At 40.2% G+C, this 72,089-nt stretch overlaps 3 protein-coding genes across 4 annotated transcripts; 2 read left to right on the forward strand and 1 right to left on the reverse strand.

Moving 5' to 3' along the window:
- Positions 1-1,627: 1,627 nt before the first annotated feature.
- Positions 1,628-20,286, forward strand: rims3 (regulating synaptic membrane exocytosis 3). Its single transcript, XM_053334534.1, has 6 exons — positions 1,628-1,892; positions 17,792-17,933; positions 18,032-18,144; positions 18,777-18,878; positions 18,997-19,136; positions 20,074-20,286. Exons 1-6 carry the CDS (start codon positions 1,628-1,630, stop codon positions 20,284-20,286), a joined length of 975 nt encoding a protein of 324 aa, XP_053190509.1.
- An 8,475-nt stretch (positions 20,287-28,761) lies between these two features.
- Positions 28,762-42,958, reverse strand: smap2 (small ArfGAP2). Of its 2 annotated transcripts, none has more exons than XM_053334441.1 (9): positions 42,538-42,958; positions 32,718-32,851; positions 31,532-31,696; positions 31,374-31,433; positions 31,103-31,160; positions 30,806-30,963; positions 30,458-30,638; positions 29,929-30,368; positions 28,762-29,820 (listed from the first exon to the last, which is right to left on the reverse strand). In XM_053334441.1, the coding sequence occupies exons 1-9, from the start codon at positions 42,641-42,643 to the stop codon at positions 29,695-29,697; spliced, it is 1,428 nt and encodes a 475-aa protein (XP_053190416.1). In that variant the 5' UTR covers positions 42,644-42,958; the 3' UTR covers positions 28,762-29,694. The 2 variants fall into 2 exon arrangements, with proteins under 2 accessions (XP_053190416.1, XP_053190415.1); XM_053334440.1 differs by having other exon boundaries at positions 29,929-30,371.
- A 596-nt stretch (positions 42,959-43,554) lies between these two features.
- trappc3 (trafficking protein particle complex subunit 3) lies at positions 43,555-50,311 on the forward strand. The gene is made up of 5 exons (XM_053334193.1): positions 43,555-43,805; positions 44,842-44,939; positions 46,850-46,949; positions 48,569-48,751; positions 48,944-50,311. The coding sequence occupies exons 1-5, from the start codon at positions 43,764-43,766 to the stop codon at positions 49,061-49,063; spliced, it is 543 nt and encodes a 180-aa protein (XP_053190168.1). The 5' UTR covers positions 43,555-43,763; the 3' UTR covers positions 49,064-50,311.
- Positions 50,312-72,089: the final 21,778 nt, after the last annotated feature.

Below are 72,089 nucleotides of genomic sequence, written 5' to 3' on the forward strand. Positions count from 1 at the left end.
TCCTCCTCAGCTATTATTATGAGTTTCATTACAAAATGCCAAAATTTGCCCTTTGCTACCTCAGTTCATTTTTTCCTCAATAGCAACCATTTTGGTTAATGCTGCAATTCTAAATACGGACCCTTTAAAAAATGCCCGTCAGCAAACTTTTGTGAGCAGTAAGCATCATGGTTGTAGTGGTGTGACAAAACGAGTCAATGATGAGGATTTACTGAGACATCTAAGGCACAGCGCGTTTACATTTGAGTCTTCAATTATATAGACGTATTAAGGGCAAATTCAACATACAGTATATTTATTATTTATGGTTTCCAGCTACAGGAATGAGAGCTTTAGTAGCGTTAAGAATTTGTGCACCATTCCATGTGATCACTGGCTAAGTATGTAAAAAATATTTTTTCACATCATGCATACATGTTTTGCTGTGCTGGTGTATGTGAACCACTGGAGCTATACTTTTGGCATCATGAGTTTTGCTTTTACATTGAAAGACTGTATTGCTGTGCCAAAAAGGTCACACACACAAAAAAATATTGCAGGAGCTGCAATGATAAACCAGGCCAGAAAGAAGGTTTATCGAGGAAGAGTTGAAGAAAGAGAAATATTAAAAAGGAGTGTGTTGGCCACAGTGCATCTGCATATTTAATGGGCCCCTAGGCTGTCGGTTTAGCCTCGGTATAATCACTCTGATGTTAGGAGAGAGAGAGAGAGAAGGAAAGGCTTGAAAGAGAGGAGAAGTAGAACAGATTTTTTTTTTCAATTTCAAATGTAAGCACAGGTGTAAATAATGTGGGACACTTTAATAGAACAGAGCTGTCTTTAACATTATTAGTAACATTGAAAAAGGCCTACATGGAGAGTTGTATCTCTATAAGCAAAGGTTGGTGTGTCCATCAGGTAGATATTTCAAAGTTTGTCAAAGTTTGTGGCACACATGCACCAGTATCCTCCCAGGATTCAGCCAACCAGTGATAACTTGAGCTGTAGAGTTTATCATCTGTCACTGTTTAAGGTCAGATACAGAATAATACTCCAAAAAAACACACAAGACAAATACCAGCTGACAGGGTCACCCCTCAGCAGCAGGCCAGCCCTGACATTTGTTTTTATGTGTGTGTGTGTGTGTGTGTGTGTGTGTGTGTGTGTGTGTGTGCATGCATGTGACTGGAGATATTTCTTAACTCAGTTGAACAGGCTGCTGCCATCTGCACTGTCCTCGCCTGCTGACCTTTGTGTTCTTTGTTTCCTGCATTCATAAAACTATTAGAAAAAAAAGACTTTCGAAAGCTTTTCACTTTTCATTTGTCATGAGTGGAGAAGGAAATAATTTCTGCTGTCTCTGCAATAAGTGGAGAATTTAATTGAAAACCAAACTGTGGTTGAAATTTAAACTCAGTGACCTTCAGCCCTGGTGAGCTACGGCAGCTGTAAGACAAGACATTATACTGTATTTCATCAGTGCACATCAAGATGTCCTTCTTATTTGAGCTCCTCTTCCGCTCTCCTCTTGACTTCCACCCTCACCTTATTTTCTTTGTCCTCTCTTGTATTCTTTCTTCAGCCCCGCTACAACTTTCCCACCCTTCCCCCCGCTCCCAGCCCATCGGCCCTCCAGCACATCGGGACCATGATGCTCAGCAGTTCTGTGGAGGTGCCCAGCCCGGGCGGGTTGAGCGGCCTTAGCGGGTTGAGCGCGGCGGCCCGGAATGTGGTGCGCTCATCCAGCATCTCAGGGGCCATGTACAGCCTGGATAAGAGTCCTGGCAGTGGGGGCCCGGACTCTGCATCGCTGGCTGGTAATAAGAAGCGACGCTCCAGTCTGGGCGCCAAGATGGTGGCCATTGTGGGGTTGTCGCAGTGGAGCAAGAGCACACAGCAGCTCAACCAGCAAGGTCAGTTTACAGTTTGAAGTGCTGCTGATGGATGTACGCTCACTGCCAGTGCAATTAGATTTTTTTTGGCTGCTTTCCTTTGCCTTTCCTTTCCAGTTTTTCTTTTCTCATCCTCCCTTTCACACCATTCTCACCATTTCATCTAGGTCAGCACTACTTCTGACTAGCTTTGTCCCTTTTCTCCTTTCATTCTTCCCTCTTTTCATTCTCAGTTTCCAGTTTCCCTCTGTGTTGTCCTAATTCTCTTTTTCTCTTTTCTTGCCTCCTCTCAACTTTTCTTCACTTTGTCTGTTTAATCTTAGTTTCTAAAAGTCATCAAAGTAGGAGGATATCAAACTTTTGTTTTAATATGGGTTTGGATTTCAAGCTGCAAATCATATTAATCTCTGAATGAAGATAGAATTTTAATAGGTTAGACATTTAATCATTTTTATTCTCCTGGCATGAGTTTGCAAAATATTCCACGTGACTTTAGAATTATTAAATGCTTTCCTGCTGCAGTTGCAATCATTAAACTAATGCTAAAAGAGGTCTAATGGAAGAGTGGTTGTTTTAGTGTATGAACAATAACATTAGCATAATTCACTCCAAAGGGTATTTGGTACTGCCTCAGTTATAATACTTATTCAGCAAGCTCTCTATGGCTTTACTGTTTTGTGGTATTATCATTGTAATGAGGCCTTTTTAAAAGGCTGCAACATTATTGCGAGCATCATTTGGGTGTTGAACTCTGAAGTGGGTTTGCAGGAGTGGCAGCAGTGGCAGCTCGTATGCATGGTAGCTGTACAGCAATGAAAGCGGTGCTATGTTTCAATATGTCTCCTGTGGGGTATAATTACAGATACTGTGCAGCTGCAACAGAAGTGTTTCTCACAAACCCACTCACTCCTGGTGGGTAATGGGAAAACATGTCACACACCAAGGCTTGGTAAAGGCTGAGAGGCAAGGCTAGGAGGGGCAGGGGACGCAACTAGTGTCAATGCAGTTAAATATTTTCTTCATTCTCCTGTCTGTTGACAACAAACACGTTGTTCATCATCTCCCCACATCCTCTCTGCACATTCTGTTTCCATTTCCAGAACACTGAACTGTAAACTTTTCAGAACAGCGTGTCCACGTCTGCATGTTTCTTTCTGCTTGCCTGCTTGCCTATGTACTTGTACAGTATGTGTGTTTGATTCTGCGAGATTGTTCAGGCTCAGTATCAGATCTGAGGCTTGTTGCTTTCCGCTTTCAGGCAGAATATTGTTTTGACATTTTTCAATATGGGTATCATTAGGTAACCGGAGTGTCTGTACAGATTCCTTTTTTTCCTTTTTTCAGAAGTTAATTTGCTAAACAGGAGTTGGAAACACCTTTGCCGTATAAGTTCTACCGTAACAAACATTTAACTCACATGATTTATTAGGATGTTTTCTTTTGATACTGTGTATATGTTGATAGTTTGAAATAAAGATTTACAAAAACACTTCCGTTCCTGCACCACTGCAGAGGGGAAAAATAACAAAGATGAAAACAGTATATCAATGTGGAGTGGAGATGAAATTACAACTTTAAACAAACAATAACATATTTCCCTCCTGTTACCGACTATTACTATTATTGCTACTATTATAATTCCCTCTTTAAGGTTTGATTAGCGTTTCTACATCTTTTTAAGCCTTCTCTTTCTGTAGTGTTATAATGGTACCTGGCTGGAGAATTAACACCACTTCCTGCTTATCTCAATAACCGAAGTAGATGAAAACGCATCCAAATTTACATTTTCTTTTGCCGTGTATCTGGAAATCCTGTTCAAATTTGCAACCCATTTGGATGGAAACCCAGCTACGGAGACATTTTGACTGATGCTCAAACCCAGTCTAGTTCTGGAATATTCCATCCTAAATTTGTTCAACCCCCCTGAACCAATACAACAGTTTGTAATGAGTGAGATTGTGGGTGACAGACAAAGAAGCTCTGTGTTCGTTTCACTGAATTTAACTTGCGGCATGATTTCAATCCCTATGGCACACCTCTTCAATGGACCTCCTCTTATCAATTGAAGTAAATATAATAAGACCAGGCAGGTTTGCTTCTCTTTTACTGATAACTGTGGCAGCCGCAAATTGATAGTTGAATGGTGATAGTAAGGTAAGAAGAAAGTTGGCCCTTTTTACTGAGGACAGCAGAGGAATTTGGATCAGAGAAATGGAGGGGATAAAAAAAATGTGTGAGTGTACTTCATACATGTTTCCCATGCCAGCTCTGACATAGTCACCATATGGCTAACGGACAGCGTACACAGGAACACACACTATCATTGCACATACAGTCTCCTAAATCCTATATCATTACCTGTTTTTGGCATCCATTAATTTGTGATAACTGTTGCTCTACTCATTGCACACACACACACACACACACACATATATATTCACACAAAGCTCAACGCTGTCAGGCACAGCTGTCACTTTTCTGGCACAAGGAAAGCTGTCGATATTTTCACCATAGGGGTTTTCATGTCTGTGTTTGTGGTGATGAGGAGAGCACAATGGAGGGGAAAGTGTGGATGAGGAGGCTAGGAGGGGCTGATGATGTAGAGAAGAGGAAGGGGAGACGAGGGGTGTGTCTAAATTTAGATGTTCTCAGCTGCCAGAGGAACATATCGCGCCTGGAACAAAATCACAGTATCATGCACCGCTCCTTCTCCTTCCATCCACACTGCATCTCTCCTTGCTACAGTGGTATCACCAGCTCTTCCTCCTTCTCCTGCATGATTGTTTGCCCCCTGCCTTGACCACAACAGTCTCTGAAATGCAGCCCCAAATCACACATCTGATAGACTGAGCTTTATGATGATATATAACTCTAGTAGGCTCAGACAATCAATGTAGGTAGATGATGGTAAACACATAAACCCCAACTGAACCCTTACTCTTTGATTGATTGCCAAGTATTGTTCCTGAAGGCATTAATTTCCATTTCAATTTGGAAAACAAGGTAATCATCTCTTTCAGAGTGAAATGAAACCATTAATGCCTCTATTTTGTATCGGTTCCCTTGTATTGCATCGCTGAGCAGCCTTTTGTGGCACAGTGTAAGAGATGCAGAGGATCAGTTAATGACATTTAACTGAAATCAATGAGTGTAAATATTGAACGTTCCAGTACCATTACTTTTAATTTATTTAACAAGACCAGGTTTATTTTCTGTCGCTGTGTAAATGTTAAAAAAGTGCAAGAATTGAAAAGCAAATCAAAAGTTACCCATGTGGTATTGTACCAAGTGTTTATTTTATGTACTGCTATTCTTTATTTGCCCATAAGGTCAAGTGAAATAATTTGTACTTGTCTTGCCGGTTTGTTTATTTTTGAACAAAGCACTTGTGTAAGTGATACATTACTCAGGCTAGCTTGGCTGAGTTTCATTGAGTGTTGTGGCACTCTAAAATAGAGTCTTCAGCTAGCAATACGCTGGCTGAAGGGAGAAATAGTAAAAGATTTATAATGTGCTTTAATAAATGCTTTAAGTCAATTCTTTTCACGTAAAATCCAGCCAACAACGAGATTATCACTATGAATTGTTTTTTTTCGGAAACCTTTTTTTTTTTTTTCTGAAGACAAACAAAACTGGTTACTGAATGGCCCAATGAGGATCTGCCCTAATCTGTTGTTTTGTTTCCCCTTATAATTCACACCAGCTAGAGACCAGAAATGGCTACATATAATTAGAGAGGCGACCCATGCACACAGACTGACAGAAGGTCACACAGACAGTCAGCAGAAATCCTTCTCGGTTGGTCAAGTTTGATTAGGGTCCTTTTTGTATTCTTTCCTGGTGGTCTTTAACGGCCCAATCTGGTCAGCTGTCAGTGCTCCATGTTCCAAGTGACACATGCATTGATTGGCTGATGGGGCGGGTCAGTCCAGGTGCCGGCCCCCTGCTCCACTCAGTTGTTCAGCTAATAACCAATAAGCCACAGGCTGAATTGGTTCCCTGGGCAGAGTGACTGTAAGATCGGAGTTGATTGGGAATTTGGATTCAGAAATGGGAATAAATCATGCAAAATAATAGACAATCTTTCATGCATCTTATGCCTGCTGATCAGTTGATTGATAAATGTTATCAAATTACACGTTGACTTAATTAAATGAATGGAGGCAAATAGAGAAAGTGACTGAACACAGATGCGGCTGATAAAGACACAAAGATGTAAAAAAGACAAATTGAACAAAGACAGTTGGGAAATATGTCAATGTCTCACCACAAAAGCGCTATTAGGAGGTAATGTAGTTATGGTGTTGTTATTGTGCAAGTTTCTGCAGGGTATGTTCTAGCCCTGCTCCATTTCGTGAATTTGATCCAGTCAATTTAAAACTATCAGCAGAATCTGTCCCGGTGAGCTCTTATGCAAGCAAAGAGGTGTTTTTGTAGGCTTGTTATTTTCAAAATGACAGTATTTCAACATCATTTCCAAAACGGACAAAAATGGCTAGTGGTGATTCTTCTGAAAAACAGATGTATTAAAACTATTTTAAAAGAAGAATCTTTATTTTTTTAATATTTAAGAATCAAGCTGTTATTTCTGCTCCAACGTGAAAGCTCTTGACAACTTTGGCTTGTCCACAGACAGAGAGTACAGAACAACATGACTGTACTTTTGTAATTATAATAAGCAATTATTGCACTACAAGTTAATTCAAAGATTTTACTTAACACCAAGAAAGAAATATCAATTTGGAATAACTCAGAACCCTTTATGCACTCCTAAATCAATTGGTACTTACATCCACATAATGTGAGCTTGCCCAAAAGTGTACTTTGTTTTGGACAAAGGCTGTCTCCATCCTATCTGCCTTACTGGATAGTTCCTCCCCCTGTCTTCCACAAATCATGTTCTTGAATGCAACCTACCTGTCCACATCACTTAGCCACCAACCCCAGTCTGAGCATTATCATAGGACGCGAGTTTAAAGTAGGGCAAGGACATTTCTTTCAACACTCTAAGCTTGTCAACAGCTGAGGCCCTGACAGTGACAGTAGTGTTAATGGATGACATCTAATTATGCCCTCTGGTGTATCCAAACAAAAATGTACCTTTTTTGGAGTTATAACTGAGTAGACTTCTAGCTAATAATTATCCAGCTGACATGTCTCTGCCACAGATAAGTATGAGATGTTTTGAATTTAGGTTAACTACATCGTTTAAGCATAGAGGTGTACGATGAAGAACAAACTTGATAAACTTGAACACTGATAAAATACAGGTAGCATGAAAGACTAGTTTCCTTTATGGTGATAAGATAGCTTGTGGATGTTATATAAATGTGCACTACACTGTCACAAAACAGGTGTTGTATAAGGGTACATATGTGTACATATATATAGACCCCTGTCTGATACACCTACAGGTGTAATGTATGTTTATATTCTGTAATGTGTCTCAGCTGTCCTCATGTTTTTCTATTCATAGCCTCATTATTCTAGGTTTTGTAACAGGCAAGTGTTAGGGATGGCATTTTGCTTCTGTCTGTGTTGTATTTATTATCTGCTATTATTAGTATCGCTGAGGAGAGCACACACACACACACACACACACACACACACACGCACACGCGCAGTTCCCTTAGGTTTAATTGGTGAGTCACTCCTCCTCCCCTGAACACAGTCTTATCTCCTGAGCAGGTTTATCCATGACTGTGAAAACAGTGCCAGCAGAGCGGCTCCTGCACACTGTCAGTCTTCACGTAGGGACGCGGCTTGCAGAGAAACAAGCGCCACTGATGAGATGCAGTGCACAGGAGAGTTAGATTAAAGCAAACCAGGCAAGGATGTGTGTTTTGGTGAGCATCCCAGTGTAAGGCTTCCACCCCAAGCCTCCTCCCAGCTTACAGTATATATGTGCATGTGTCTATGTGTGTGTGTGTGTGTGTTTGGCTGGTGTACATACAAGCTCATCACCTCACTCTTTTTCTGCTCCATTTAGTTCTCTCAACCCACTCAACACCCATCCTCCGTTTCTCTCAAACTCACTTTCCAAATCCTTAAAATATACTCCTAAAAAAAAAAAAAAAAAAAACTTTCTTCTGCATGGTTTCTTTCTGAGGTGTTTGTAGATAATACTGGAAGTACACCAGAGATACAGAAAAGAAGCAGAGACAGGGAAGGAAAGATAGACTCTGTAAATATCTGACACAGGAAGATAATATGTCTTAGTTTGCTTATTAAATTGATTCTACCTCTGTTATGAGACCAATACCAAATATGTTTCTGGTTGTACTACTGTCAAATAACTTTGAGTTGTAGCTCCAGCCTGGGAGTAAAGATATGTGAAGGGGTTTTGTTGCCAGTAATGTTAAGAAACCAATTTTCCACACTTCTGACTCTGTCTATTTTGTGTTTCAGGGAATTACACAGGTGCTTCACGCAGTATCACAAACATAACATGAACATACTTTATTTTGAAAGATTTATTTCTCTATGGAGAGCAAATATACTGAAGCTATGAAGCTTTTACCAAGGGTCTTGGAATATGAATATTATGAATCATGATCATGACATGTGACTACAATATACATAAAATATAACTTACAAAAACATTTGATGCATGTTGGACAACATTTATGCCGATGCTGATATATCTGTTATAGGCTAATATCGATTGATTATATTGGCTCTACAAGTTACAATTGTGGCTGTAGTTAGCTTTAGCTAGCCAGTTAGTGACAAGCACATTTTATAAACCATATATTAACCCTACCCTAACCCTAACCCAACATAACAAAGTCTATCACAATTTAAAGGGGAGCTCACATTAGTGGTGTAGATGTTGCTGTGCTATTTTCATGACACACAGTCACTTAACTTGTGTGCAATTTTGAGTTGCTAACGGTACTCTCATGTCTGTGAATGTTCTCATTCGTCCAGGTCATAGTTATCTCTGGACAATTGAATCGAAAGCAACTGGACTTGTTTTATGTCTATGAAGACATTTCGCCTCTTATCCAAGGGGCTTCATCAGTTCATGCATGAACTGATACTCTCATCCAAGTTTGCCTCATTAGCTAATGTTTTCGATACTTTCATATTCATTTTGTATTGAACAAATGAATCTCATGCTGTTAAACAACTGCAACAAAACTGTGCTCACAATTGAAGCTGACAGTAATTGTTAGCATTAAGAAAAGTGCCAATTGTGGTATTTAATTGGTGCTACTCTGTTTTAGAATAATAAGGATGTGGTGTTTCAGACTCTGCTATTTTTAACTAATGTTAGCCCACAATTGTCTGGTCATTACTCATATAAGATATGAGCATTGCTGATAACTGATATCTTTGACTTCTGCATGTTAACAATATTTAGTTAACCCTCCACTTTCATCAGTTTGGCTGAACTAGTCTTTGTAGTTTCATAAATACTTGTAATGTGAATATTGCACTCCCCCACACTGAGATAGCTCTGCAGGACAGCTTGATGTGATGCAGAGGGGAGATAGCTTTGATAACTTTTTTTTTTTTTTTTGGTGGTGGTGGTGGTGGGGGGGGGCTCTTTCTATTCAAAAATAGGTCAAATGTACTGGGATATCAGTAGACATAGTCCAGTACCACCAACTAAACACAATACTTCAACAGGACAACAATTTTATGCCATGAATGAATTTAATGTTTTTATTTCTAGCGATTTATTGATTTTTCCGCCTTTAATTTACATTTACACACAAAAAAGTGATCAGGGTGAAATCCAGCAGTAACACAACATAAGGTCACATTAGTATGTGTATAGTGGTTAAAAACAGTTAGCCTCAACATGTTTCTTTTAGACCATGTTACAGTGGACCAGAGAGTAGACCTGGCATTTCACTACTCAGGGTGTTTTCGGGGTGACTCACTTGTTCCCTACTTCTAGCTCTGAGTCACAGTGAGTAAACACACTCAAGGAATTTTGGCAGAGAAATTTTGGAAAGCTTACAGTCATCATATCCTTTGAGGGAAAATATGTCCCTCAAAAGAATATCTGACAAACTGTGTTAAGACAACTCAAGAAAGGCTTTTGAATGAAAACCTGTGTGTTTAAATAATGGTGAGATTAAAAGATGTTCTCGGATATATCTGAACCGTGGTAATATTATGTCATAGGATAACTATACATATCATACCTTTTCATATGACTTATCAAAAAAATCCTCCTTATGTCCTCTGAGCTGCTATTTCAGGTGAGACTGCTGCTCTGTTGACTCCTTTCCTCCACCTCCGGAACCATCACCTCATTTTTCTTTTGAAGAGTATTGAGTCACTGGCTCTCCTGACACATGCAAACTGAAACCTTACTCAGGTCTCTAAAAGCTTTCTGTTTCCCACCGGTGCATTCAGAGGCTACCAGACACCATCTAAGCTGACCAGAGATCTGTTTCTCATCTCTCCACTTGCCGGTCAACCTTGTCGCCCTCTTTGAGTTTTCTCCCTCCAGCTCACTGACATCTTAATTTTCCCTCCTTTATCTCTCCTTCCTTTATCTCCATCTCTTTTGATCTCACTTTCCCTGCGAGTGTCTATCATGTTTTCTCAATCTCGCTCACCAACTCCTCCATGTTCTGTGCTCTATTCTTAGCCAGATAGATTGGTGAACCATTCAGCTGTGATCTGTGTGTGTGCGTGTGTGTTTGTGGCCATGACTGGCTTCTGTGCGTAAAACACTGACTCTATACCAAGTGTAAACTTATCTCCACTGCATCTGCAATCTGACGCAAACCTTATATTTAAAGAAACAGTTCTGGGAAAGAGACACTTCTTGCCAAAAGGTAGATGAGAGGATTGATACCAGTCTCATACCTGTATATGCAGCCACTTGGCTTAGCTTAGCACAAAGACTGTCCAAAGGTAACAAAGCACCTACCAGCACCTCCATAGCTCAGTTTAAATGCTTCCGTAGTATAAACGGCTCCACAAAAGAGGAATGCTTTAAAGATAGTCTTGAGACCAGAGTTGACGGTACAAATATGTCTTTTGAATAAACGGCCTGAACTTACTGTCCTTTGTGACAGATTTTTCCTTCCTCAATAAAACCCTTTACTGAATGAACTGACGTACAATCCCAAGAACTAGATGCCAGGGGGATTCAATTATACAGTACAGAGAAAATAAGGTTAGTGAGCTTTTTTGACTGACTAGCACTAACAAATCCTAGCTAGCATGTTAGTGCACTATATTGTAGGTCATCAGTTAGCCCTGCAAGTAGACACTATGTCAGAAAATTTTTAAGACCAAATATTATGTGACGATGATCAGATAAAATTGGTTGTACCACACTCTGGTGTAACAGTACCTTTACTGCGCCCTGCTGAGTAACAGTCCTACATATAACTCAATAGCACAATTAGGCACTTTAACACAGATTAAAAACACGAGATACAATGTATCAAATGATCTTTAGAGGAAGATTTTACTTGCCGTTTCCCCCTGCCTCCAGTCTTTGTGCTCAGCTGAGCTAACTTGCTGCTGATTGTAGCTTCATATTCATGCACTAACATGAGAGTGGTTTCAATCTTCTCAACCATTTCTCAGCAAGAGGGCAAATAAGTACATTTCTCAAAATGTTTAATGTTTAACAACAATGCAGCTCTCATTGAAAAGCTTGAACTCTGTTTGTAGAATACAACTAAGAAGAAAAAGCAGTTTCGTGTTTTTCACAGAGTGTCTGGGTTTTTACACAGCAGAGCTAGCCGAGATGTTATTTCCCATGTATGTCGGGGGGCTTTTAGCTGGTCTTGCAACCTGCACTAATAGAGTAAGAGCTCTCAGATTTAGCAACCGGGGTCGAAAATGAGCAAGAGCACTTAGTGGCACCCCAGCCAGGCTTTAACAGGCACGAAGATGAAATGTGTATCACAGATCTAAAAAGTGTGTGAGGTGAGTCACCATGTTGTGTGTGCACATGTGTGAGTGTACAAGACCTATAATCAGGGTGTCATTACCACTCCTCTCATCACAGAGTGCTGTAAACACACACTTACACAGAATTTACACAAGACTGCTGGCTGCCTGTCATGTGATGCCTCAATAGAAAAAATGGACGGGAGATCAGCCAATGTTAACATGCATGCATTTCTAAATCTAAATCCACTTCATGGCACAGGGAGACTGCTGCTATTCTCCAGAAATACTGAACAAGAGATGTAGCCTAGTTTTGAGACAGAGCCTGAGTGCGAAAGAAAATGTCCTTTTTGCTCAGTGCAAGTCAATTTTCCTTCAATGTATAAGAATTGGCCACCTAATCTAATCTACATGGTTACTTTCTCGTTTGGAAAAATATTAAACCTGGGCGCTAAAGTGACTCACTATTGCCCCTGAGGTACAAAGGACAGTATGGGCCAGACGGGGCTGGAGCTAGCTGATAAGTGTGCTAACTTCAGTAGGTATCTCTGCAACGCATGGGTCTTTGACATAACGTCAAAAGTACTATTTCTTCACATTCTGTCCATGATTTTAGTTAAGATTCTAGATAGTATTCTGTTCTCCCTTTGTTTCACTGGATATATTGTATATAATTGTGTTCAGTGCTTACAAAAGTAAGTTATTTTGAAAACATTTAACCTGATTCTAGCAGTCTAATGTCATCTGTTTTGTTTTGTGTTTTACTTCTCATCTTCTCCTTTCTTATAAATCATTTGGCCATCTTGCACCGTTTGCCCATCAGCCACAGAGTTGAGTAATCAAGAGGAAATTACATCTGAATTAGATTACTCTTTTCCTCATTGTAATTAATAGTCATTAGACAGGAGCCCGTGTGGCATATTAACTCACTGACAGACATCCTGCCATACATGAAGGTTTTAGATTTCAAGAAATAATTTCCTATGCAACATGGTGCATAGAAAAGGCTAATCGCTTCTTATTGACCACTCCCTTATATCCCTGCTTGAGCTGTTAATGTGATTCACACACACACACACACAAACAGACACACTGACATTATACAGGCACACAGAGGCAACACAGGAGATTTGTTTCATCTCCCAATGCATTACCTCTAAAGACAGACTAACACTTAGCACACCAGGCTACACTTAACTCCCTGCCACATTTGTTTCTGCATGGTCTGTTAGAGCTGAATTACTGACATAGAAAGGAGAACAGCATTTAGCAAGTACATATTTGTAAATGTAACAAACACAACCATATGATTGCACACATATAAACACGAGCAACAAGACATGCATGGAGATTCACGTCATATTCAATAAAGGAATAATTTGATATTTAGGGAAATATACGTGTTTTCTTTTTTTGCTAAGAGTTGATTGATGGAGATGAGAGGATTGATGGGACCAGTTGCCAGGCAACTAGTAGAGGCTCCAGGAAGTTATCACTCCTGACGAAATAGTTAGACATATAACCCCTGTAAACTTTGTTTGAACTAAGCAAACTAAACAAATTAAACTTAACTTGTAATAAATGGGCTTTAGAGGTACTGTTATGTGGATTTTGTGACTTTTGGACAGAGCCATGGTAGTTTTTTCTTTATGCCATGCTAAGCTAACTGGCTGCTGTCTCTAGTTACACATTGAACAGACCGATATGAGTGTGGTGTCTTCTCATCTAACTCTCAAAAAGAGAGTGAATGAGCTTTTCAAAAACGTCTACCTGTTCTCATGAGAAAAACACTTGACATGTGGTCCAGGGATGCAAATATGACAAGTGTTACAGTTCTATACTTTGTTTTAACCAGGAAGAGGATATCCTGGAGGATAAAATAAAATATAAATAGATACAATATCTAAACTCCACTGACATTTGTGGGCTGACAATTCTATAAAACTGTCTTAAAGTGCATGAGTGATAAGTAAAGTTTAGTATCTATCATTATACTTATAACCTTATGTAACTGTATGATACATGAATATGACACTGAATCACAGATTCATCTATATATAATCTCTTTTTTTTTACCCTCTACCTTGACTCTGCCTTTTGTCCAAATTTAGCAGGGGTCCAGCGGAGAAGATACCACAACAGATCTTTCATCTCCAACACCCATGCTTGGTTACTGTTGCTATGCATGGTGGATTGTTGCCGTCACCGGTGCATCCAATAGGCATGTCGGCACAGCCAGGGAGTCTAAAAACAGCATTCTATATTACAGCATATAATGAGAAAGGCTTCATCCGTGTTCTCTCCAAATGTCAGAGCGGCTTTAATGATCCACTGTGCACACACACAGACACACAGACGGACACACACGCACTCAGAAGCTATGTATCATGTGTGAGTGTGCGTGCAGTCACTGTGTGTGGCTCTTTTCTGCATTGTTGGCGTTTTTAGTAATCCCACCTTTCTTTATTTCCCTCTGCTATTAACTCTCTCAACTGTAGCTATTAATTCTCTCCATCCCGTTATTTTTGTCTCTCTTCCATCCTGATCTTCTTCCCTGTGACTTGATCTTGCCTTAACATGACTATCAAACATGTGGCTTGCATAAGTAGCTTCAGTGAATATGTAGGTTGTTGCACACACAAAGAAAGTTTAGAGTGTGCAATTATTCCCCAGGCCACACATTTCTGCGAGATTCATGAGTGCTTCCTCAGGGACAAGGTATTACTCATCATAGTGAAGCCAACATGAGACACTTTAACAGCCTTGTAGCACACATACAGTAGACCAAGACCACCTCCTCTTAGCACAGTAAGCACAACATCTTATGTAATGTTGTTATTTTAGCTGTTCAACAGTATTCAAACCGCATGTATGTCAGACTACCTCTAATGATCTCTTCCAGGATGTGTACTTGATGTTAAAATTGTATAAAAAGTTACTTCACTAGATGGAGAGAGAAAATATGCTAAATTATTCAGATGGGATGGACTGGGAAAAGGAGATTTGAGTTTTGTGATAAAGATAGACAGAGGCCACAAGACTAGTGAACTTCCAGAAATGGACAAATAAAAGTGAGAGTGATTTGAAAAGGCAAGCAAAGCAAATAAGATAAAGGATTCCGTGCACAAAGAGGGTATATATGTATAGGGTGAAAAAAGGTCGAGGGGGTTGGGGCAAAGATGAGAAAGAGGATAGCAAGCAAACAAAGGGCTGGAGATAAAGAGCAGTTATAAAAATAAAAAAAGAAAAGTGTTGGGAGATCTGATTTAAGACAGAGAGAAGAAGAAGAAGTGGTGGCTGATTAAGGAGTCTCGTGGAGAGGACAATGCAAGTGAAAAGGCTTATGAGTGAACACGCCGGCCGGGGCTCTTGGTGCAATGCAGACGGCATTGCCATGGAAACGAACGGAGGGAAAGCGCAGACGAGGAGGAGGGGATTAAATAGGAAGGAAGAGATCACTGCTTCGTACCATGGGTGGGGGCTGTTTTGATGAGAGAGGAGGGGTCGACTGAAAAATGAGTAACAAGTGTGGATATGAAGTTAAAAGAATAGCTGCTCGATAGTTCAAAGAAAGATGGTTTTATACTCACTGTGTCTTCTGTACAGTGTATGAATGCACTCTTAAGGATGTTTTGACAGATCATAATATACACATTTCATTGTCATGACACGTATATCATACACACTTGTAACCTAATAATGTTGCAATATTACATTTTAATACATTTAAGGCTTAATTTTCTGCCAGGGGAGAGTTCAGATTACTGTTAAAGTGATGCTGTTAGTCCAGTTTTCAGTCTATAAAGTGCAGGATTTTTTGTGAAACATTGCCTCAATACATTTTTTTTAATGATGGGGGGATGAGCCTGTCGCCATGGCGCCATTTGTCTCAGGTGGCATTGTCTGGGTCCACATCCGAGGGCGAGGGTTGTCATGGCAGCAGGAGTGCATGGAGTTTGTCTGGGTGTGATGCTGCACACAACACACACACACACACACAAACACACACACACAAACACACACACACACACACACACACTGTCTGTTAGAAATATTCTTGACTGCAGGATTATAAATAGAAGGCAGCAGAAAGCAGCACCCCTCTCCTCATCTCCAACACCCATGGGACCCCATCATTCTCATCTTCCTCTTCACCCATCTCTCCTCTACTTGCTTCTACTTGTCCCCTCTTTTTCCATGTCAGTCTTCATTTTCACTATCCTCTTTTTAACCCCCCCACCCACCTATATTCTCATCAAGTGGCTTTGTTTATCTCCATAGCGATGGTGATGATGCGGGATGTCTGTGGTTGTCATGGCGATGAGATGGGCATGGCGAGGATGCTTAATGAGCTTGGAGTTGCTCAGGCTAATGAAGTGGGATGGCTGTACCTGGGTGTGCGCTTAACTGCCAACAATAAGCAACTGCTTGTTAAAGCCTCCCCTTGGTGACTTCACTGCACCATTCAACTATCTGAGACCCTATAGAGGGGAGATGTGCAAGTTTCTACAGCAACCTCAACTGCAGTTACAATAAACTGTGCAGATGCAGCAATAAAACAGAGGAAATTAATCAATTTGTTCCTCTTGTTACTTATTTGTTAACTAATGACTGACTTCCAAATGAACAAGTTCACTGAAGAGGTTTTATGACATTTTCAAGAATTTCAATCCCTACAGCAGGATTTAAAGATGTGCTGTCCCAGAAAGTCGCCGTCAAAGGGATGTCCCAGAAAGTAGTTAAAACCTTGCAGAGGCTTTACTGACATGACTCTTCACAGCAGCTTTCTCATCCTCCCGTCTGACTGAACTGTCACCGTGTAGTCCAGACTGCTCATGTGCAGACAGTGTGTGTTGCACAGAGATATGAATGTACAGACACTAGTGCTGTCTGGATTCAGCATGACGTTTGTGCATGAGTGTGTGCATGTGTCTCAATAGATCACTGTGTGATTAGCTCTAGGAATTTGTGGTTTTTATATTTGTTTATTGTTTACAGTTGTGGATCTCATTGTCTTTCTCACTCTATCTTTTTTCCCTGCTTTACTTTCTTCCCAGTCTGTAATGTTTCATATAAACATCAAATGGCGATCATTATATTTACAATCAGGCCTTTACATCTTATCATTACCTGTGCCTACATAACTGTAATTCACGATTCTTGGAGAACAGAGAGAGAATGATGAGGATGATGGAAGGGATAAGGGAAGAGTTGTCGATAGTGGACAACCTTACATGTCACATCCTGAACCCAAAGCACTTTTTCTCCACTCTACTACTTTGAACTCAGCATGTCAAGTCACACAGATACATTGTGTCATTACAGGGGATGATGCCCTGCAAGCTTCTTCTGTGGTTAGCTCCCCATTCTCCTAGCGTCATCACAGTTGTAAGCCTAAATACCTCTCCCTCCTTCCCTCCCTCGACCACTCCATTCAGCCTCCCTATTTCCTTTCTACCCTGCCAAAAACAACACTGCTGCCAGTTAGTGTGTGTTTCAACCTTGCGAGTCTCTGGCAAGTCCCCCAGAAAGCTTGTTGCCCACAACAGACATCAGCCACTGTGGAATGGGATTTGCACGTTCAAAATGGGCTGTAGTAATACCTGCGAAGTGGAGAGATTTTCCAATAGTGCTGGGACATCCCAGTGGATATAAAGTGCGATTGCCTTCTCGCCTGAGTAAACTTACTTCAAAATAAACACAGGAGAGATGGCTGTTCTCAAGGCCAACCTGAATTTGTCCTCATTTTCAGAGATTAGTCCTAAAAAAGCAAGCATTGCGGATACTTTCTGCACAGCATATCTCACAGACATAAAGTCTGATAGAAACATTATTTTAACATCTGTAGAAGGAAATTTGTGGTTCTCAGGCAAGGCTTCATATTATTTAGTCCATGTGAATGGCTTATATTATATTTGCTGGCTCTCTATTACATCAGACTTCCTTATTAGACAGATCTCTGGCTTCCCTTGATTATTGGCTTATATTAGGTGGATTATTCCGGTGTAAAGTCAGTTAAAGCTTGAGCTGTGACCTGTGTTTTTCAGATGGCGGGACGAAAAAGCTTCGCAGTACTATCCGACGGAGCACAGAGACTGGCATCGCCGTCGAGATGAGGAACCGAGTGACACGGCAGGGCAGCAAGGACTCCACTGACGGCAGCACCAACTCAAACAGCTCTGATGGAACGTGAGTATTCGCTCATCCATCAGTACATCAGTCAATCCATCCATCCATCAATCTGTCCAGCCAGCCAGCCAGTATTAATTCTGTTTCTTCTCTGCCAGGTTTGTCTTCCCTACCACACGCCTGGGGCCTGAGAGCCAGTTCAGTGACTTTCTGGATGGACTAGGCCCTGCTCAGATCGTAGGACGGCAAACACTAGCTACACCCCCCATGGGTAAGCCATCAGTGATATAGACCTAGAATGTCAGCTTCACTTTGCTCTAGTAGTTTTCTCAGGTGATTCATGCAGTTAATGTGTATCATCATCTCTATGTTTGCCAGTATTTGATTGCGTTTGCATCCCTGTAACAGCAAGATTTAGGTTTTTAATCATTTGTTAAACACTGAAAAAACAACAGTCAATTTTAATTAATTAGCAGCCAGACAATCAGAGGTAATAGATGCTTTAATAGAGGAATAGGAATAAGTGAATAGACTGTAGGATGATAGGCCAAATCAAATATCTGCAAAAACCAATATAGAAAATAGACAAACTTTCAGATACACAGCAGTGTCTAAAAATGGAATAAAATACACGGAAAATACAAGTATATTCACTCAGCAAGTTATTCTTGCATGAGATATACATTTTTTATGCAAAAGGTCATTGCTTGTGGAAAACAACAGAACAGTGTAGTGTGCTCCATAAGTGGCCTGTTACAGCTCTGTGTCACCCTCTGCTGTTAGATACTAGCAATTGCAACCCCAGTGAACCCAAGCTTTTTCCAAAAAACGGTCAACTAAACACCACAATAGTCAACAGTGGTTTGAGGTATTTGCTTCTAATTTAGTTGTTTTTTTCTACAGGGGATGTCCATGTAGGCATGGTGGACAGAGGAGGGCAGCTGGAGGTGGAGGTCAACCAGGCCAGAGGGTTGACCCCCAAACCCGGCTCCAAGAACATACCAGGTACTCTGAGCTGACTTCACCTGCTGCTTGTGTCACAGACTCAGATGCTTTTCCTTCCTGTATGTCCATGTTGGAGTTTCATTGTTCATTGTGGGGTCTTTTTTGTATGTGTCTGCAGCGACGTATGTGAAGGTGTATGTCCTGGAGAATGGAGTATGCTTGTCTAAGAAGAAAACCAAAGTAGTGAAGAAGACTCTAGACCCTACCTACCAGCAGGCTCTGTTGTTTGATGAGAGTCCTCAGGGCAAAGTCCTACAGGTGAGTGACTCCTCCACTTCTTGTTTTTCTTTCTTTCTTTCTTTCTTTCTTTCTTTCTTTCCATCCTTCCTTATTTGCTCTTGTAAATAGAAATTTGAAAATATCGGAACAGATCCTTCACTGTTACTGGGAGAATTTAATCTCCTGTAAAAGCAAAACTGCATTGGAAACAAGTGGAATCATTTTGTCCAGTTCATCACTCAATCTCAAAGGTCCCATTTTACTTGTTTATTTGTAACATCCAGTTAGCTTAGCTTAGCATACAATATGCAAACAGGTAGAAACAGCTAACCTGGCTCACAAAGACCTCTTCACACAATTTCTAAAAGTCACTAAATTAACATCTTGTATCTCACTTGCATAATCTGAACAAAAACTGGATTGACTCAAGGCAGTTGTCAGGCAAGCAGGAATCCCAGAATTTACGTCTTCCAGCCAGGAAAGCATCCAGCACACGCCTCACAACGCCTCATAAAACAACAAATTGTCTTAAGTTTTTTGTGAAATCACACACATATTTATATATGCCACATACCAACAGAAAACCAACCAGTAAAACATCATCACCGTTTTATGGAATCTTTAAGCGATGGTTTGGCGTAATTTCGACCTAGCGTCATATGCACCATGAGGTCTATCTAATCAGCACCTCAGACGTTTTTACGAGATACACTGGTGGTCCCGTTAGCACCTGTACTAAGCCATTTGGCTGATGGCTCTAACTCCACTATTTTGCGACCAAATGAAAAGAAACGGCTGAGGCACTGATTAGATAGACCTCATGGTGCATATGACGCTAGGTCGAAATTACACCCAACCATCACTTTAAGAACATGATTCATTAGAATAGCAACAGCATTCGGATGGTTTTATGAAATCAGTGATACATTTACAATATAATTTTAGATTTTTTCCTCATGCCTCATCTTCTCTGCAGGTAATAGTGTGGGGGGATTACGGGCGTATGGACCACAAGTGCTTCATGGGAATGGCCCAGATCCTCTTGGAGGACTTGGACCTGTCTGCAAGAGTCAGTGGCTGGTACAAGCTGTTCCCTACCTCCTCTCTGGCAGATCCCAGCATCGGACCCCTTACCAGACGCCTCTCCCAGTCCTCCCTGGAGAGTGCAACCAGCCCGTCGTGCACCTAGACACCCAGTATGCACCCACATGCGCAGACACACGGTCACACGTACTGTATATACATGACTGTATTAGAAGCGCAAGGCATACACACACCCATGCGCATCTGTGCAGGAGGATACACAAAACATAACACCTGATCTCATTCACATACATACACACACACACACACGCACTGACACACATACAAACATGCTGCCATATCCGATATTGGACATTACACTCTACAGTACATCCACATTCTCACCCACTTATCAGTGTTTTTAGTGGAGAAAGCAGTTAGCAGCTCCAACTTGAAGCAGACATAATTAACCAGAACATGTAGCATTTTTCACCCTGTCATTTTACCATTTCCCACCATGACACGATGATTCACGGGGGAGCCATAATCCGCATTCCAAGATACCAGACTTCCGTGGCGCGACTCATCCTAGGGCCATCCCGATGCCAGTTTCTAAACTCTCTATGCCAAACTAAGAAAAAAAAACTTTATTTTTTAAAACCAAAGCAATTGTTATTGTTGTTATTATTACTATAAGTAGTAGGTGAAGTAGTATACAATATAAAGTATGGATATGTAGCAGAGTCAATGACTTAGATGTAATGCAAAAAAGAAGATACACTCTACACACATGAGCTGAGAGCGGTAGGCCAAACACATAAACATACCTGGGCAACAGGCTTGGATATTCACATAATGGCTATTATGTGAGGTAGCAACACTGCTATTCTATAATTTTCACAGGGCAAAGTTTATAAATAGATATACATATATATATATATATATTAATATATATAGATAGTTAAATACTTATTTGTGTTTATGTATGTATTGGCTGCATTCTGCATGTTTGCTTGCGAACCTCGTAGAGACATTTTTAAAGTGCTTCGATCTTTTTGTTTAGCTTGCCTTGACCAATGTAACAGGAGTGTAGTGCCACTTTATTTTGCGATCCGTCCTGAGAAAAGAACACCGCACTGAGTTAGGGAGGAGGATGGTGACTGGGAGGGCGCTATCATCGCCATCTGAAGAAGAAAAGAACCAAATTAGTCAGCCAGCTACCCGATTCGCTTCTGGACAACTTTCTGATCCTGCCTTCATCTTCAGAGTAGTTGACTGTTGTACCACAAGGCACTCAGCACAAAATGCATTCTGGGGAAATGTGTCCAGCTGTCCAGTCCAGGGGTTCTTATTTTCCACATCCAGCAGGGTATTATCCACAGTGTCACTTTCTCTGTATACCAGCACCTAGACTTGTTTAATGTCGTTGTTGATGTCATCTCTCTCTTCTTTTTGCACTCTTCCTAATTGATGAGGGAAGCATGAAAGTGGTGGATGTGCCTCTGTTTCTCTTCACATTTGGTCAGATCACAGCTGGACATGCTACCACAGGCAAACACACACACACACTTACTGGCACCAACTACAACCTTTAACCCTCCAACTTTCTCTCCGGTCACACCTCCCTGTCATACTGACTGTAACTAAACCTTTGCTGTAAATGTATAAAAAAGTTTTTCTTTTTGATATCTGACTATTTACGCCAGTATTAGTTTGTCAGCAGGGTAATTGTCAGCCTGCTGGGATATAATAGTTTACTTGTTTCAGGTGCAATATGTCAATCCGACTTCATCCTTTAGCACTAGCAGAGTCAGGCAGTTTGTTTATGTTTAAGACGGCACTTTACTGTAAAATATTTATTCTGTTTGAAATACTGCAGTGGTTGACCCATCTGTTAAATTTATTTTATTTTTTTGTCACACTGCATTGTGCATCTCTAAATCTTTTAATTGAATGCCAGCATGGAAATGTAACTCAAGTGTATTTTAAGATGTAATGGCCCTCTAAAACAACTGGAACAGGTCAGGTTTACCTGTAGCACTTTCTGCCACTGATTATTATTTGTCAAGAAAATGAATGCTTAGGGAGGAAAAAAGTATGATAAAGTAAGAACATTTACATTTCAATCATCCCAAAAACTTGAAATGTCCTTTAACAACAGAATATTTTTCCAAATAAGCTAAGGCGTTTACTTAGCATTTTGCTGGTTTGATTGATTTTTCAAACTGTCAATTTTGATCTTTGTTCAAATAACTTTTTTCTCTTTTTTTAGAATAAAATGTCCTTTTCAAAAAGGTAAGACTGACCTGTCGGCTGTTGTAGTAAAATGTGCAATGGTTGAGTTGAGTCTCCATTGACAGCAAACAGAGCTGCTGGTGTTTATTCAAGATGAAGATTTTTATTATACTTCCCAGTGTTGTGAATCTGTCTGTCTTGACACCAACACCGAACCTTGTATATGGATAAAGACACTAAAGACTGTCATATTTTAGTCGTGCTAGGAGAGTTAAAAGTCTTAATTTATAAGCTATTAAAAGCTTGTGTGTGTTTACAAGCTCACATTTGGTTTTATCAGCACCATATGTTCTATCAATGGCTTAGATGTTCTTTGAGCTGTATGTGGTTCTTTCCTCTCCATGTTTCTGCAAAAAGGGAAAATCTGAGGCGTTTGGTCTCTGCAGCACCTCAGACCAAACAAATTCAATGCTCTTTAAACTTTGGATAAAGGGATCTCTGGCATTCTTGAATTTTTGGGAGGATGATGATGATACTTCCCGCCATGTATACAATCCTTTCAAAGGAACCATCAAGGTCATGGGTTCCGATTTTCTTTACTTTTGAAGCAATTCCTTGCTGGATCTGTAACTGTACGGTCATGTTTATGAAGTACTTTTATGTACCTTATTGATTTGTATCTATTTTTGTGGACAGCTGGCATGATGTAAAATTAAGGACTTATAGTTATACTTGGTATTTGCACACACTCTTCAGTGCGCGCCTTTTTGTGAATCCTAGAAGACAAAAAAAATTGAAAAAAAGGTTGCTAGAGTGAAACAAAATGGAAGAAACATAAAACTTCTAAAGAAATTTCTCAACCTGTATAACATCCCTATTCACTGCTGAATGTTCAGTCCTTTATAACCTCTATAAAAAATACTGTTAATATTTTTCCATGTGATTTACAATGTTTTGGAGCTTGTATGAGACTGTGTGTGTGTCCCTTTGCTGTATATTCATTAGCCCAAAAATGTGCAGATTTTATTGAAAGAACGGGAAAGAGACAATGCAAAGAGATATCTAATTATTTCAGAAGAAATGTTTATAACAGGGCAGAGAGCATTTGCCAAACTTGTCCAAACCCTTAGATTACTGCAACCAAAAGGAAAGTTGAAATGTTGCCTTTCTTCAAAATGTATTGTGGGTATGTGCATTTATTGTGCTGCTTGACACATGAGTGGCAGGGCAGTAAAATGTGAGTGAGAGAGATTTAAATTTTTAAATTTTTTTAGATATTTATTTGAAAAAAACACCTACATTGTGGACCAGAGTGAAGAGAAATAAAGAATCAGGGTTTTCAGATATGATATAACATTAACACCTTTTTCTCTTATCATGGCATTTACCATAGATTAGGAAAAAAAATGCACATAATTTTCATGCATTGTCTCAACACATGGTCATTTAAATTACTTGGACACAGACTATTGTTTTTTAGCGAGTTGAAGAAATGATCATAAAGCTGAAAAAGAAGGTGAAGGCCTCACTAGCAGCTGGGTTTACTGTGGTGGGGCAGAGTTGCAGCTTGTTGTCAAAGAGTTTTTATGCTTGGACTTTTTTTGAATGTGAAGGTAGCTGCATGAAAGCAGGTTGAACCAGATTGTTGATGAAGAGTTTATTGTAATATTTGGAAACGGCATGGAGCATGCAGAGCTTGGTGTTTCAGAGAGGGAGATATTCCATGTTATTGATTCGACAGAAGCTCTGCACTCAGCTGAGGTTTGAATGTAAAGGCTTTGGATGCTTCAAGTATAAACTCATATGCTTACTGGCTTCCCTTTGAGTATTCTGTAACCCAATTTTATTGTGTGCAAAAATTTTATAACGTAACCTCAATCAACCTGAATTGTTTCTTGAGTGCTATGTTAGAAATGTATTATTTTTGTAAGGAGAAAGGAAGTATTCAGAAGAGGAGGAGGAGTAGGTTAGAGAGGCGGCGTGGGCACAACCTGCCTTTAGATTTTTTGCGAAAATGAGGGCTTGTTCAGTTTACAATGGCCTTATTTTGTGTCGGAGACATTGCTTCACTATTGTAGCACACAACTGAAAGTTTTGACAAATGTATTTTGCTTGAAATATTGTACTAAAGTTGTATATGTATAGTTTTATGAATGTATTTCTTAATCCTTACACCTGAACTGAGTGTAATTTTTTTGTCATCTTGTTTGCTAAACTGTCTCTTTGAAGACTTTTCCAGGGACCTCGCCTGCATTGGTTCAGGCAGCCCCTTCTTTAACTGTACTGTATACTGTATGTCTTATTCTTTGTGTATCCATGTTATAGAACAGCTCCGTGGTTGAAACACCCATGAATTCTGTCGGGCGGTATGCATTTTTATTTATTTATTTATTTAAATTGCCAACAATGGGTTTTCGAGCAGAAAGTATTGCTACCCCCCCACCCCTGCACCAATTTAACTTTACAATTTATCTATTAAGCTGATGGGATTGTTATGAGTTTTCTACTTCGTATTTGAACATGTTTGCCGCATGGTTACTCCGATGATTTTCTTGTATTTAACCTTTTTGATGGTATGACTATAATGATAATAATTATGATAATGACAAGCGACGATGATGATGACGTCAATTTGACCCAGTAACACATCAATAGGAAATCACTGAGATGCAAAAGAATTGTCAAAAACATTTTGTATCTTAAAGTAGCATGGACTTAGCCTTCCATTTTCTGAATTACTTCTTCTGGCAATAACCATTGGCTGTAGCTTCTTCTTACTGTTGCTGGGGCCGTTACTCTTGGCCTGTTTCTCACTCTTGATAGTTGAAGTGTTGCAACCTCAGGCTCTATCTGTTTCAGTTGACAATTGTGACAAATAAGACATAAAGTCAAACCCCATTTTGAGACATTTAAAAGCAATTTAGACTTAACACAGCATGCAGTGCATTATGAATAACTGCTATTTTATGATAGCCCCCATGAGCGACAACTTTTTATCTTTGAGTTTGTGTCATACTTTCATTTTCTAAAGAAGCATGTATTCCACATGTCTGTTTGCCAATGTAGCAGCTGTCAACTAGAACAAAACAGACATATTCTTGTAGTGTTTTTTTTTAACTACTGAGCTGATGGGCAAATTGTGAGTTTTTGCTGCTGAATATGTCAGTTTGTCTTCATCAACATCTATAAATGTCATAGCACAAGTTTCCTGAATAGCCACCCTGTCCTTTTAATTGTCTGTCAGACTATATCGAGGCCACTGTAGCCCCCCTCAAGACAACCGTCATCTTATCAAGCCCAGCAAACTCCCTGAGTATGACTACTAATCGGTTAATGTGGAACCTCAAAACAAAGTTTACCCTTTGATAGTTTTGATTATATTTAAAAAGGACCATAAATGAAATTTCCAAGCACATATACTGTAGAAATAAACCAAACCTTCAGCACAGTGAGACTGCTGGTGTTGGTAGATAAGCGGTTGTCTTCTCTCACTGGCCTTAACCTTCCCACCAAGGAGTGTTCACACAGTATGTTTTAAAGGGCAAAGCATAGCAGAACGTCTGATGAAAGGATGCAGTTTAGGGCAAAGAAGAAAATGGGAGCTGTAATTTTATACCTGTGCTTTGTAAATGTTTTCTATGTGCAGTATTTGATAATGTAAAACTGGTATTTTTGTGGTTTGTACGCTGCAAAATTGATTACTTAAGGTGCACGTAGTTTTGTAAGAAAATAGAAAAAAATGGAGGAAAAAAAACAACATAAAAAGAACATTTGGATTCAGAAGCCTGTATTTGCATGCCCTTTGACATCTGGACGCAAAGTCAATAAAGTTTATTTGAATCACAAACATTTCTCAGGTGTGTATTTTAACCTCTTCTGTTCTATGAAAAATGATTGTAAATCTCTCATCAGTCTACCTTTTAAACTGTAATAAGTGATTTTTTTGGTCACTCGGAAACAGGCTGTAAACACAGTTCAGACATGTTATGACTATAAATGGATATGACAATAGCAAACACTTGCTTTTTTACATACATACAGCATATAAAGAGCAACATTAGCATTAATTTAGAGTGTAATTGTCTCGGACATGCTCTACTATGCTCACCAGCTAGTAGCTAACTGTGTTTATTCTCTATTTTTTTTAGAGCTATTTTACTGGGGGCAGTGAAAGTGAATTAAAACTGTAAAGTTGTGGGCCATAAAACCAAATCTGGGACTTAACTGAGACCTAAACATTTAAAAATCAACACAAGGTATAGAATTTAATCAAAACCATATTTATTTTGTATATTTTCACAGACACAAGTATCATATGTTACATACATATTGTCAAATTGAATCGACGAACTTGAGTAGACATGAAATCAAAAGGGCAACGCATATGAAAAATGCAGAACTAATATAAAGTACAATTCAACAACCTTTATTTAAGAAACATAATATACAGTGATATTCTGATAAAGAATAATGTACACAATATCTTGATTGACAAGTACATAAAAAGATACATTCCTTTATTTGCTTTTATTTCACAGAAAATATACCAGACAAAAAAAGGAACCGATTGCAGGCAACCTAAAGTTAAAAATAACAACAAATGAAAAAGCTCAGGTGGAGCCTTGTCGCCCACACAGAGATGGATTTCCGTGTCTTTTCCAGATACTTCTCGTTTCACTATAACTGCAGATCTGCTGTTATAGTGCAGAGATTACACATTCTCTAACGGTAATATTGGTCTCGGCAGGGAAGGTGACTTGCTGCTGTCCAGCTGTTGCTTGAACTGCCACCATGTGAGTTGAATTTGAAAGGAACACTAGGCAGGAATGGATAATGAGGTGAGCAGGTACTATAATGCTGCTTGTTTATTGGCAGCTATTAACCTTCTCTTGTTATGCCAGTGTGTGTTCACTTTTTCTTATCTGCACCACTTACATTTTTACCTCCCAATATTCAGAGTGGCAACTTAACACCAAAGTGCTTCTTCAGAAAAAAAAGGAAAAACTGAGATTATTTACACTAATGGCTTCATGCATTTATAAGAATGAACATATTTAAAAATGCTTTTACAGAAACCAGGACAGAGAGATGGCTTGTGTGGGCTTGTGTGGGAGACATGTAGAAGAGTTAACTAAATATTCAGAGGTGACAGATTGTGGACGTGCAATCACTTTTGCTTCACAATGTGATTTGGCCGAATTGTAAACGCCTCCGCATGACCTGTAAATGTGTTACAGTTTGCTCCTAACTCGACGGTAAGACAATGACTGTAAAACGTAGATGCATTTAACAACTCGCCAACAAACCTGTCGACTACAGAACTTGTGTATACGTGTACATTGCTTGACGAGAATCAAAAGATATCAAAAAACAAACACACCTCAGGTGCGTATACTCAAGGCAAGTTGAGTACAATTGTGAACACATTCAGGACACACATTCATCGAGATTTTTTGTCGTCATGTGTTGGTCTTGATCAGAGACTGATCGACACATAGAGAGAAACATTCAAAGATACACATTCCAGAGACACATTCAGATATCTTAATTAACATACAGCACATACAATCAGAGCTAGATAAACATTTTCTTCATGCAATTCAGTGAAAGCATCTGAAACATGACCATTTGGTACCTTTAAAGGTTTTTTTGTCTCTGTTGCCACCTCTCTCTCTATTTCTGTCTTATTTACAGACATTCAACTTTATTTGAGGCCTTTATTGTACAAGGTAGATTCTGAGCTTGAGGTGTGTGAGCATCAACTCAACATTTAAATGATGGCATTGCATGCAAGTGATTTGTTTTTTAAGTGTCCCACCCTTGCTGAAGTAATAGCACAGTGAACTGATAGACTCAAACATTCATCCTGTGAGAGCAGGTGTGACCAAACATACTGTTAAAGGATTGATTCTTCTACTAATCACTAGTTATGTGGCTATACAGAAGTAACAAAGCATATTTGAGTACTGTACAACCATAATAAAGCTAGTGTTGATCTTTGGTCTCCTAAAATCCAGTGTAGGACTTTTGACACTTAAAGTCTAGATTAGATATTGATTCTAAAAGAAGCCCTCTGTAAATCGAGTAGAAGACATCATAATTAAGGACAGTTTAGGTAGATTTCTGTAGCTGCTCTAACTTGCCTCTAACAGTGTGGATCTAGGAACTTATCAACACATAAAGGAGTTTTATTAAAAAATGTTGGACAGGTAGGAAAGCTTAAGTATCTTGGTTTTTATGAGATTTTACTCATTTCTCCTACTTGCAGAGATGCAGACAGATTCATTTCTGCCCTACATGTAGCTTTATGGTTAGATGATTAGCCTAGCCTCACCTAGCCCATTTTCACTTGATTCCTGAATACTCTACACTAATTAGCAGGTGTTCCTCTCATGTTAGCCCACCTTAAACCATATCTATTTTTTAGGTTATCAAACTTTTAACCCCTATATGCATGAAAGCTGACTGAAAAAAAGAGTAGTTACTCTTTTACAAATATAATTGCAGCTAGCCCCTGTGTATGACTCACCACTCTGTACATTACTCCATGATTCGGTCACAAAGTTTTCCCTACGCAAACCTTTGCAGCAAAATAAAAATGCTATTTAATAGAGTTAACCAGCAGCATTTTTACATGTTAATAACATGCACTAGGTGACTGAATAATGGAGTTACATTCAAAGTACTAATGTTAGAAATGTGGCTATGTTGTAGCATCTTGGAAAAGTAATTTTAGATAATAATAATTGCGAATTGGAGAATTATTTAGCCTTGCAACAAAGTTACTTCTTTAAAGAGAAATTTGTCTTGTTCTAATTATCAGAGCTCCAGCAGATCAACCAAGTGAGCTAAGCTAGGCTTACCTCAATACCTTCAAACTGCCTTCAAATGACACAATGAGACAGAAAATGCATCCATGTGTCTTCTGACTTTGATAAGTGAGTAAGCAAAAGAGTAAAAATTGTCAAAAAACTAGTTAGTGAACACTAACATACAGCAGATGTGTGCGGACACACACACTCACATAAAGGCTAGGTACAACGACAAATATGTAGTCCTAACCAGTGGCCTCTAAACCCTGTTGTCTATGTCGTCATACGAAAATGTTCTGAAGGCAAGCATGGAAATCTGCAAAATATGGCCATGGATGAGACGGGAAGAGGAAGCATGGGTGAGGAGAGAGAAAGAGAGGTAGTAGTGGTTTCTTAAACCTTTTTCTTGTCTCCTCCTCCTCCTCCTCCCTTGCATTAGAAAACGTCTTATGGAGAGTATAGTCCACAGATCTGTTTCCCCTCGGTTTTGTGGGTTACTGGAGTTACCACCTTCAGGTTAGATTAGATCATTTCCAGACATGTGCTGTCATGTGACCTGAGCCTGGAGTTGATGACCCTCCCATCTGTTGACTACTGTATCCCGTCATGCCCTTGGTGTTGTAGAGATTCATGCCAGCCATGTGCTGAGTCACCTGAAGGGCCCAAAACACAAACAAAGCTCTTTTGTTAACTACACTTTTACCACTTTCACAAAATTGTCCAAAAATTGAGAAATCTATGTGGGTGACATGCACACACACCTGGGTAATGTTCCACTGTAGCTGCTGGGCTTGAACTCCATACACTGGCTGCTGAGGTAACACGGCCAAACCTCCAACCTGCTGATGTCCCATCATCCCGCTCTGCTGCTGCTGCACCATCAGCCCACTCTGCTGCTGTCCCATGATGCCGTTCTGTTGTGGCACCATCATTCCGCTCTGCTGCTGTCCCATCATGCCTTGGGTCATGTAAGGTGGTGCCACAACTCCGCTAGGCTGAGCCATGACACCCTGGGTACCCATTAAGCCATTTTGCTGTCCCATCATGCTGTTTTGTTGAACTCCAATCATACTGCTCTGTTGCTGTCCCATCATGACCATCTGTGATGCCATCATGGTGCCTCCCATTCCCCCTGCTTGAGCTAAGGAGTGGTATGAACCATAAGGGTGCGTTGGGTATCCCATTTGGTTCATGTACAAGCCTGCTGACAATAATCACAGAGACCAATTAATAATGTTAATCTCAACTGATAATGAATTACAGAGAGGACAAAGCAGTATCAGTTCTCACCATGAGTGGCCATACTGCTGGCATGCACTGAGGGGGTGGAGGCGTACAGGGACAGAATAGAGTCCTTGGAGAGTTTCTTGACAGTTCTTTCCCCTGCTTTGGCTGCAGGATCCAGGAACAGACTGAGGTTTTCAGGTACTGAGGCAGTCACTCTGCTCTGAGACAAGGAGCTGGAAGCAGGCTGGAGAGGCAGGGCAGCACAGAGAGAAACAAGACAAGAAATGGCAGGATGCAAGGTTGACAAAAAGGGCAAATGAAAACACAACTATAGAGATAGATTAAATAAAGGACACAGGAATTCTGTGGAGAGCAGACAGTGTGCAGTTTGTGAAGTGTGTTATCTCATACTGTGGTTTTTGTGGAGGAAGCAGAGGAGGGGGCTGGCAAAGAGCTGAAGAGATCCAAGGCAGAGTGTGCCAGAGCTGGATTAGACACCACTGGGCTCTTATTACTGTCTGGAACACATCCTCCACCATTAGACGCTGCAGGACTTGGAGCAGGGACATCTAGTAGATGGAAGCGCGGTTGTTATTATTTTGAGTACTACAACTTTTCTGTACCTGTTTCTGCAATATAAAGTCTTATCAAACCTAACATTATACACTATGTGTGTGGTTGTGTGTGTGTGTGTGTGTCATAGAATACCTAATCCAAGCAGGTCCGTAACAGACTGAGAATCTGTCTTTGGGCTGACATCTTTTTTCTGTCAAAACAAAAATGATACCGTTAATGACATACATTTGCCCTGACAAATCCAACATACTTTTCCTCCAGGCTGCCCCAGTGGTGAAAAAATCACCTTCCCACGCTAGTAAGAAAAGGTTGCTCTGCAATAATTTAAGGACAGGATGAAGTCAGTACTTCTCCATTAATATGATACAAGCAGTAAGAACAAGCTACATTATGATGTACTTACCAGTTTCATTTTCTCAAACACAACTGGTTCCTTGGGTATGTTGTCACAGCTCTTTTCTTTCTACACACAGAAAACAAATAGTTATTTACTGTCTCTCCCAGTTATTTCTAGCCAACACTGTGACTGAATCCTTTTTATCTGTTGTTCTGCAGACTGACCCTCAGCATTTGGATGTCAATGACCTTATCCATGTACTTCTTCTTATCATACTTGTCCCTGATGAACATCTCTGCCGACTGGTCCGTCTCGGGCCGTTGGAAGCACTCAGGTAGGAATGCTTCATAGAGACGTTTGGCCTTGGCATTTCCCATCTCCTGGACACACTGGACACATGCCATTTTCAGTGTTAGCCAGTTTAGTACAGAAAAGATACAATATCCCATTGCTTTGCTATTAATACAAACTAATGTGGAATCCTGGTAATAACCAATATGAATTCTCACTGTGACTGCACAGAAAAGAGAAAAAGAAAATGCTGATTTGTAATTTCATCACACTGGGAAGCATAATGCTGACTCTCAGAAAAGATGAATTGCATACGGATTGTAATTCTGGGAAAATGTCCACTTCCTGTACTGAATATGTATATTTAAATATTAACATTGCATCATGTATCTCCTTTCCAATCCTTCCAGATCGCCTACACATACAATCACAGCAGTTATAGTGGTTCATTTTTGCTTTAGTGTTACAATACTGTCAAAAAATTGCTGAAAAAACAGTGCAGTGAAAATAGACATCATATTGGTATCAATGTACAGTTTTATGTGAAATAAGTCATGCAGTCTGCAAACAAAAAGGTTTGCAGTCATAAGCTCTATTTGTACATATGAGATTTAAAAAAAAATCAATTTCTTAATTTTGTACAAGTTAAAAAAAGTTAATGCATTCATACATAGACATCTTTCCAGTAGAATGTATCAAAACAACATATATGAAATACATGTTATAGTTAAAAATGAAAAGAATAATAATATACACACAGAAGTGTAAAACAAGTTCCTAAAATCACCAGGAAAATTCTTATGTAATGCATTTCATTATTCACAGGAAATAATCCATTCAAAATGTTATCCAAAAATACTGGTTTCACACAAACCTCCTGCAAGTACTGAATTCACTTTTTCAATTAATTGTACACCATTGGTCAAATAGGTGTTTCTTAAGGAAAAAGGCTGGGAACCAACATGTGTCATTGTAGAATTGGGGATTTTTGTTGTTATGTTTGGGGTTCAGGTATATTATATTTAAACCCAGTCATCTTATCATCTTATCACACATCAACACCAAGCAAGTGAAGCTCCTGACCAACTGGATGTTTGTGTCTGTAGTGCAACCTCTGACCTGGACTTGTTCCTGTGTCCACTGGTCCAAGTTGACAGACTTAACCTTGGAGATGTGGACCCCAAGGTTACGATGAATACCAGCACATCTGATACAGATAAAGATGCCCAAATTCCAGGATGCCCATCTTGGACCTGACAGAACAGAGACAGAAGAAAGAGAGCTGATGCAGCGTTTAAGCCAATAATATAACTGGGCTGTGATGAAACTTAAAACTAAGAAAGAAGACTGAGAGTGAATATAGAGGTATAATAGAGAGGTGGAGTAAGTGGAAGAGAAGATTGGGTGATGACGCTGAAGAATGATGAGAAAAAATCTGATTAATTTTAGTCCAATTATAGAAAGACAAGCTTGAGACCTCAATTATAAGCTTGAATTCAGCAGGGAACACATCTAATCCTGTGTAAGTCATGCAGTGTCCTGACACATAATAGGATCCAATAGGAGGGTTAGCCTATATAACTAAGACTAAGAGGAGAGAGGCAGAGTGGAGAGTCGCACAAACAAAATACTCAGAGCCTGCATACCTGAAGGGATGATTACTCATTTGGTCATGAGCCTGTGTGTGTGGGTGGATGATTTTCTGAGTGGGCCATTTTGTCCATCTTATTGCCATATGTTTCCTAATGGATGCATTTGAGTGTCCCATATTCACCCCAATGCTGAGTACGTTTAAGCTTGATATAGTATGTATGCATTCATATAGCTTCCTTCTATCTACAGAGCTGTCAGGATCTTTCCCTGAATAGGAAAGTCTGTGAGAGGGGGAATAAAAACAACAGTCAGGCTATTTTTTCTACTCAAATTATGCAACCGTCCTCTTCAGAGAATACAGTCAGCTTCAAAGAGAATACTGGTGCTTGGCGCCACTCTCTCCCTACATCTCTCTCTCTCTTCTTGCCCCTCCTCCTCCCCTCTTCCTGCCCCCACTTCCCTCGCTCACTCCATTTGGCTGAACCACTCTGCCTCTGTCTCCACCTCTCCACTCATCTCCATTATGAGTCCTTGCTTGCAACCTTGTGAGAAGTTGTTGCACTGTGGCCTTCACACCACTAGATGGAAGAGCAGCTTTCGATTTGGATTTCACATTGGACCTCTCCTGTACGCCTAAGTCACAGTGCAGTGTTTATGAAAGGCCATTCTATGCAAATGAAAGAGGAAGTTGACTTTTCAGACGAGAATACATGCAAAACCTTCCTCTTTGCTGCAGCCACGGAAACACTGTGTTTGGGTTCAGAGTCAAATAATAGTCCCTTGTGCATCCTGCACTGACCTAAAAGAAGCTGTCTGCATCATTGGGAATCAGTCATAAGACTAGGTCTGTTACTTTATCTGGGTCTGGTTTGTACAGTTTTTGAATTGGGAAAGGAAGTACATAGGGTCACCAGACAGCGTATGTCCATCATCCTGACCGTCTGGCTGCAGCATTAGTTGTCAAGCAGGCTAATAATAGTAGAATTACTCTGCAAAGCCTGCTTAACCGCTGTAAACACTGGCACTGACACAGAGAAAGAAGGAGACTGTCAATTGTGTGGAACTCCCTGAACACAGGAATTAGTTTGTCCTCCTCATCCTATTTCTAATACTCCCTCTGTGTTCTGGCCACCAATTCTTATCTCTCTCATTCACCACCACCGCTCTCCTCCTCTTCTCCCTCGTCCATCCATATCTCTCTCACACAGTTCTAATTCTCCCTTTCTATTACATTCTCCATCCTTACTTTCTGGGCTTTTGCCCAACTGCAGCCACTGTTGTGTTTATTTGCGTTTCTGTTGTACAGATTTTTTCTCTCTTTTAGTCATACTAGTGATAATCCCTATATACAGATATCTGCATATGAATGCAGAATCTATAGGCAAAGGACGAGATTTTTGATTGGACACTTTCTCGTTTTCTATTTCCATTCCAGCAATTTCTACAGGAACATGCTTTGGTTAAAAGCAGGTAAATAGTTCATGTGGGGAGTGAAAGAGGCGGAACGAACTGGCCAAAATATCATACCCAAAATGCCTACAAAACATACTTTAAATTGTTACCCGAGAATAAACTGGCCCCTTTTGAAACAATCCAGTCGAAGATATTGTCTCGGAACGCAAATAATGAATGTGCAAGGAAGATAAAGTCTCAGCCCAGATATCGTTTTTTCTTTACCCGGATATCCGCTGGCTAGAGTAGAAGCCCTGAAACAGTGGCTGTTACGCCCAGAAGCTAAATTGTCATCAGATGATGGCTGATGGGTTCCAAGATTGAAATGTCAGTCTTTGTATGTCCATCCCTTGTTCCTGACTAAAATATCTCATCAACTATTTGTTGAATTGCCATGAAATTTGGTATCGCCATTGATAGCTTCCAAAGGATGGGGCCTTATGACCTTGGTGATCCTCTGACTTTTCCTCTAATGTTACCAGCAGGGCAAAGATTTTGACTTATCCAGGGAAATATCTCAACATTTACTTTATGGATAGGCATCAACAGACATTCCTGGTTACCAGAGTATGTACTGAATTTGGAGATCCCCTGACTTTTACTTTAGCGCTAGGTCTAATAGGTCTAATCTACTTGTAGCAGGGCATTACAGGTGTTGGATTCCTGATGCTCAAGTGTGTTAAGTAGCATGTCAACCAAGTGAGCCAAAGAGGAGACAGGTGGACAGAGTGTAAGGTTAGCCCTGCTTGTGATGCTTTTACATGGCAGACATGTGAAGTGCATCACACCTGCGTGCTGCACCACATCATCCTCTTAGTTGCAATCAATGCTGTGCTATATAAAGTATCTTTGTCCAGGAACAAAACATACCTCCAGGTACTCTGAACAGATATAGTAGGAGGAGAGTAGGAGGAATAGATGCCTAAAAAGGGAAAGAAAAATTGAACAAAACAATCTTTACAAATCAGATTCTCCATATAACAGGGTTTGCATCACAGTGTTCAGTAAGAGTGTTGAGTAAGCTTCCTCTTTTGTTTTTGGTAATCACAGAACAAATACCAACATCTTTTATGAGGTATAATCACATATTCCAAGTTTGACTGATAAATCTGTCCTTAGTTTTTAGAGGGCAAACTACCCAAAAGCAGAGGGTTTGAATAGGCGATTGATGAATCATCCTGGCAAAAAAATGACTGTGGTTGTGGTTGTCAAACATGCAGCTTGAAGCACATCAGGGGAGGAGAAGGCAGAGCCGGGGCCAGAGCCAAAAACAGAGACAAACAAGATGGGATTTTTATAGTCATCAAATGGTGGACTTTAGCTGTTTGATGACCTGCTGGGATGTACAGGGGGTATGACGGGTAGTGAGCACAAAAACAGATCTATAATTAACCTCTCTGTCACTCATTCACACACACATATTAATTTGTATTATAACACTTGTAAGGACCTTTACTGGCTATGTTTGATCTCTTTTGTTTGATATATTTATCTCTAGTACACTTCTAACTATAGATAGATAGATAGATAGATAGATAGATAGATAGATAGATAGATAGATAGATAGATGGATAGATAGATAGATACCATTAAAACTTTATATTTTTGATGACCATTTTCAAATGTATGCTAAACTGCTTTTTAGATATTTTTTCTACCCTCTGGGCATTTGTTGATTTCCATTACTTTTTGTGGAGTATGAAATGGAATTAAGACTCAATGTGTTGAGGTGAAACCCTCTGAGACAGATTTTAACCAATGTTACATTATCATAGTGTAGTAAAATGATTATTGTGTAAATTAATTTGAGAAGTCTACATTGTAATACCTGAATGTGAATGATAAAATCTAACTTAATTACACAATTGAAGCAAGTTTCATGAGCCTTCCGGAAGATTATTTTATAACATATGGAAATCAATGGCTGCCTGGAAGGGAATCGTATGATTGATCAAACTTTTGAGTATATTTACTCATCTTAAATATGGAAATAGAGAAATACACAACAGTATTTTCTTACAGTAGATCTAGTAGTTTGTTATTTACAGTAAGATGTTTGTTAGGCAGTAGTCTGGCTGGAGAAAGCATGTCTTTAAAGGGATCATTTGGATTTTTTTGAAGTGGGGACATATATGAGGTAGTTCACAGTGTGTTTATTACCTGCAGTTGATTTGGGTTGGCAGCCCCTAATTTGGAGAAGCATGCAAGTCTATCTGCACGAAAGCTAAGCACTGTGCTGCTGTGGATGGAGCCAGCAGCAAAACCTAAAAGAAGGCCCACAGTTTTAGTGTATCCTATACTACTTTGGAATACCTTACTGTCAGACCACCTTTTACTTTGACACTACATTTTCTCAACTGTTGAACTTACGTATTCCTACACATGTCGTGCACTGTATTATGGATACAGGTTAGCAGTTAGCAGTCTGGGTCAGAAAGTGCTGCTAGTTCTCCTGCCTGCTTCTCCAAATTGGGGGGGGGGGGGGGGGGGGTACTGCAGGTAATTCACTGACTTTGGATAACTATAACCACCTGATATAACGATGATGATGATAAATATGTTGCCATCTTCTTCCTTCCTAGGGGTGATTTTCTGATACACACCTGTTGTGACACACATATGTGCATGTCACACACAAATACATTTGCTCATGCACACACGCGCACACACACGTGCACAAGTGGGGGCATATGGCTCATTAGCCTATATCCCACAAGGATAAATGGTGCTCTCTGCATGCACCCAGTTAATACCACAGAGGCTCAGTCATCATCGGATCCTACGCCCTCCTATACCACCACACAAACACACAATCACATACACACACACTCATTCTCCGCTTCCATTACCCAGCCCCTCAGCACTTAAACCCATCCAGAAACCCTGGAGCCACCAAGTGACCCAGTCCCAGTCTAAGCTAAGCAGATGGACCCCAATAGATAATTTACTAATACACCCCCACCATCTGTGTCACAATATGAAAAGCATGACTATGATCCTGAAGGTGAGTCACTGACGTTGAATGGGTTATACATCAAAGGATGAGTAAGACACTCATAATCATTTTAAGCTTCAAATTCTGGTTCTTCTCAAATTTGCTTTTGTGCTTCATTTGATCCTATTACTGTTCTTATTGTTTGTACCTTCTGCAGTTATTAGAGTATTATTTCTGTAATGCTGGAGTTGTGTGTTGGCATGGGTGTTAGAGCACACAGTTTTTTTCTCAGCAAGAGTTATACAAATGTTTTATTATAACGATCATTCCCTATAATCCATAAACAAGAGAGATAAATCAATGCCATTCCTTCTTACAAGAAAAACACTTCCATTTTTCATTTGAAAGCTACTGCTGATGTAATGTATAGCAGAACACTTACTGAAATAACCACAAACGTTTTGAAAGCGAGTTGTTTTGACTACATGGTCATTTTTGAGGCCGTCGCCCATGCTGTTGCTATTTATTGCAAGATGTTCCTGGTATTTTGTCAACTTCCTGTACAATGGTTAGGCAATTTCTTGGTTCGGCATAATAGATAACTGACATCCAAGCTTTGGCAAACTATTACAATGTCTTGTGTGTTTAACTATCATTTTTCTATTCCTCATAGTTGTACAAGGCTGGATTACCAATTAGGCCATATAGACCCACCTGCCTGCAGGCCATGGACTGGCCCCCAAAGATCTGGGTTTGTGGTAATCTGATTAATTCTAACTTTGTATGGGAATCAATCACAGTATTATTTACTACTTCCATGTTGCAAACACTGAACAGAGAGTAAAAGGAACAGGGGTTTTAAAAGGGGTCCAGATTAACACAGCCATGCCAGCATATTAGAGAAGTGTAAACACTTAAACATTACCATTGTGCTACCTTCTCCTGAGCACTGTGTAGCTTGGGACAAAAACAGCCAATCACCACCTTGTTTCAATGAAATTGCCTGCTGGCTTCTGATTGGATGAGATTAAAGAGTGTGTGTGTGTGTGTGTGTGTGTGTGTAGAGGGGGGTTCAGGGTTGTGATTTTGGTGGTGTTGGAGTGATAAGGCATGGCATCGCCAGGTGATATCGCCACAGCAACCGGGGCCTGGTGTGTACAAAACACAAGTACAATAGAGACAATAAAGGACGTAGGCTTTTATGCAAGCGCAAATACACACACACACACACACACACACACACACACACATATACACACACAGCCCCTTGAGACCGAGGCCAGAGGTGGAAGTGTTGACTACATTATGCACCTGCCTCACCCTCTCTCAGCCATTTCTTTATTATTTCCTAGCATTGAGCGTCACATTGTGAGCAAGTGATGAAAACACAACAAATAATATAGTACATCATGTGGTAACAAGGCAAAGAAAAAAGAAAGACAGGAAGTTGGGCCAAAAAGCAGATACAGTTACATTGCTGTGGTATCTGTACATTAAGCACATATAGAGATTGCCTTTTCACATGCTGCTGTGAGCACACTCTACAACTAGCCACTTCCTCTTCAATCACCCAGAGGGAGGAAGGTGATAAATGCACAGTAATCTATGTCAAAGCAAACAAGATTACTCCAAACCGCCATATGGCCAAAAGCCTGACTTTAAGAGAAGGGAAGGGGTGGGGATTAATGCATTCAAGGTGTGCATGTGTGTGTGTGTGTGTGCACGTGTGGGGTTTAGTGTGTGTGTGTTTGCTTGTTATCCAATGCACAAAGAATAGCAGATCCAAGATAAATGTGCTACTAAGGTGAGAAGTGATATACCTCTAAGAATCAGCTGAGATTACAATATAGTGTCAGCCTGTTCAACAGCACAGTTATATTAAAAAGATGGGAAATCACACTGATGTATCACCTCTTCATCACAACATCCTGCTCCACAAGGTTGACAGAAAAAAGCTTATAGTCATAGCAATAAACTACACAAGTTCACCATCCTTAGCGTATGTGTGATGAGACCAGTTTGATGCACAGTCAAGTCATGCCAATCAAAAACGCAATGCAAAGGCATGCTGGATGACTGCGATGTGATGTGTGTGAGTGTGCGAGAAACAGAAAAGAGATATGAGAAGTATGTCAAAGAGAGCTCATTCTTAACAGAAATCTGACTTGAATTATTTCAATGTTCTTTCACTCACTGAATGTCACTGAGTTGGGCAAGAAATGCCACGAATGCTCAAATTGTGCCTTTACTTTTTACTTTACTATTTATCTCTGTGTTTGTTGACTGCAATTTAATAGTCACTCTTTCAGATAAGCTGCAAGAGCCTGATTACACACTGTTTATTAAAATTAACTTCTGAAGAGTCACAAGTGTGTTTGCCTGAAGACTCTCTTTTGTAAGTTATTAAAAGACCGTCCAAAACATCATATAGACAAGAACAAAACCTTGTATTGTAAAACAAAGCATCCAGAGTGTTCTGGTGATGTCTTCAGATTCAACCAGTACCTTGTCATCACATGTAATCTTGTCTCCCTTTATCGTCCTTTATCTTTTCTCTCTCTATCTTTCCTTATATCTTCCACCACTATCTACAATGAACTGTCAAATTGATACAAAATAATAGCACACATATTACATATTATTTGCATTTTATTCATTCACAAGCAGCAACAAATGTATATGTGATCTATGTGATCATGAACTTTTCAAGTTGATTTCTATCAAATACATGCACATATTGTACATTAATGTAAATTCATATTTCTTCTCATGGAGAAGTTTTTTAAAAAAAAGGAAAATTAAGAAGGAAATAGATAATTTATGGTGGTTTTCACTTTTGCATTCAACTGTGACTGTGATGCTCCTATTAGCCTTGATTGCTCAATTAAACTAATATTGAAATTCATTTTTGGCTCACTAGACATTAAAGACTTTTCATGAGCTAAAACTACACTTGTTTTGTTGAAGTTAATTTTAGACCAAGACATTCTTTGAGTGTGTATCAGTTGTGTTACACAAAAGGATGCCTGTCCAAAGGCAAATCATTTACCCAACAGCTGCACTGACAGTTGTTTTCTTTTTCAGCAACCACATGATCTGCACACTGTTTCTTATTAAATATGTTTGATGCTAGCATCAGCACCCAGATTCATTCTTTGGCAGGTAAATAATCTAAAAGAGATACAGAGATGCAGCACCAGTATAATAAAAGAACAGAGAGTCCTGGATCATGACGGCCTTCAACCAAATGAGCTTAAAGCATAAACTGAGTGTGAGCATAGAGAATAAGGTCACATACTGGAAGTAAAAAGCCTGTCTGCTGTCTACCTATTTACCGTCCACACATTAGAAATGTTTGACACACTCATACATAAAATCCAGCGAAAAGCGTAACGTATTGATTTCAATGCTTTCAATGCTCAATATTTTTCATCACTGTATCAGTCTACCCTGTATCTGGCTATCTCAACCTGAACACAGTGTCCACCACAGATATACTACACTTCCTGTTAAATATGAAAAGCTGCTTACTCATTCATAAAGTTTTCATAAGGAATCCTAAGGGCGTCCCCTGCATGACAGCCTGCAGTGATTTGCATGCAGGGCCTTCACTCCACTTGAGAATTTATGAGTGAGGTAGGAGCAGTGCTCGTCACGTGGAAGTGGAAACTGAGTGACAAGCAGCTGCCCGGTTGAATCATTTCTCGGATGACTTATGGCGTCACGAGGCCAATCTCATCACTCACAACATCTGTAGTGCCTTTTAGTTACATCAGCATAGGACACTGGAAAGTTGCATTCTCCTTGGATGTACTACTAAAGATACTGGTAGCAAATGGGCTGTTACATAGGCAAGATGATGTTTAAAATACATCAATTGCTATTAAATCAAACATAACCTGCAAGAAAGCAAATTATTTTGTAAGAAGAAACCGGGCTCTGAAGTCTCTGATGAAGACAATTATTGTTAGTAGACACTGTGACTTGTTGAGTGACCTCTGAGATTTGTCTCAAGGGATTGAAAACTGGCAAGTGTTTATCTGTATGCGGACCTGCTATATAATGGCACACATGCATTTAAAAAAAAGCATTTTAGGGTTAAACTCATTCTCCGGCTTGGTGTATTTGTGAGCAAAACAGCAATGTTTACCCACCGGTATGGCAAAACTGGTTCAGCAAATAGCTGATGACAGAGTTCAAGGCCTCTTGTCAAGACTACAAACAAACTGAGGGGTCAGTTCTAATGGACACACATAAAAAACTGAGAGTTTGACTATATAATGCTATGAAAAAATGAATAATTTATCATATTTTATAGAGATTGCTGAAGGATAATATACAAACATCCCAAGATCTTAAAACAACATGAAGGACAGTACAGTATGACATCACCACAGCCTCGATCAACCTCAAACTGTTACTGGAGACCACAGGCTCTTAGTGACTCACTTTAACACCATTACAATGTGATAATATGCTTTTTGTTAAGAAATAAGCCCTCCTGTGTCCCCTTCTGCACCACAAGAACAGTCTGTACAGGGTGACTCAAAGTCAGTACAGGTGTCTCATGTCTGCTGTGGTTTCAGGAGGTTGTCAGGAGTCTGGCAGTGCCCTAGTAGTTGCATTCATTGTAACTAACATGTTTGTTCAATCATCATTTCCAAGTCCAGACATACAGATAAAAATCTTAATCACTTGTGGTCCTGACCCCCCTGGACAACTTGGCATGATGTAGCTGCATGCCATGCTGGAGCCTTGTGAGGATGTGGCCCCGTGTCTTGCACCATAGTACAATGTAATTGGTTGAGGGATGATGAATGCAACGCCGCATTCTCTAGCGTAGTAAATGAGAGAGGGAGAGAGAGAGAGAAAGAGAGATAGAGAGAGAGAGGTCGACTCATTCTGACCATTGGCAGGCTGTCCTCCGCGAGCAGACACCGACACAGGACAATCACCTACCTTTCGATTCGCAGTCAGCGCAGAATTTATTCTCCTCCAGTGCCAATAAAGAGTTGAGGACAGTCTGGTATCTGTCAACGTCTTTCACAGATTTGCCCGTCATCATTGCACTAGTTCACCTCCTCCACAGCCCCAACAGGCCGTGCCGGCTATTGTCAAATAGCCTTCTTATTTGACAGAAATGAAAGCGTTGCGTGGAGACACGATGTGCTCCCTTCCTCTCTTCTTCCTCGTTGTAGAGCGAACCGAGTTTGTTTCACGGCGATGGGATGATTGTCTCTCAACCAACCAGCATGCAGGATGTGCAAATAACCTAATCAAGACGCAACGTGTTGGGAAAACATGTGATACTAAGATTGAATCTGAAATGAAATATCGACTTTAAAGCGCATCTGTAACCATCTGAGTCTTCTCACCAGCTCTCAGACTGTCCTCTCCCACCCTCTCTCTCTCTCTCTCTCTCTCTCTCGCTCCCCCCCCCCCCTCTCTCTCTCTCTCTCTCTCTCTCTCTCACACACACACACACACACACACACACACACACACACACACAATGATGTTAATACGACACTGTTACCAAAGTGTGATTATTCATCATAGCAAAAAAGAAAAAAAATTAAGTAGCCCTTATTTTCCTGCTTCATACAGACATGTCAGCCCAGTTGGTTTTATTTTACTGCCAATATATTAGCTATACTGCCATCCTGTGGTCAATTAGAGGAAGTTACCTCACTGTGGTTGTGTGTTCCCCGCCAGGACACTAGACGGTGATAGGAAACAGACGAGGGGAGGTTGTTTGGTTTGTTAGAATGATCATGGGTTACACAGCTGATTGAAAAAGTGCATCAAGTTAGCGGACATTCGCCAGCACTTCGCCGGAAATTCAATAATATGGCCTTCAAAATAAAGTATATGTTGTGTTAAAAAAATAAATCAGTGAGATTGTATCAGAACAAAATAATACGTTTTGATATACATATTTTTCTCCAGGTGCACTGTTTGATCACATCACCCTTCTTTGTAAAATTCACTGAATTTTCCTCGATAATTATTTTTTATTTTGATGTTAGAGAGGAAGTGTGCTTGCTTTAATCTTACGACCTTGACCGTAGCGGAAGTGAGCGACTAAACTGGTGATTACGGAAATAACTGCTTAGCCACAATCAAATAAATAAAGGATTAATATCGAGTCATCACCTGGTGTAAAGCCCGTCACACTGTCCACAATGTCCAGGCAATCCAACCGAACAACAGACAGCAAGAAGATGGTAGGCGACTCCCGCATGATTGTCAGTCAGACCGAGCTAGCCAAATGCTAACTGCAGCAAAACAGTCAGGGCTAACTAACTGTTAGCCTACATGTTTCCTCATCTAGTGATGTTCAGCTCCGTCAATCTAATAGTTCAACTTGTTTGACAAATGTAAGAAGATAGGCGTAAAGCTTGTGAACAAATTGGAGTCATTAATTGTTGAACATTAGCGGCTTTGACTGAATGAGCTGTAGCATTAGCTCGATGTAGCACACAAACTAGCATTGCTGAGTGTCTGCATTCAGCAATGAGATGGCATTACAATTTTACAACTGTAGAGGGGACTAAGGCTTATGGTTACAATAGTAAAAGTTATTGTGAACGCTAAAGTAATTATAAATATACAAGGTTATAGTTACAATATTCGAGATGTTTACTGTCACTGGTTATATAAGTACAATTGTGTGAAATACTTTGGCTAGAAGTCTCCATTACAGTAAAAACAATAAATAAATATAATATGACATACAAAATATATTGTATCTATAATGTTGTTTGAATTTAATGGAAATTTAGTTTAGGTTTTTAGCGCCTAGTTTAAGCACTTAATATATGCCCCTTTAAGTTATGCATACACTTTATTAGTTACATTAAATATGAAAACCTTTATTACTAAGAATGTATTTCAGCACTAGGAGCTGTTCTTACCTGATGCAGAGTGTGACACAGTGTTGTATGTTTGCATGTCATTGTCCACATTGAAGGACTTGATTATTTGTTGGGTGTCAAGAAATACTTCACTGTCAGCGATAAAGTGTGTAAACTACTTTAAACAGGATGGACTTGATGTAAAGATGTTACCTTTGTGTTTGATCATTATTGGCATGCCTTTGAGGATGGCTTAGGGTTTTGTAATGAAGAAGAAATTAAGTATATTGTTTTTTTTTTTTTATCTACCTTGATCATCAACACTTTTTGTTCCATTTTTCTGGACTCATTCAAACTTTATTTTCTAGATTGATGTGATACAATTAATTTGTTTTCTCCTTCGTAGAACTCTGAGCTGTTCACGCTGACTTATGGCGCTCTGGTCACCCAGCTCTGCAAAGACTATGAGAACGACGAGGAAGTCAATAAACAGTTGGACAAGATGTGAGTACCCCCATCAATGTTTATTTGTTATGTTCACAGTCAACTGTAGTTAAAGGCCCCATGAAATGAAAAATGTATTGCGTATTTTTACATCAGAATCTCTGTCTTTTCTCTTCCTGTAAAATAATTACAAATGTGTGATGACTCATCCTCAACTCATGGGCTTTTACAAAAGTTAATTCAATCAAATTTGACTTTGGGTAAGCAGCACTGGTCGTATAAAGTCACACTTCACTGTTTGTGTGTCATAGCAGCTTACAGAGCAATGACGAGAGAGATAGGAAGAGATGTGTACTTGGATATCCCTAGGGAAAAAAAACTTCCAAACCAATGTGGCTGAGGTCTGATTCATTCATCTCTCCCTTGTCCTCCTCCTGATCCAACATCAGGTTTGGGTGTGTGTGGAGCCAACAGTTCCCTGTAGCTCCATTTTTTCTCTACAGCTCCATATCACGCTGAACTCTCACATTTCACAGTGCTCACTTTTTTTAGCTGTTCAATCAAATATGAAGGATTTAATTTAAATCCCTCTTATAACTGTACCACACAATACATCACAGTATAGAGGCCAAAGATGCTCTAACTTCCTTTTAATGGAGCCTGTTAAAATTGTGTAAAAAACAGCAAAGAGGACGGAGCAAATGTGCTCAGAGTAGCTGATGTCACATTTACAAATGGGAGTTTACAACATGGCTACATTACATCCTTTACATCATTTATTTTCATCACTGTTTCCTTTTATGTATCATTTTCATTCAAGGTTTTTAATTTGAAACATCAAGAATAATTTCTTGCAAATGTAGCTATAGGCTTTTACAGTGATAGTCATTTGTGTATGTCATCACAAGTACAGTATATACAATGCTGTGTACAAAATGTACACTTATTGTCACCAGATGCAGTTCTCTGTGCAATATAGTAACTGTATATTCTCCTCTTAAATGCACATATTGAGTCATTGGTTCTGGACTAAATAATCAAGTGAATAGAGGTAATATTGGTGGCCTCTTGGATTTCTACCATTAACTCACAGCCAGAGCACAAAATTAGCACCAGCCATCAGCCAAAAGCTGGTTAAAATATGTAGTGTCTGCTTCACTCACGAGCCAAAAAAACAATAATAATCTGTTAAGTGGCTGGTAACATTTGAACATTCAGCCATTTGGCCGTTAGAGAAAATAGTTAATTTTTCTTCCCACTCACACCCTCATACTATACTGACACATTCTTCTTCCCTCTATTAATATTACTCCTGGAGATAAGCTGGAGCAGAGAGATGACATAATCAGGTTTTATTTGTCATACTTCGGTGTCAGGGGTTCCCCTCTGCTCTCGTAATTCCTCAGACCTTATGGAGTATTTAAAGAACGGAAAACTGATATGTGTGGGTTTTTTTTGTTGAGAAAAAAAAACAATTCTGCAAGACCACTACCTCAAAATAAGAAAAACAGTTTGGTTTTAACACAAATATTCAAAATATCCTGTCATACTGACAGGACTTTGGCATGGATGTACTTTGCTTTTTACTGGTTGTGCAGCAACGATGAAGCTCTCTCCAAGTGAAGTGAAGCTGTCAGATGAAGCTTATCTTACCTGGCCTTAGAAGGCAGTGAGTCTGCGCTGCCCACTCTGCCAGCTGCCAACCAGCTGGACAGAGACAGACCATGTTAGGATCGGGATGCATCAGTTGGCTTCAGACTCTGTAGTCAGGATAATTTAACATGACCTTGTAATCAGAATTATCGTCATTTGCCAAGTTTAGGAACCAAGAATGTCTTGGACCAGTTGTAACTGTCTTCTATCTCTTTACAGTGCGTAGTTTACCCTATAATTTTTCCTTCTGTGCTTTTCCTCGACTGTTAAGAAAAAGAGAATGACATTATCTCTGTTATTTTCTCTCTCTTTCTTAGGGGTTATAACATCGGGGTGCGTCTGATAGAAGACTTCCTGGCACGCTCCAGCATCGGCAGGTGTCAGGATTTCCGAGAAACAGCCGATGTCATTGCTAAGGTAATTGGAGGGTTCCAGCCCAATCAGAGCGTGACGGTGGACTTCTCCCAAAATGGAAGGAAGGAGAAGGAGGCAGAACGAATTATAATGTGGCTGAAACATCCCAATAAATGATAAGAGAAAGCAGAGAATAATGGAGGAAGGAGGAAGGGAAAACACTTGTGACCTGAGTAGACTCCGGTTTAAAGTCCTAGAAGGCAGTATTAAACTTAAGTCTGCAATCACATTCTTCTTTGTTTGGTGAGGATTCACGTACATGTTTTTAAGCCCCCCAAAAAACATGCTACACATTAATGAAGCATTAAGATGTAGCTGGCTGGTAGTCAGACTTCTAAAACTTCCATGTCTTATTGGCTAAAAGAGAAACTGACTCAGGCAGACAATGAAGGCGGCTGCTCTAAGACTGTGTGTGCAGCAGTCCAGCTGTTTTCAAGGTGTTGCTAGGGGATTCAATCCACAGATGTGACCCCACACTAGCTCGGGGAACTGGCTCTTTGTCATGAGGAGAGGGGGTCATGTCTGTAAAAAGAAGGACCGATATGGTATGGCAGTTTGGAAGGAGCAGTGATATCCTCTCTTTAGGATATCATGTGGCCTCTAACTAAACTCTGAAACAATCTCAGTCACTCAGTTAAATATGTTTGGAGGAAGTCTGCTGTGTGTTAAAGAACAAATCTACAATTACAGATCAGGAATAGTTTCAACGGAAGGTGAGACTATTAACTACAGTAATACTCATTATTGTGACTTTAATGTTGTACTCTAGAGTGCAACACATTTGAGCAAGAATCCGCCCTGTGCTGCTTCATACTTTTATCAGCTGGACCGGCGCAACTGTCATTTTGCTTGCTCGATCTTAATCAGATTATTGCGTGAGTGTGCGGTCACTCCTCTGACACATCACAGGGACAAAAAGCGCTGCAGAAGAACAGGAGAAGTAGAAAGCAGATGTGTGCAGACACTAATGTAAGCATGCCAGTAATACAACATATTCCTGCAGCTGCTTCACAAGTAATAGATCTGATTGTGGCTTTTACTGTGAAGCAGCTGCAGGAAGTGTTGAGCGATAGTCACTGGGTTGGTTGGTGCATCAGTACTACATAAGTCAGCCAGTTTGGCATAAATCTTCAGGCTCAGGGGATGTTGGAGAGAATCTCAAGTAAGAAAAATGTTGAAAATTTGGACCGGGCTGTCTGTTCCCCTCTGTGTCTTCCGAGCTCGAGATAACACTGGACATTTTTTGGGTGCAACTACATTTGTGTTGGAGCTCAACTAATTAGTAACAGAGGAACGGGGTACGGTTTACGATTACTTTACTTTTAGCAATAATATTTCAGACTTAAAAATGTCAGAATGGTGACAGTCCCAATTTCCTCACAACTGAGAAGCTGGAACTTGAAAAATGACTTATATGATGAATTGATTAACAGAGTTGTTGCTTTTTTATTGTCATTGACGGTTCATTTACGCTCAACAGTGTAAAAGTATTTTGCATGTTTTTGAGAGCTGTTGCACTTCAGCTAAATTAATGTGTCATAAAACAGTAGACGTCTCTCTTGAGGAACCCCTGCTCAGTTTTTTCCTCTTTCCATTCCTCACGATGTTGTGGTGGCTGGTAGGTTGCGTTTAAGATGTACCTGGGAGTCACCCCCAGCGTGACCAACTGGAGCCCAGCGGGAGACGAATTCTCCCTCATCCTAGAGAATAACCCACTGGTTGACTTTGTGGAGCTGCCTGATAACCACAGCACACTGATCTACTCCAACCTACTGTGTGGGGTCCTCAGAGGAGCCCTGGAGATGGTAAGGTCAAAGCACCAAGTGTGCAGTTTAAATGTATTTAAGGAGACATTCATACACATCTGTTTTAAGGTGGACAAAACCCCCCATAATTTTTTAGATTTCTTGTGCAAATTTGTGTTAATAAATAACAATTTCACCAAGAGAAAAACTGCTAGAGCAGAGGGAATGTAACTGATTATGAACTGGATTTAGGTCCAGATGGCGGTGGATGTGAGATTTCTCCAAGACACTCTGAGAGGGGACAACGTGACAGAAATCCGCATGAAGTTCATCAAGAGGATTGAAGAAAACATCCCAGCAGGAGACGAGTGATGGAAACACTTTCATCAAGTTCTTTGTCTAATTTCAGGAGGATTAAGTTATGCACGGAAAAACACTTCACACACAGACTGAAAAGATGAAGGAACTGAACTCGAAACATTGATCGTGTTACGTCTCAATAGCTCAACATATTTTTTTTTTTCTTTGCAACCCTGTATGTTTGAGAGTTGGAATATTTGATATAAACAGCAGAGTATTGATTACTCACTCAAGAATCATGGCGGAAATTGAGACACTTCCTCAATTCCTACTATCTTCATCTTCTGTTATCTTTTCTATCTCTTGTGAGGAGTTGATGTGAGGAAGACTATTGTGATCCAGGTGAAAAGGAACACTGAACACTATTGAAACACAACACAATAACATGGCTTTGCTACCTTGAGTAATTTGTGGATTTAAAAAAAAATCTCAGCACTGATCTGTGGTCCAGTTTAAGGGGGAAAGTTTCTTCATTTTGCAGGCTCTTTAATTTTATACTTATTTCCTTGGGGTGTTCTGTGTAATCTGGCAGAATTTAATGGTAGATTGTGAAGACATTATACAGAAAAGGGCACAGTTTGGTACAAATTATGAAAGAGACCCCAAAAAGGTGTTAATTTGCAAAAATAAATAAACACATCAACATAGTAGTAGTCTTTCTTAAAAGTCTATGATGACATTTCCTAAATTACTCACATAGCTCTGTCAAAGAAATGTCTTAAGTATGAACAGTCACACAGCAGTTACATGGTTAAAAATGTCCTGGAAATTAGCAGGAAACTCCACACTGAAAAGTATTTTCTGCTGTTTAACTATTGTAAATAGCCTAATTTATCCACATTTTTGCAAAGTAACATCTACAGACTGCAAACTGTGTCTTACCTATATATATACCTGCAAATTACACAGAAAATTTCCATGAAATCAGTATGTGTTTAAATGACAGGTGTCACTATAGAGGGGGAACTAATATCCATTACTGTTGATCTGTCACCCACCCACATGGAAAGTCATCCTTTTTTCTTTAATTCATAGTAAAGTTTGTCTTGTATCTTGACAAAATTGTGTGTTTTCATTTTGACATGTACCAACTGTTGGTGCAAGGATGGAATACCTTACTGTACATCAAAATGTTTTTATGTTTGTTTTTATGTTTTCTTTTTGTTTTTTCTCTCTTTTTTTTTAAATGAAGTCACATTCTATATTGCTGCCAATTGTCTGGCATGTTAAATTAATGCAGATGTCAAATAAATGTGACATATTTCACATGGTGGTTATATTGTGCGTTTGTGAGAATGTCGAGATGTGACACTTTGTAACGTGTGTTGGTGGACCTGAAACTGTTTAAACTAGTCACACATATCCTACACACACACACTCTGTGCCCTCTGTACCACCTTTTCAGTTCTCCCTAAGTGTACTGTGGGGGTGTTATTCTTTAGGAGCAACGCAACCTCTGCTAAAGCAAACAATAACAGACCTAATGCTTCTCTTATGTTTGTTCAGAGTACATGGAAGTAATCTGTGTGTGTTTGTGTGTGCAGAAGAAGGAAGGGCCTGTCTCTAAAAATCTCACCCAAACAGGGTTCTGGTGGTCACACCTGTGAATGGCTTTCCATCAACCCAGAAGTAACGAACAGAACTTGTCATTTAGACCTGCCGCACACCTCGTCAATAACTGAAAACACAGACAGCCATTCACTCACTCACTCGCGCACATACACAAATCATCCCTGGTCTCAGTTTAAAGGCATAAATCTGTTCTGGATACTACAAGAACATTAGCCATGTTTTTCTTATTATTTGCCTTTTCTGTTTTATTGTGCAACAGAACAATAATATTAGTACCAAACTCATGTCTGCTGAAAGCACTTAGAGGATGAGATTGTCAGATAGGGATTTCCTTTTAGAAAAATCTGTCAGCTATTAGCTGCTGGAAACCTTGAGGCTCTACACATCCTATTTTATAGCTGCTATTACATGAACCCATCTCTGGTTTTACAGCTTTGGTGTTCAGGCACATGCACAGAGTTAAATTCTCTGAACAGCCACCAGAGGGTGCTGTGTACAAGATGTTTCTCTGATGTGGGCCGTACTGTTCTCTAAGATAAGGCTGAAGTTATGCACATTTAACATTTTTGGCCCAAGATGGATACTGTGGGAGCAACACATTCCCTTATTTGTAGGAGTATGGGCTTGAGCTGCCAGAAAACATAAATTAAAGGTTCATTTTCAGATTTTGAATATGGAAAGACCAGACTATCCATATTGAGTGGTCGATGCCAGTGCATGGGCTCTAGCTTTTTTTTTGGCTCAAGATGAGACCAATGATGACTACATGCATTCTTTGTGCTTTATAATCAGTGGGACGATGTATTAGGAAGGGATTTCTTACTATTATTTACAGTCTTAAGCCCCTGCCCACTCCAGTCTGGGGTAGCACTCATTTCAAAGGATAAAGAGTGGAAAGTGGAAGCACCATGAGGGCCGCCAGCGTACACTAAGCCCTGTGGGCCATTAGGCGAGCTCTCAACACATTACGTGCACATATCTAAGCACCCTGTAGGCCTGTGATGTGGATGTTGGATGGAGAGTGGGCAGGAAATAGTTTTTGTGCAGAAGCTCATTGTAAATGACTTGGCAGAATTAGAGCCGTGTACCTGGGGGATGGACAGCTGGGTTTGTGTACTCGTGAAAACCGGTATCACTCTGCCATATGCTTTCAGGAATTTGACCTGACAAACACACACATATATATACGCACACATACCCTACATGGAGGCCAAAGCGAGGATGAATTTATAACCAACACTGTACTCACAAATAGGTGTTAATACACACTTGAAGGACCTTGTCCAAACACGCAAATAGTCCATTTTCTGTTCCCCAGCCCTTTAAGTTTCATCAATAGGTCTTGTGGGGGTTTTGTGTTGATCGTTTCCACAGTTATACCCATTAAACAAGAAAGTATGACAACTTCAAACTAACTAACTAATGCTCCATTATGGCTTCTTGTAACCTGTGCATCTGCAATCTCTATTCCCTTTTGTGAGACTGCAGATGTCGCAGAATAAAAGGACAAGGGGAGAAAAAAAAGGATTGTTTTTGAGGCACTTAAGACTCTTGCAGAGCCATGAGGAATTGCTTCAAAGATGCTATTTTTATCTATTGTTTTTCCTCTCTCTTTTCTCTCTCTCTCTCTCTCTCTCTCTCTCTCTCACACACACACACAGAGTTGTTTAAGCCACACACATCTGCATGCACACAGAGAGACATTTCCCATTACTCATATGTCAGACACAGTTTTTTCAGCATCTGACATCCGCACACACGTTGTTTTTATTGTATATTGTGTTTGAATTTGTTATTATTATTAACATTATTTATCATAAATACCTATATTTTTCAGAAAACTTTATTAGGACGGACCTGGAAAACAAGTAGCAAATGTTACGGGCCCTGAGACAACGTGCGCCGATCTGCTTTAAGCCAGCTAAACGTTTCCATGTGGCCTTTATGGAAAACAAATGGTGAAAGGCACGCTGTGACAGTAAAGCCCAGTGCACAGCCTGGTATTGACCTGTGCTTATTGAATACCGCATCCCTTTCTTCTACCTCCACTTCATCCACCCCCCACCCCAGTTTCCCTTAGGTTTTCCCACATTATTTCTCTCAGTCATTCCTGTTGTTTTAATCATTCCTCCGATTCCCATTTTTTTCTTTGTGCAGCTAATGTTTTGCTGATGTGCAGCAGCCTCTGAATCAGGGAAAGGATGTTTGATAGTCAACCTTTTGGGAATTTCCTGTGTCTGCTGGGAAACATGCTGTTTCTCAGGTGAGGTAAGGGCTGACGGAAGATCCAGTCACCCAGGATTTTCAGAGGTTTCCGGAGTGTGTGTTTTGCGTCTAGAAAGTGGAAAGAGAGAGGAGATGACAGGAGGATAGACAGCACTTCTTAAATTTAAGAGAAGAAGAGAATGCAGTGAGTCAGCAAACAAGTGTATTAGTGGCAAAAAAACCCAGACGGCTTGAATAATGTTCTTGGGCAGTGAAACAATGGGAAAAGGTGGTTGATTTAATGAGCATGTCTGTGGTGCACACCTGAAAAGTTGCTCACGTGTTACATAATTCATTGGTTAGATCTCATCTACTGAAATGCACCCTGTTGTACGTGGTGAAAGTGTTATTTTAGGAGTTTGAGGGGATGTTTCTTAGGGATTTATGTTTGTAAACACCTCAGTAAATAAATGTGGATGTGATTCTGATAGGTAATTATGAGTTGATTTGGTATTTGGTCACAGTATGTACCCACTGAAATCTGCTACAGCATCTGCAAGCCATTTGGAATATGAATCATCACCCACTTCCAGACAAACTGTTGAGCACTTCCCATAAATCTAATAACTCATGCTTTGCTCAGCCATTTAGCATGGACTGTACATCCAATAGAAAGTGAGAAGTTTTCAGGCCTCCTGAAGTTATGTTTGGGTCATCACGGCTGTTGGCAGGAAGGGTGAAATCAGACACAAAACTAGTAAAACCAACCCCTCCAAGCTCAAAAATAAAAACATGGATCAGACCCAGCAAACCCGTACAATAAAATCCTGGATCACCAGTGTCACAAGGGATTCGTGTTAACAAAGAAAACATCTTTTCAGTGGGAAGACATGTCAGGTTGAAATCAGTCCAAAGCTGGGTCTTTTTTCTGTATCAGCAGTGACCTGGCTAGTTCTATGAGGGTTTCAGCCCGAGCCCTGGACGACGCCGAGCCATTTAATGCCTTGTTTTTAGTTTTTCCCCCTTCCCTTTCTTCCAGGCTTTTTGGATGGGAGCTGCTAAGCTGCCTTCACTCTGCTTCCAATTTCCTCCTGCCCTTTTGTTCTTCCTCTTTTCTCCAGGATCTGATGAAGAGGAGTTTTTAGACGTTCCTGATGATACAGGTTTTAACCATTCCAGATCCTCTTCACCTTTGTGCCTCATTTTCCCACAATACTCTTCAACTTTTCTCTTGTTTTTCTCTCTGCTTTCTTCCCTTTTTCCTGACCCTGCAGCCGCTCGAGCTGGAGTTTATGTAACAGCAGCAGAACTTTCCAGCTTGGAACGGCCTCACTTGAAGATGGAGCAAGGAGAAAGAGCAAGAGAGAAAGAAAGAAAAAAAAAGTGTCATGTATAATTTTACACCATCTTGCCCTGAGGGCAAACGGCACCTGACCTTAGACTTCATTGTTCCAGGGCCTTTACCTCCAAATGCACATATGTAAGCATATATTTATATCAGTCTCCCAGGCAGTAACAAATACGTTAATTCCAATTGAAAAGCAGGAATGTGAAAGTCCTGGTTTGCCCTGGACTAAAATCAAACCAGGCTTCCTCCCACAGCACAGGGCTGCCTAGAGGCTGCACACCAGCTGCACTGGACGGGATATCACCGCTCACCACTGCCAAGCATGAACTGATCGTGTGTGTGTGTGTCACATTAAAATCTTGGAGTGACAAAACACGCACCATACATTGAGTAGAGCAAAGTACTTCTAATGACATATGTCTCACAAGCAGGCCATCTATCTAACTTTTAAAGCATGATATCCGAGCTAATATCACAGCATAAATCTAGACGCCAGCTCCATGGCTTTATGTCTTCAGCAAGTCATTTATTATCCGCCCACTTCAAGCACTTCTCACACCAGTCAGTGTGTTTGTAAGGGGTCTGGATGTCCTATTATGCAGGCTAGACATTTCAGGTCTGTGAGTATTACTTTCCATATAAAACACCTCAAGCTGTCACACTGGAAAATGAGACTGACTGGAATATGAAAGTTGGACTGGGATTTATGGCAAATTCCCAATTTGGGAGACGCGTGATGGGGCATTATTGGCCATATTTCCATTGAACTGTTGAATACATTTTTTGCAATCATTAAAATAATGATTAGAAGCTATGTTGTATAAACTTTTTGTCTATGCATTCCTTGGCTAAAGGCTTACACTTTGCCAAGATTAATTCAACATATTCACTTGCAAAATAGGGTTTAAAGAAATGAATAGTACCAGGCAAATAGTTATTGTTAACTACTGATAGCAAATGTTGGTGATATTAATATGGTTTGGCTCAAATATGAAAAAAATGCTCCAGAAGATTACAGTTAATCAAAGAATGGCTGTACAGCCATGACAAATTCCTCCTTTTCAAAAAGTCAAGTGGGAGTTTGTAAGACCTAACAATATATTTTTTTAATTAACTTGAAAGCAAACCCACATAGCCCAATTTATCGGACTGGCATAGCTTAATTCATTTATGTTGCCTCCGCTGCCTCACTTGCAACCTAACAAGCTAACAGCTTCTGATTTTTTGTTTTAGTAATGTTTCTATAAATCAAGGCAGTAAACAATGTTATATATATGTTTTTTTCCATTTCGGGTGTCAAATTCAAAACAATTCCATTGGCCTAAATGGCATAATTAAATGTCATAATTATGTATTTTGGCAGAGGTGGTAAGTAATTAAGTATTTGTACTTCGTTACTTAAGTAGATTTTCCAGGTATTTGTACTTTAATTTATTTTTCTCATGACTTTCTACTTTTACTCCTACATTTGAACACAAATATCTGTACTCCTTACATTGTCAAAACAGGCTCTTGTTTCAACCTCAGTGACATGATGTGCAAATAAGCCATAGAAAACACATCTTTTTTTTCTCCTTTTGGTGTGTGCGCTCCGTGCCGCCCTAGGCGACCGCCCATATCAAAATCCGCTACTGGAAGGAAAGTCCCAACAATGTGTGCAGACAGAGCAGGAATATGACAGCAGCAGTAAGACTCCTGACATACCAACACATGCTGTGCACTGTACACAGCTTACAGAGGTCGATTACAACAGCAATTTGTGACAGTGAGCAAGTCAGAGAGGAGCGATTAACGTGGCAAAAAAAATGTAACGCGTTATTATCGCGATTAACCTGTTATAACATATATATGTATATGTATAATAATAGAAAACTTTTTTCCGTGCAGGTTGTTAACAAAAGAGGAAAAATATCCTTTTTTGTGTGCCGAGAACTTTTTTCGTTTTGCTGACTTATCAAAAAAAGTATTTATCATTGACGGTAAAAAATTACTTTTTGAATTTTTTTACTTTTGTACTAAAGTACATTTCAGAGCCTGTACTTTCTTTTTTTTACTTGAATAAAGGAGTTGAATCAGTACTTCTACTTTTATTACTTAAGTATCTGTGCTTCTACTTAAGTACAGAATGTTAGTACTTTTGCCACCTCTGCATTTTGCCAACGCTAACTAGTTTTATCCATTTTCCGTTAGCTTAAAGAACAACACTTGCTTAAATCACTGTTGACAGTCCCCTGCTAGAGTACAAGGCACTGCCTGTTACATTATACATGGTGATTTTGAATTTAGACATTTTCCCCTCACATTTTAAGTGCATGCCACATAAAGGCAGTATACCTGGTTCAGATCTGGCCACGGACCTATGCTGCAGGTCATTCCCCTCTCTTTCTCCCTGTTTCCTGTTGGTGACTCTGCCAGCTACTGTACTTACAAATAAAGGCAAAAAAGCTGAAATATAAATCTTTAAACTATGGCAACAGTGAGACAACTTACAAGTCTGCATAAACTCCTCTTCTACTAAGGTTTGGAATTACTTTGAAAAGCTTTGAATCTGCAGTTTCTATGAGCTCTTAGTGGAAAGAATAGACTGATTTTTTGAAGAAGAAAAAAAAAGTTGATTTGTTTAAACACAAATCAAACACTTTTGTTCCCTGTTGTGAGAGCCCTAATGGGAATAACAACATATATGACATTTCTGGGATGTTGTGGTGGTCAAATGCTTTACAAACAACCTCCTAAGGACATGTTTAGCTGTTGCATAATGGAATTGAAATATTGAGTCAGACCAGCCATTCCGGGCCTGTCACCATTCATTCACCAAGTGCATTTCCATTGTAGACATCATATAATTTATTTTTTGCCAAAGTGGACAAACTAGCAGATGCGTTCAATGATAATCAGCTCATACTATGCAAAAAATGTACTCAGAATCTAGTCACTAAGGGCAATGTAATATCTTTTTCACCTTTTGACAGTAAAGATGAGATCATACAACAGTTTTCATTATCACTTCACACATTTTCATTAGGTGTAATGTTTCTCAATCCTGATATTGCTGGAGTCTGTTGTGTAAAGTGTAAAATGTAAAGTCTTCAAAGTCTTACTATTGTTGCCAAGTTCAAGACCTCTTGTCCACCTGCTGGGCACAGATACAAAGGCTGTGGTGAGAGATTTATATAATGGTGCGTATTTATCGGACAGGCCAGTATGCACAGACCATGCCTCTGCACTGATCCAACATCACAGCAGATTTAGTAGACACATCCAGTACAGCAGGAATGGTTTTCTCTGCCATTTTATGGCCTGTCATGAGGTGTATGACATTACAAAATGAACAGTCTTGAGTAGCATACAACTATAACAAGAATTATGATTTATGCTAACAACATGTGTTTTGGAGCAGCTGATTAGTGCAAGAAAAGATGTTTTCAATAGAGGGAAGGAGTTGTACTTCACTCTCTATGTGGCTGAGAGAGAGAAGGACATGTGAATCTACATTCTTTTATTGTCCTTCAGATACACGAATGCATACATATATTTGGGATGCATAATGTAAGTGTATTCTAAAACGGCAATGTGCGTGCCAAACAAGCTGAATGCAAAACTTTTCCCTTTCCCATTTCCTCTCTCATGTCATTCAGTAATGTGAGCACTGCGCCAAAAGTTCTTCTTAATTTTTATAGTCTTAAAAATGTGATGTTGTGTCTGCGTGCGTACACACTGTACACACGCGTACATTCATGCATCTGCTTCACCTATGTGCCTCCCTGTGTGATTTCGTTACTCATTCAACGTGGAGGTGCTGAAAGCGCTCTCCACGGGCCTCATAACGCACAAACCTTTTTCCAATTAGCTGGCCAGGTTGGGCTCAGTGGTGCTTACATCTACTGTAAATCTGACCCAGACAAAACACCCACTGGGTCCTGCTCCAAAGGGACAGATACAGAGAGGGAGAGGGAGGAACCTGTCAAAAGCGGTGTAGCATTTTGTTGGACGATTTCCGGGCCTCTCATGCTTCAGGTCAGTGTCTGGCCCTATGACTATTAGCATCCGCATCTGTTAGCCAGTTAAAGGACAATCATATGGTTCCTGTAAGGATTAAAATGCCAGACAGATCTGATCTCTATAACCACACACATGTACCCACACATAGCCCCACACGCATGCAAACATAAAATCTTTGCTCTCTGGACTGACTGGACCAGAAGCATGCCTCATGTCAGCACAACGGTCTCTTGTATTCAGTAAACAGCGAGTAGCTGATTGTCACCAACTCAGATTCTCTTTGTGTTTGTTAGTCTTTCCAGCTATCATCTGAGTGCACTGTGGTTTATGTTTCACGGTAACTCCGAACTGATTTTGTTGTTAATATGTTGCAAGACCATGTAATTATTCCCTCTTTCCTCTCCTTCTATTCTTTGAAAGTGTTTCTTTGATTCAGAAACGTAACCATAATTATTTAAACCAAAATTGTATTCCCAAAAGACAGCAAAGTGAAACAAAATCACAGAAAACAGTCTGTTTTCAGAATACCACATTTGGTTTTATTTGCACTCGGAATGCAGCACGCACCATGGAGACATTTTCAGTAGACATAAAAGGCAGTGGAGCTGAGTGAATGAGACCTGGATGTCCTCGAAGATGTGCTTTGGAAGACAAAAGCATGACTCGAACTGCAAGGGGGCGTCCAACATTCACATTGTTTCTCCTAGCTTTTATCTTTCCTTTGTCCTCTGTTTTATCTGCTTCTTGGCAGGTATGAAAGAGTACAAGTAGATGATTTTGTGAGAAAAATGTGGACATGCATTAGGCAAGACGAAAGTGATGACAATTTCTTTTAGGGAGTATGTTTATCTGGCTGTAGTAACCAGTTCATGACTTCATCCACATGGCAGTGAATCCAACATTTTTACTCAACACCTAATGTTCTTACAAAACAGCAGAACATCAAATACAGGATTATCCTCTTTAACAGTATGTCTATTTGACAGACTTGTCATAAATGTATTGTTGGTCTCATTATTTTAGTTTTGTAATTTTCATAAAATGTTGGAATCAGTCTAGTTTTTATGTAAATTACCTGTGCAAAAATCAGATTATATAAATAACATCAGCAGTACAGTCTTTACATATTATTTTCTGCTGGTCTGTATGACCACCACTTTAGTCCACTGAAAAAGCTCAACAGCTGTAAGATGGATTGCCACGATATTTTGTAGAGACATTTATAGTCCCCAGAGAATTTATCTTACTGACTTTGGTGATCCCCTGACTTTAGGTTTAGAGTGAAGTATCTTGACAAATATGGGATGGCTGTAAAATTTGCTACAAATTTTGAAGGCACCCAGAGGGAAACTTCTGATAACTTGGACCCCCCACTTTTTATCTAGAGCCATCGCTGGGTCAAATGACAAATAGAAAAAACAAAGCAAAACACTGACTTTCTCATTACCCTCAGCTGTATTTCGTGCTTAGCTAAACAAAAAACCTGGTAAACATGATACCTGCAGATTGTTTTTATTGTCACTGTGAGCATGCTAGGAGGCTAATGACCTCAAAGACCTCCAAGCGTGGCCGTGGACTTGAGTTGAATTATATCAGTAAACTGTTTAATGTAAAATACCAACAGCACCTTCTTGCAAGGCAAAACAGAATATCTTTTTAATTAGATTTTAACATATCCACTTCCTTTACAGTATTTATGCATTTTGTAATTCACAATGCATCTTATGTCCAAAGTCCAACATTTTCAGACCCTAAAGTCTTTTTTCCAACAGTCACACAACTCTACTAAAAGAGGACATGGTGGACTAAAACAATCTCAGTGATGTTATACTGCTTGTTGAACAGCCTTCCTAACCATCTGAGGACAGCACAGTCCAGACTGAATGGTGAATGAATAACATGCCAATTTCATTTCACTTGTTATCTCTACGCCTATTTGCTTTTTGTGTGTCTTCAAATGTCATTCAGGTCATAAATTCAATTGCCAAAAGAGATCTATAATAACTGTTGAGAGAATTTCAGAAGATGTCAATATAGCGTGACATTGTTTTCTTTTCTAAGGCGATTTTGGCTTATTACCCAAGCCATGATCTCTCCTTATATCTTACCAAGTGTTTTTTATGCCTAAACCTAGCCAACGGCATTAAATGACACATGCAAAGCTAAAAAAGGGTCCTTAAGATGGTGTGCTATTCATATGACATCATGAGATCATGTTCCACGCACATTACACTCTTAAAGAAATGCTGTGTGTTCTATGTTATTAATACTGTACACTTTGAGTTTCACTATGAATTGGGTGATGTGGTACAAATTAAAGGTATTGCTATTATTATTATTCTTATTATAGATTGTAGTGTAATGAAATGTTGAATTCAGAGTTGGTTGAACAACTCAATCTACTTTAACACCTGCAGCCAGAGGCACCAACCATCCCAATGGCTACACCTCTGCCATGAATGCTTGATCCGCTAGGGTGGACCTGGTAATGGAAGCTGAAAGAGTGGACTGTTCAGACACACAACTCCCCATTCACACCCAACTCATTTGCTGCATGGTCTGGTTCAACTTTACAACATGAAGGGGGGTCTTAAAAACATGCCCTGTCACTACTCAACCTCCAAAAAATGTCACTGATTTGCACATACACACACACACCTGCCCATGGCACACCAATCTTTGACACGTGCTGGGCGGAAGGTGGGGCCACGGTGTTAGCAGAGTATTTATGATATCATGACATCATCAGGCCAGGTGATGGAGTGCTGTGTCATGCTTTGTTTAGTTTTCCAGTGCTAACCGTATTAGCAATAACACCAGCTCTGGGAAAACATGTCAGTGGAGGATAACTGAGATTGGCGCACAACGGTAAGGAGAGGAAAAAAACATAAAATAATAACCCAAGGCATGAATGTGTTCGGAAGAAATCCAGCGTCTAACATAAGTGTGTAATTATAACAAGCTGCCGTCAATCACAGTCTTAGCTCCCTCAACCAGTGCCCCCTCTCTTCCTTCACACCTCAGTGACCTCTGACCCCCTGCACACCCCACAACACTAACACCATGCTTCTTGTGACACATGAGGCACCTCTCAACACCTTTATACTCAACATACTATATGCTGGTCACTTACTGTGTACTGTAGAACCACATGCACACATGTACACCTGAAGGTACATCTGCTTTAAAAGACTGTGCCAGTGGTTCAGGGTATTTTGGCCCATTTTTAACAAAAATTCAAACACAAAGCACTGTGTTTGCAAAGCTTTCCAAAAATGTTTAAATTGACATTCTTACCTTTGAGGCAGTAATTAGTTACAGTTTATTTGAGTGTGCTTCAAAAATAATAGCAGATCCTTGGAAGGGTAATCTGCCCCGAATCAGTTACGATATTGTGGCCTAGTAATGCAGTCGCAAACAGGGCCGGTTCATGGAAATGTTGATATTCCGAACAACAAAAAATGTGCGTAACGCTTTTAAAAATGTCCATGTTTGCTTATTGTTTTAACTGGATTTGATTCCATTACAACAACTCGTTAATATGATACTTTTCGACAAATGAATCTGGGCAGAGCTTGCATGAACTTGTGAAAATGGAAATGTTTTTATAACAGTCACTAAAAGGAACACAAGGAACTTTCATCAAATTGTGACAATGAAGTGACTTAAAAACACTATGATTTGTTATATTATGGAAGTATGTACAAGCAAGACATTTTATAAGCTACAGCATTTAAAAAGCAATTTAATGTTATTGGGAGGTAATGGGCTAAAATAACTAAAAGCACCAACGTGGTCCTTTCGATCAATGAACAGGATACATAGAAAGAGGGGAAAAGGAGGGAGTGAAAAACTGTTGGAAATTAAGATAGATTAATAGACCTTTGCTGCATGTGACGCCCCCCTCTCTCCCGTAGTTCCCTGTCTTTGTACTGTCAATGGAGGTGTCTATGCCAGAAAATTAAAAAAATAAATAAATAGATGGATGGATGATGGGCAAAAGTTTCAATGAGACCCTGTGGTCTCTTTCATATGTCACATAAGAGAGTAGCCAATGAAAGGGTAAGCATGACCACCAATATTTATGTCTACAATGAAAATAACAGAATGACTGTAGTCAGTAGTCAGTGGTCAGTGGTGTAAGGTGTGGACGCTTGAATCAGTAAGGAAAGAATGACAGGTGCCTTAGCTGGGTGAATGTAGTGGATGGTGCCTGTGAAGAATGACTCATTCATTAGCAACTATTTATGAGTTGTATACCTCATTTAAAAAGGTACCTAAAATAGAACCAAGAAATATGCTCTAAAAACAGCATCTGATATTTCCATTTTCACACAATTGCGTATTTATGCAAGCTGTGTGACGCAGTTTAAACCCAAAATATATGTGCTGTTCAAAGACACATCACACCACCTGTGGACCCACCCTTGCAACTGGTGTTCTATATTTCCTAAAGGCCAAGTGGGACTCTGGCACCAACCAGCAGCTCCTAAGAAATGCACAATTATTTCCTTTTCCTGAAATATCTGGAAATCACATCCTATTTTTGTGAATATGTGTATGTACAACACTTGTCAGTCTTGTCAGTGTTAATATTGTTCAGTATGTGGAATCATTCAAGATCAAATGCATTATAAGTGTATCATTTAATGTATGCTGTAGCCAGCCTGCATCAGTGAGCTTTCCCATAAGTCTTCAAATCTCTGAATGACAGTTGGATTGTCTCACTGTTTCCTGTCTGATGTTTCCGTTTCAGGTCACTCAGAGACAGAGGTGAGAGGAGTATCAATGCCTGCCACAGCTGACAGATGAGGTCACTGTAGGGAAAGGAAGTGGACCTGTATGACCTGTCAACTGGGCGTAGGAAATGTGAATCCTCATCTTGGACCAAGTCAGGCCATGTCAGTCTGTCTCTGTCTTTTTTAATCTTATGATAGCCACTGAGCACTATTACTTGGTGAATTTTGATTCAATTGACAAATTGACATGGTGCACAGAGCCTTACTCTCAAGGGTTTGGATAAAAGGTAGATTTAATCCAAACTAAAGGTGGGTACAGTATGAGTATAGTTACAGCTAAATAATCTAAGGCTGAGGTATGCGCAAAAGGATTGAGTTCATATAGCGTGTTGTTTGATTATTTCAGGAGGTAAAAGTGTTAATAGCTGTTCTGATTAGCCACACTGGAAGGTGGAATGACAAGCCTGTCGTCATACAGTAGATAAGGTGTAAGAAATGACAATCGTCCACATGTGAATAACGGTATTTTCATATAACCTGCCTGTTTTTTAATGTTGGAAAGGTGTGGGGAGAGAGTGTTTCATCCATTGATCAAACGTCCAACAAGCACTTCCGTTAAAGCATACCAATGGCTTTTTTCCCCTCTTTTTCCTTAAATAGGTGTACATCTCATTCAACCAAAAACCTGTAATAAAGGATCCCACTTGATTGCCAACTTTAGCTTGTCTTACTGAAATCTGGGGATTCTGAAATGCATGGTAGTTGCTTGAACAATGGTGAAAAAGACTGCTAACAAATCGACGCCCCTTATATTTTGTCAAGAACATGCCTTTACAGAAATGACGCCCTCCCCCCCCCCCCATTCTCCTCCTTAATGAACTGCATGTCACCTCCCAACTAAGAAGAGCCACCCTTAAAACTTTGGATTGGTTCTGCAATGCTGGGTTGTTTTAAAACTCTCTAATTGTTTCCACCCAGTTTTAACACGTAACCTGGGAGATTGTCCTCAGTTCCTATGAGCGAAGCATTTAGAGACTGACCTGTGAGTCTAGCTTTATCAATGAGGGTCCTGATTGGTTTCTCTCAACAAGCTTTAGTGGGAGTGTATCTGTCACACAGACCACCTATAGTAATTATGAAGTCAGTGGTGCGAAATAATTGACTGGATGAGTGAGGGCAAACAAAGCTGTCCTGCAGAATAAGGTTACAGTACAACAGTCATCCCTTTTTATGCATAACCCTGAGCCACTTTTGAAGCGTGTAACAACGAACGACTTTGTGATTTTTAATACAAAATTGCCAGAACAGGCGAAACTAGAGATACATCGAATGCTGTGGAAGATCTTTGGTTTGGAGTTACGGTGTAAGATGTGAGAGATGAGATTAAAAGACATAATTTGGTGTGATTGTTTACTAGAGGTGCCACTTTACACATTAAGAGAAATGACAGCAAAACCCAATATCCATGAAATAATTCCTGAGCAGTTTTTGACAAATTATTCTCGTTTCAATGTTCTACTCCAGCATCATCTTGTACTCAATCAGCTTCTCATCTGCATAATTGTATCTGTATGGTATTTAGGTTTCGAAGTGATGCTTCCAATTTACCTTCAAATTGTTGACACACAGCATAAATCTCTTTTACTGGTCTTCAACACGGACTTACCACCGCATAGCAGACCCAGCCCAAACGCACTTTCCTTCATAAGCCTCTCGATCCTATTTCCCAGACTATTATGCTTGCATATTTCAAACGGCATGGAGCGAAAGTGAGGGTGGGGGAGGAAGGGGTGAGAGGGAGGGGGGACAGAGGAGGAATGAAAAACACAAGGAGGTCAGCGAGAGAGACATTTCTTTCTTTCACACCATGTGTTACTGTAAGATATTCATTTCCTCTGTGATTCCTCTCCCTCCCTCCAGCCCTTTGTTTTTCTTCTCCATCACTGTCAGTGTGCACTGGCTGAGGTAGTCCAGGTCGCATCAAGTCCATTGGATCCTGTCTCTATCTTGGATCCATCCCCCCAAATCAGTTTCCCAAATTGTGGACCGTGCAGAGTGCAGCTGTGGTAACCTGAGAGCTTTCTGTTGTAGCTCTGAGCCGCCAAAGCCCATTAAAATGAGCATGTTTGACTTCTGAGCCTGGTTTTGTGATTGAACTAAAGGGACAATCTTATTTATCAAATCAAATCTAGATAGAGATCTGTTGATTATATGTAAGATATCTAGTCAGACTTGGATTGACTCTAAGGTAACATAGCACCAACAAGATCTGTTAACAGGGCTTTGATTTGCAAGCCAGTGAAATGTTATAAATTTATTTAATAATTAATTGATTTTTTAACAAGCAAGGAAAACTCAGATTTCTCTCTCATCCTTTCTCTCTTTGTCAATTTCTTCCCCCTGGCCAGTACTGCCTTTCCAGTAAGCCTGAGATTATTATTTAACAGTGCAACTTGTCTTTGAGATAAGACATTCTCATAATAAAATCTTTTAAAAAATGACTGTGGTTGTACTACAAAATGCAAAGCATTCTGGCACTTGGAGACTGAATATAAGTCATTCCATGTGGAGGGAAGCGTTGCTGAGGCTGAAAGTGTCACATGGTTCTGTTGCAGCCCTTTGGTTCCCATGCACAGTAGCCAAGGATCCATTAAATGGTGTGTTTTCATTTAAGTTTTTTTCATTTCCAGTTCTTAATGGGCTGTCACGAACTTATTACATCATGATAACCCATTTTAAAAAAAGGAAGGATGCTTTTGATATCCTGACTGATCCAAATTGGATGTGTTTTTTTTCAATAACATTATAAGCAGATGGGCCGCACAGACACAGTCAGGTGTTCACAAACATTCTCAGAGTGGCAAGAAGCTGAACTGTCACTCAGGATCATCTCAAGATCAAGATCACCATACCGCTCTGTGAACTTTTGTGGGGGCCTTTATGGTTGTGGTTATTCTGTGTGGTTGATGCCTGGGTTCCTCACTCAAATGAACCCTCTGTATCCCTGGAGCTGTCCATATGACCTCTATTCAGACTCCTTCAACTATTCATCTTTTTTTCTGCAAAGACCCGGCCTACTCTACTTTGTTTGACCTTAACCCTGATCTTCTAATTCTAACCATTTCACTCTGTGGGGCAGGTCTTCATTGAATCCAAGTGGGGAAAAAACAAACACTCACTCACTATAATACCTACAATACTAACTGTTTACAGGTGTACAGGTTATCTAAAATAAAGCCCTGTTCACAATAGCCTGGATGCTCTGTAGCATTTAGGGTAACGTCAGTGTGTCAAGTCATGTTGGATTTGGGAAAGTTTTACACAGTTGTTCTCATTGCCCTTGATACAGTGTTACATTTGCCAAGCACATCAGTAAAGAAACTAACAAGAAACTGAAAAGGTTAGCTAAAGATGGAGTTTTCAACTTAATTAGTTTGCTAGCGACAGCTAATGAAAATCTTTGATTGGCATTGGTCATTTCAGTTAGTAAAATCTGTCTCTGACTAGAAATAATGATCCTGCTTTTGTCTACATCTGTCAGATATCAAGAACCAATTTTTAAAAAAAAAGTGGTAAATCTGTCACTGTTATCACTGTAAACTGCATATTTGCTGTGTGAATAAGCACATTCATTCATCTCAATAGAGAATTTGTCATTGGACACACCAAATACACGCATGTTTTCTGAGGACATCACCAAAGCATTGCTAGGATAATATTTAGCCAGGTGCTGAATGTGGATTTGGAGACGTTTTTAGAGGGGAGTGCTTTATGGAATCCATATCCCTCCTCGGCGGGCCCTCTTTGGGATCAGAGCAGTAATAGGGAAGCCTGCCTGCACAGTGTCCCCCAGAGGGAGACAGAAAGGGAGAAAAGGGAAGATGAAGTGAGGAGGAAAGAGAAGGACACATTGATGGAGAGAGCGGAAAGAAAGTGAATACCAGATAGAGACAGAGACAAATACCCTGTGTCTGACAGTGACTGTTAAATCCAATACCCCGCAATGCTGAAATCAGGCCCTGTGCTCTTGCTATTTTCAAACAATTTGTAAGGGAGGTAATCACATTTTGGATTGAAAGACCTTCCATGCCGCAGTGAAGTAGAACTAAGAGAGATGCAAAATTCCTGCCTCTGGAATTTGGATTCCTGTGTTCGGGACATATGCTTTATATACGAGCCTGGACGGGGCCCATGCACTGCTTTATTTTCTTAACCAGACACCCACTGGCATGTAACGTAACTGTGGTCAAAAACAGGGAGAGGGCGTTCACACCCACCCCGCCCGTCAACGTTCATGCACGGCGCCTCGCCCCACGTGTTCAGCTCTCTTGTATGCGTCCGTGAAAGTGAGAGAGGCTGAAAGATTCAGGAAGGAGAGTAGTAGGATTTGGGCCCTACCAGAGGGCCACCTCGGCGGCTAGGGTTACCTCAGCTCATTCTTCCCTCCCCTCTTCCCTCCTTTTTTCCACATGAACAGGAAAACCCTGGCTCTCCCTCCCTCTGAGTAGTGGTGTGTAACTCTGTGTCTATGAGAGAGAGGTGGGCCGAGCTGGATCAGTTTGGCCTTGGGAAAACCACATATGAGAGTGTACCCAGCCTCCAACATGCTTCCCACTGAGAAATGCATCAGGGACGTCCACAGCCTCCTCATAAAATCTGCACCCCACTTTCATCTCCACTATGTCTTTCTTTGTTTCCTTGTGTCTTTCTCCCATTGTTTCTTTCTTATTTTTCTAAGGTTTCACCAAGTTTAGCATTCTTTCTTTCCTTCCTTCTTTTTCAAATGTGCAAACATGTCAGTGGTAATTCATGTTGATAGCGGCCTTTTGTCCAAATATTTCCACTGTAACTTTAACCGAGAAATCAATGGTAAATCCTTTTAATCGAGCTGTTTGCTGAGGTGGCCACAAAGTCCTGCTTTCCTTGGCTAGTTGGAAACAACCTGTTTAAATATACGCCCATTTCTCTGTTTAGAGTGGAGTTTTGGATTTAACCCCTCAGCCCACCAGTCATCACACCTGATGGGAACAGATAGGCTGAATCTGCTTAAGCTGTCAGTCAGAGTTGGTCTTGGCTGTATGAGCAGCATGCGTGGGTGGTGTGTATGCGCAATGGATGTACAGTGTGTCAGTGTGTGTTTGTCTTGTACATATGGATTTGTGAGTACAGTATGTATGCAGGGATTGTGTAGGTCATCTGGATGTACTGTGATTATGTGGCGTGTGAAGTACAATATATGCAGTGTGTGTGAATATGTTGTACTGTTTAGGCATGTTATGTGTGTGTGTGTGTGTGCAGTGTCTTGTGTCCAGGCTTTTTGGTATGCTGTGTGTGCCGTACATACTGTGTACATCTTTAGTGTGTATTTACACTGTGTGTAAATATGGGGAATGTTTACTGTGTTGTCTATGTAAATATGTATAAGGGCGGCTTCTTTTCCTGGGTTATTTTGAGTTGCTACCGATCAGTGCATCAGGATACACCACTGGTCTATTTCCCTTTCTCGATTAACACCAACTTTGAAACAGTTTTATCATATTGACTCCCTGGTTCATCATACCCCAACTTCTGCATGTAAACTACTTCCTGTATGGTACATCAGGTGTATGCTAGACTGTAGATATGTTTTATTTTTATAATCTTTGTGTAGAAAATGTTATAAACCTGTATAATGTTGACAAGCACGCCCAACACTGATGTCAAGTTCACTTATATGTCACTGCAGCAAACTGAAAAGCTTACTCATTTACTAGAAGTCAGCAAAAAAACAAGATTTTCAGGGGGTGTTTAGTTGCTGTTAAGTGAAGTTTGATTCAATTAAGGCTATTAAAACTACTTGGTTAAGGTTAGAGAAAGACTGCGGTCATGGTAAATGTTTGACAAAGATTACCTCCATGGTTGAAACATCATCACAAACATTAACTGTTATTATGGGATGGGTCGCAAACTGTGGTCTGTGTCAAAGTCACAAGCTTTGCACCCAAAACCTTCCACCACAACCTTCTATGGAACTTTTGTTGCTGTTTAAGGTCCTTCTTCTTTGTCCATTGGTACTTATAAAGTACAGATGTCAACTGCAAGATGTAATTTGCTCTATCCACATAGATCAGTGTTTTTGGTATTTCAACAACCAACCTCAGCTTTTTTTCTGTAGTCAAGACTCATGGTTGTTGCATTTAATGTGATGATTGTATGAACCATCTCCATGTAGTGTGTGTTGTTGCACATTTTCTGTTTAATGATAGCATTGTATGCATACGAATGCATTAAAATTGGAAATGCAAGAGCAAGAACATGTATATGTTCTCATAAAGAAACATAAAGCATTATGCTGCAGAGCCTTTTCACTGAATTGGTTTGTCAGTACTGATGGACCGACCAGTGTGGTGAAGTACAGACAATGTGAATATATACAGAAATAGCATCACAGACACACACACACACACACACATATGCATACACGCATACCTCCTCTTGCTTTATTCACACATGATCCCAATTACAGAATTATATACACTGCAAACTTTCCCCAGTGACTGATGACTGTGGTATTTTAGGGAGTCAAAACCACTCAGTGGCACACACATACAGCGACACATACTAATACAATAATACCAGTGATTAGCTGTCCATGGACAGGATCTATATATGTTGCACATACATGGACTTAAACACTGTTTGACATGAATCATAACCTACCCACCTATTCATTCAACCACACTCCGCGACAGCTTCTCGCTCTCTCTTTTGTTCACACACACAAACACACACACACACACACACACACACACACACACACACACACACACACACACACACACACACACACACACACACACACACACACACACACACACACTGTGCAGTCTGTTCTCATCTACAGGCCATCCCAGCCCCACAGATGTTCCCTCTCAGGGTGATCTCCAGGATTTGGGGAGTGTTTTGAAGCGTCGAGCCAATGACGCGCTCCAAAGCCCTGGAGATTTTAGTGGTGGGCCTAAAAGAGTATTTGCCCTACCTGCTGAACTCCGCAGAGATGCTGATCTGGTGCTGACCATGGTATCTGAAAAGGCACAAATGAGTGTATGTGTATCAGTGGGACGTATGTGTGTCAGTAGAAATTCAAGGCTTTTTATTGACCCCTCATGGCATCTTTCTCCAATTACATATTGACTCTTGCATAATTGTCTTATTGCAGATACGTGTAGCACAGCAGTCCTGTGAGCTTTCATTGTTTAAATCTGCAGACGTATTTTATGTACAGATTACATTTTGGCAATCTGCCTCCGATACACATGCTTTCTATTCTCTAATTGGACTCTACATTGACCCTATTTACATTACATTTTCCCCCTAATAGCTGATATATTTTGTAGATGCAGCCTCTCAAATGTATGGGCCAATGGGGAATGTTCCTAATAAAAACCTGAAAAACCATTTGTACACAAATCTGTGCTTCAAATGTTTGTTTTGGTCTGCTGCATGCTTTGAACTTTTTTTTTTCATATTCAGATGTTTTTTATGATAGATTCCTGACCAGTGAGAATGACGTAGAGGCAGGCTTGTCCTTTATTATGCACTGGAATCGTAACTGGCAGTTTCAGTGTTATTTGTCATGCTTGCCCTCAGGGTAGTGGATGAAAACATTTAACCACGCAAAATTTGCACCATATTACCATTTTGCTTTTTCTGACATCATGTCTACACATCCAAATGGTTTTGCTTTGATAAATACCACACGTAAGAAGAATAAAACGATAAGGAAAACCATAAAACGAGCCCAGACTCAACATGCTCTCATAAACATTTCACTGAAATTAGGTACTGAAGGAAAATCTGAATGTTTGTTCAATTTATTGCGACACAGATTTGTATCAGTTTGTGCTTACTATAAAGTATTTCAAACTCATTGCACAACAGGCGGTCTACCACAATCACGGTCATGGTCAAATCTCGGTCACTGTGCAGGCCTGAATAGGGTATAAGACTCTGTGAGGCTACAGTATACTCAGCACAGCAATGCTTTGAGCTATAGGCCAGTGTCACGCTAATATATGCCCACAATTACAATGCTAACAAGCTGATGATTAACAGGTAATGTTTACCATGTGTCCCATTTTAGTGCTAGCATGTAAACATCATCTAAATAGCACTAAATGCAAAGTACAGCTGCGGTTGATGTTAGTTTTGCAGGCACTTGGTCATAAACCCAAGTATTGGACAAATTAAAATGTTGTTCTGTCAATGGTGTTAGATAAAATGTTAAGAGATTACAATTCACCCTCAGGAGCACCAAGAAATATCAGCCTCATGTTGGTACTTAGAGAATACAATTGGAGCCATCAGTATTCATCCAAAATGAGGCAAAAACCCGGACATGGGAGGAGTTCGGTGAGGCCATGGAAAAAGACTTCCGGACGGCTTCGAAGAGATTCTGGACCACCATCCGGCGTCTCAGGAGGGGGAAGCAGTGCACCGTAAACACTGTGTACGGTGGGGACGGTGCGCTGCTGACCTCGACTCGGGACGTTGTGGATCGGTGGAAGGAATACTTCGAAGACCTCCTCAATCCCACCAACACGCCTTCTGGTAAGGAAGCAGGGCCTGGGGGCTTGGGTGTGGGCTCTCCTATCTCTGGGGTGGAGGTCGCCGAGGTGGTTAAAAAGCTCCTCGGTGGCAGGGCCCCGGGGGTGGATGAGATCCGCCCCGAGTTCCTCAAGGCCCTGGATGCTGTGGGGCTGTCATGGTTGACACGACTCTGCAGCATCGCGTGGACATCGGGGGCAGTGCCTCTGGATTGGCAGACTGGGGTGGTGGTCCCTCTTTTTAAGAAGGGGGACCGGAGGGTGTGTTCCAATTACAGGGGAATCACACTCCTCAGCCTCCCTGGTAAGGTCTATTCGGGGGTGCTGGAGAGGAGGGTCCGTCGGATAGTCGAATCTCGGATTCAGGAGGAGCAGTGTGGTTTTCGTCCGGGCCGTGGAACAGTGGACCAGCTCTACACCCTCTGCAGGATCTTTGAGGGTGCATGGGAGTTTGCCCAACCAGTCCACATGTGTTTTGTGGACTTGGAGAAGGCATTCGACCGTGTCCCTCGGGGGATCCTGTGGGGGGTTCTCCGGGAGTATGGGGTATCGGACTCCCTGATAAGGGCCGTCCGTTCCCTGTATGA

The sequence above is a fragment of the Scomber japonicus genome, chromosome 15 (assembly GCF_027409825.1).
Source record: "Scomber japonicus isolate fScoJap1 chromosome 15, fScoJap1.pri, whole genome shotgun sequence".
NCBI lineage: Eukaryota > Metazoa > Chordata > Actinopteri > Scombriformes > Scombridae > Scomber > Scomber japonicus.

Excerpts from the sequence above, each read along its gene's own strand:
- trappc3 (XM_053334193.1), top strand. The coding sequence starts at position 43,764 with ATGTCCAGGCAATCCAACCGAACAACAGACAGCAAGAAGATG. Across the intron at positions 44,940-46,849 it reads AATAAACAGTTGGACAAGAT|GGGTTATAACATCGGGGTGC; the intron begins GTGAGTACCCCC and ends TCTCTTTCTTAG. Across the intron at positions 48,752-48,943 it reads TCAGAGGAGCCCTGGAGATG|GTCCAGATGGCGGTGGATGT; the intron begins GTAAGGTCAAAG and ends AACTGGATTTAG.
- smap2 (XM_053334440.1), bottom strand. The coding sequence starts at position 42,643 with ATGATGACGGGCAAATCTGTGAAAGACGTTGACAGATACCAGACTGTC. Across the intron at positions 30,639-30,805 it reads CTTCCTCCACAAAAACCACA|CCTGCTTCCAGCTCCTTGTC; the intron begins GTATGAGATAAC and ends CTGCCTCTCCAG. Across the intron at positions 29,821-29,928 it reads TACAGTGGAACATTACCCAG|GTGACTCAGCACATGGCTGG; the intron begins GTGTGTGTGCAT and ends TGGGCCCTTCAG.
- rims3 (XM_053334534.1), top strand. The coding sequence starts at position 1,628 with ATGATGCTCAGCAGTTCTGTGGAGGTGCCCAGCCCGGGCGGGTTGAGC. Across the intron at positions 18,879-18,996 it reads CGGCTCCAAGAACATACCAG|CGACGTATGTGAAGGTGTAT; the intron begins GTACTCTGAGCT and ends ATGTGTCTGCAG. Across the intron at positions 19,137-20,073 it reads CTCAGGGCAAAGTCCTACAG|GTAATAGTGTGGGGGGATTA; the intron begins GTGAGTGACTCC and ends TCTTCTCTGCAG.